This window comes from Hyperoodon ampullatus (assembly GCF_949752795.1).
Source record: "Hyperoodon ampullatus genome assembly, chromosome: 1".
Taxonomy (NCBI): Eukaryota; Metazoa; Chordata; class Mammalia; order Artiodactyla; family Ziphiidae; genus Hyperoodon; species Hyperoodon ampullatus.
In genome coordinates this window covers 204398-276486 of record NC_136914.1, presented here as the reverse complement: position 1 = coordinate 276486, position 72089 = coordinate 204398, and the positions used below count along the sequence as shown (strand labels likewise).

Below are 72089 nucleotides of genomic sequence, written 5' to 3'. Positions count from 1 at the left end.
TATGAATTTTAAAATCCTGATTTCAAGTTCATAAAAATATTGTCTCTATTTAGATTATGAACGAATGTAATTTATACCAAATTGATATGGTAAAAATTGACAGCTTTTAATATGAGTCTTCTGATGCATTAACATGTTATAAATATAGTTTCCTTTTATGTTCTCCATTTGGTTTTTCATATTTTTCTTTTTTGATATCCCTACTTATTTTAATATCATTATTAGTTAGTAGTGTCATTTCTTCTCCTTTCTTTCTGGATTTATTTCCTACTTTGAGAATTCTATCCAAGATTTTCACCCTGGATGTTTACATTCTGAAGGTATACACAGTGGACTCACCAGCCAGATCTGTATTTTTCAGATATCTTGTTTCTTTTCCTAGTGAAGAGAAGTCAAATTCTAGGGAATAGTAAAGTCCAAGTCAGGCTGGTAGGAAGGTGGGATATAAAAGGCAACATAACAGATGAACCTAACATAAGTTAGGTTTATAGATGATGAAATGCCAGATAACTCAGTATTTTTCAGCAGCTATACTGAATGTAAAAATGTTATATTACCATGCATCCATCTTGGTTCTTGAATGCTTTGCTGTATTGATTTGATAACAGCCCATTTTTTATTTTGCAAAAAGTATTTACTGAGCAAAGAAAAATTACATAAAACCAAATAGGTGTCACCTGCAGTAAAATAAAAGATATCTTCAGAGATCTTAGTTTCTCTAAAATTACAAGGAACCTAATATTGTTTAAAATTGATATGTGTGGAGAAAACCACTCCTACCACTCTTTTTGATTTGGTATTAAAATCCTTCAAAGGAATGAGCATTGGCACATAAAACAGCTGGGCCAGGATTTGGTGGTGGAAGTGCCGGGGAGTAAAATATTTTTTGTTTGGTACACTGTCATAGAATTAACACACAGGTTTTAGATACAGATTTATAGTACCATATGCTGAAGTAAATCTTGAGTCATTACTGACATGATGACTCAGAAAATATTTTATTATTGTTTTCCTTGAGATAAGGAAAAAGTCTAGGGTTTTGAAATGCATTCATGGCTGTGTAAATCTGGTCTTAGTTATTTGGACTTCCATTTCTGGTTATGATGGAGTAAAAGCATTTGTACTTATCTTCCAACCCCAAAAAAACAAAAACCCTAAAAAATCTGGGTACTATATGTAGCAACTTTTTCAGACATCAGACAATCAGACAAATAGCAGTTCAAACTGTGATCTCTGAGAAAAGGGGAATAAAAGATGAATCCTATCATTTCATTGCCCTAGATTTCTTCATGGAAGAAAGTACTGGACAGTAGCACAAAAAGGGAAACCAGTAATCTTGCTAAGTTGAAGGGCAGAAGTAGGAGTCCAAGGACTTTGAGGTAGCTAGAATTTTCAGGAAAGAATACTGCAAAGGAGCGAGCTATGGAGAAAGGGCTCTGGACGTGTGCATGGGCATCCCATTAAATCATAGGATTGATAGCATTTTGCACAAGCATCCAGCATAAGGCCAGGGAAAGAAAGACTCCTAAGGAAAGAATAATTACTGGGGCGTATGAGGTCTGCATGTGTGGATGCCATGGCTACATAACACTGGCTAACTTACTCTGGCAATCATAATTATAGAAATGCAAGAGAGTGAGACACTTTGTTGAGTTATACCATACAATTAATTTGTTATTAATCAATGAATTTTGAGGGGGAGTAAGAGGATGTTATGAAAACTGAAAGGATTAACAAATCTCCAGGGACTTCATTTTTTTACATTAGGTACATGAGTATGAATTTTTTAATCTGAAAACTACACAGTAATTGAAACATATTTTGTTAGCATATTTTACTTGTAATTAAACTGGAAAAGCTGAACTTTTCTTTTAATTTTTCAGATTATTTTTCATCCTAAATTGTGTAAAGAAGTAATGTCTCACAATAGAGTAGAGGTAATTAAACTTTGGAGAGGTCAAGCAAGCCTGATTATTCCTGTTGTGTACTTTCTATAAAATGAAAAAGCAAATTTTTGTGTTATTAATGGTCATTTAGGAAAACCAAAGATATTTTATATATTTTAAAAATCTGGGACTTCCCTGGGGGTGCAGTGGTTAAGAATCCGCCTTCCAGTGCAGGAGACACGGGTTTCATCCCTGGTTCGGGAAGATCCCACATGCTGTGGAGCAACTAAGCCCACAAGCCACAACTATTCAGCCTGCGTGCCAAAACTACTGAAGCCCACGTGCTCTAGAGCCTGGGTGCCGGAACTACTGAAGCCCGCATGCCTAGAGCCTGTGCTCCACAACAAGAGAAGCCACCACAATGAGAAGCACATGCACCACAATGAAGAGTAGCCCCAACTCACTGCAACTAGAGAAAGCCCGCACACAGCAATGAAGATGCAATGCAGCCAAAATAATTTAAAAAATAATATAAAATAATTTAAAAAGTAAAAAATCTTTGCTCTTTGTTTTAATTTAAATTGGGGTATAAATTAGATAATAGCAAAATTAATGAGTATTTAGAGGACTCAAGACATGCACATATTTCACTAGAATCTGAAGGCAAGAAATAGTTACAGGAAATACATTTTAAAAGTAAGTTACATGGGGATTCCCTGGTGGTGCAGTGGTTAAGAATCTGCCTGCCAATGCAGGGGACACAGATTCGAACCCTGGCCCGGGAAGATCCCATATGCCATGGAGCAACTAAGCCAGTGCACCACAACTACTGAGCCTGCGCTCTAGAGCCCGTGAGCCACAACTACTGAGACCAAGTGCCACAACTACAACCACTAAAGCCTGCGTGCCTGGATCCCATTCTCCGAAACAAAGAGAAGCCACTGCAGTGAGAAGCCCAGGCACCACAACGAAGAGCAGCCCCCACTTGCAGCAACCAGAGAAAAGCCTGCGTGCAGCAACAAAGACCCAATGCAGCCAAAAATAAAATATATATATATATATTTTAAAGTAAGTTACAATGATTTTTTAGGAAATTTTGTTAAAATTACTTAAGAATATGTCAAAATTGTAGAGTATAACAAAGTATTTTGGTATTAAAAAGAATCTCTGCTATGCGGGCACAAAACCCCCAGCATTTTTGACAGAAAATATAAATTCGAGTTTTGCTCTCTTTGCATATCATCCATGTAACAAGTTACAAAAAAAAGATTCATAAGCCTTCTGCCTTATGAATAAATCCATCATATTTACTCTCTTTTGCCAAAAATTTCAATATATTTTTTTCATTTAAAAATTATGATGTGTAGGTTTTATATTCCCTGGAAAATCAGGTTCATGTCCCATCAGACATTAAGGGACTTGAAATCATATAAGGTATGTTCTCCAAGCACAATGGAATAAAATTAGAAATCACTAACAGAAAGAAATTTGGACAACTTACAAATATGTGGAATTTAAACACAATGTTAAATAATCAATGGGTTGGGACTTCCCTGGTGGCGCAGTGGTTGAGAGTCTGCCTGCCGAAGCAGGGGAGATGGGTTCATGCCCCCATCCGGGAACATCCCACATGCCGCAGAGCAGCTGGGCCTGTGAGCCATGGCTGCTGAGCCTGTGTTTGGAGCCTGTGCTCCACAACGGGAGAGGCCACAAGAGTGAGAAGCCCGCATACTGAAAAAAAAAAAAAAAATCCTTGCGTTAAAGAAGAAATCATGAACGAAATTAAAAAATACTTTGGGATGAATGGAAATGAAAACACAACATACCAAAATTTATGGGACACAGTTATAGCAGTGCTTAGAGAGCAAGTTATAGCTATGAATGCCTATATTAAAATGAATATGGAGAAGACGATAAGCCAAGATGGTGGAGTAGAAGGACGTGCTCTCACTCCCTCTCACAAGAACACCAGAATCACAACTAGCTGCTGGACAATCACTGACAGGAAGACACTGGAACTCACCAAAAAGGACACTCCACATCCAAAGACAAAGGAGAAGCCACAATGAGATGGTAGGAGGGGCGCAATCACAGTAAAATAAAATCCCATAACTGGTGTGTGGGTGACTCACAGACTGGAGAACACTTTTACCACAGAAATCCACCCATTGGAGTGAAGGTTCTGAGCCCCAAGTCAGGCTTCCCAACCTGGGGGTCTGGCAACAGGAGGAGGAATTCCTAGAGAATCAGACTTTGAAGCCTAGTGGGAATTGATTGCAGGACTTCGACAGGACTGTGGGAAACAGAGACTCCACTCTTGGAGGGCACACATAAAGTAGTGTGTGCATCAGGACCCACGGGAAGGAGCAGTGACCCCAGGGGAGACTGAACCAGAACTACATGCTAGTGCTGGAGGGTCTCTTGCAGGGGCAGGGGGTGACTCTGTTTCACCATGGGGACAAGGACACTGGCAGCAGAAGTTCTGGGAAGTACTCCTTGGCATTAGCCCTACCAGAGTCTGTCATTAACCCCACAAAAGAGACCAGGTAGGTTCCAGTGTTGAGTTGCCTCAGGCCAAATAACCAACATGGAGGGAAGCCAGCCCCACCCATCAACACTCAAGTGGATTAAAGTTTTACTGAGCTCAGCCCACCAGAGCAACAGGCAGCTCTACCCACCACCAGTCCCTCCCGTCAAGTCTCTTAGATAGCCTCATCCACCAGAGGGCATACAGCAGAAGCAAGAAGAACTACAATCCTGTAGCCTGTGGAACAAAAACCACATTCACAGAAAGATAGACAAGATGAAAAGGCAGAGGGCTATATACCAGATGAAGGAACAAGATAAAACACCAGAAAAACAACTAAATGAAGTGGAGATAGGCAACCTTCCAGAAAAAGAATTCAGAATAATGATAGTGAAGATGATCCAGGCCCTCGGAAAAAGAATGGAGGCAAAGATCGAGAAGATGCAAGAAATGTTTAACAAAGACCTAGAAGAATTAAAGAACAAACAAGTAGAGATGAACAATATAATAACTGAAATGAAAACTACACTAGAAGGAATCAATAGCAGAATAACTGAGACAGAAGAATTGATAAGTGACTGGGAAGACAGAATGGTGGAATTCACTGCTGCAGAACAGACTAAAGAAAAAAGAATGAAAAGAAATGAAGACAGCCTAAGAGACCTCTGGGACAACATTAAACACAACAACATTCACATTATAGGGGTCCCAGAAGGAGAAGAGAGAGAGAAAGGACCAGAGAAAATACTTGAAGAGATTATAGTCGTAAACTTCCCTAACATGGGAAAGGAAATAGCCACCCAAGTCCAGGAAACGCAGTGAGTCCCATACAGGATAAACCCAAGGAGAAACATGCCGAGGCACATAGTAATCAAATTGGCAAAAATTAAAGACAAAGAAAAATTATTGAAAGCAGCAAGGGAAAAATGACAAATAACATACAAGGGAACTCCCATAAGGTCAACAGCTGATTTCTCAGCAGAAACTCTACAAGCCAGAAGGGAGTGGCATGATATGCTTAAAGTGACGAAAGGGAAGAACCTACAACCAAGATTACTCTGCACAGCAAGATTCTCATTCAGATTCGATGGAGAAATCAAAAGCTTTACAGACAAGCAAAACTTAAGAGAATTCAGCACCACCAAACCAGCTCTACAGCAAATGCTAAAGGAACTTCTCTAAGTGGGAAACACAAGAGAAGAAAAGGACCTACAAAAACAAACCCAAAACAATTAAGAAAATGGTCATAGGAACATACATATCAATAATTACCTTAAACATGAATGGATTAAATGCTCCAACCAAAAGACACAGCCTTGCTGAATGGATACAAAAACAAGACCCATATATATGCTGTCTACAAGAGACCCGCTTCAGACCTAGGGAAACATACAGACTGAAAGTGAGAGGTCGGAAAAAGATATTCCATGCAAATGGAAATCAAAAGAAAGCTGGAGTAGCTATACTCATATCAGATAAAATACACTTTAAAATAAAGAATGTTACAAGAAACAAGGAAGGACACTACATAATGATCAAGGGATCAATCCAAGAAGAAGATGTAACAATTATAAATATATATGCACCCAAAATAGGAGCACCTCAATACATAAGGCATCTGCTAACAGCTATGAAAGAGGAAATCGACAGTAACACAATAATAGTGGGGGACTTTAACACCTCACTTACACCAATGGACAGATCATCCAAAATGAAAATAAATAAGGAAACAGAAGATATAAATGACACAATAGACCAGATAGATTTAATTGACATTTATAGGACATTCCATCCAAAAACAGCAGATTACACTTTCTTCTCAAGTGCGCACGGAACATTCTCCAGGATAGATCACATCTTGGGTCACAAATCGAGCCTCAGTAAATTTAAGAAAATTGAAATCAAATCAAGCATCATTCCTGATCACAATACTATGAGATTAGAAATGAATTACAGGGAAATAAACATAAAAAATCACAAACATTTGGAGGTTAAACAATACATTACTAAATAACCAATAGATCACTGAAGAAATCAAAGAGGAAATAAAAAAATACCTAGAGACAAATTACAATGAAAACATGATGATCCAAAACCTATGGGAAGCAGCAAAAGCAGTTCAAAGAGGGAAGATTATAGCTATACAAGCCTAGCTAAAGAAAGAAGAAAAATCTCAAGTAAACATTCTAACCTTACACCTAAAGGAACTAGAGACAGAAGAACAAACAAAACCCAAAGTTAGCAGAAGGAAAGAAATCATAAAGATCAGAGCAGAAATAAATGAAATAGAAACAAAGAAAACAATGGCAAAGATGAAAATAACTAAAAGCTGGTTCTTTGAGAAGATACACAAAATTGATAAACCATTAGCCAGACTCATCAAGAAAAAGAGGGAGAGGACCCAAATCAATAAAATTGGAAATGAAAAAGGAGAAGTTACAACAGACATCGCAGAAATACAAAGCATCCTAGGAGACTACTACAAGGAACTCTATACCAATAAAATGGACAACCTAGAAGAAATGGACAAATTATTAGAAAGGTGTAACCTTCCAAGACTGAACCAGGAAGAAACAGAAAATATGAACAGACAAATCACAAGTAATGAAATTGAAACTGTGATGAAAAATCTTCCAACAAAGAAAGTCCAGGACCAGATGGCTTCACAGCAGAATTCTCTCATTTTTTTTTATATTTTAAAATTTATTTAACTTATACATTTTTCTATTTTCCAAGAGGTAAACAAATATATTTGGCAGGTGGAATAAACCAAATGTTCCCTTGCACAGATACTGCCATTTTTGTGTCCGCTTAAAAAATTTTTTTTATTATGATTCTTTTTTTACATCTTTATTGGAGTATAATTGTTTTACAATGGTGTGTTAGTTTCTGCTTTATAACAAAGTGAATCAGTTATATATATACATATGTTCCCATATCTCTTCCTTCTTGCGTCTCCCTCCCTCCCACCCTCCCTATCCCACCCCTCTAGGTGGTCACAAAGCACTGAGCTGATCTCCCTGTGCTATGTGGCTGCTTCCCACTAGCTATCTGTTTTATGTTTGGTAGTGTATATATGTCCATGACACTCTCTCGCTTTGTCACAGCTTCCCCTTCCCCCTCCCCATATCGTCAAGTCCATTCTCAAGTAGGTCTGTCTCATTATTCCTGTCTTACCCCTAGGTTTTTCATAACATTTTTTTTCTTAAATTCCATATGTATGTGTTAGCATACAGTATTTGTCTTTCTCTTTCTGACTTACTTCACTCTGTATGAAAGACTCTAGGTCCACCCATCTCATTACAAATAGCTCAATTTCGTTTCTTTTTATGGCTGAGTAATATTCCATTGTATATATGTGCCACATCTTCTTTATCCATTCAGCTGATGATGGACACTTAGGTTGTTTCCATCTCCAGGCTATTGTAAATAGAGCTGGAATGAACGTTTTGGTACATGACTATTTTTGAATTATGGTTTTCTCAGGGTATATGCTCAGTAGTGGGATTGCTGGGTCATATGGTAGTTCTATTTGTAGTTTTTTAAGGAACCTCCATACTGTTCTCCATAGTGACTTCACAGTTGAATTCTATCAAACATTTAGAGAAGAGCTAACACACATCCTTCTCAAACTCTTTCAAAAACTTGCAGAGGAAGGAACACTCTCAAACTCATTCTATGAGGCCACAATCACCCTGATACCAAAATCAGACAAAGATACTGCAAAAAAAGAAAATTATAGAACAATATCACTGATGAATATAGATGCAAAAATCCTCAACAAAATACTAGCAAACAGAATCCAACCACACATTAAAAGGATCATACACCACGATCAAGTGGGATTTATCGCAGGGATGCAAGGATTCTTCAATATATACAAATCAATCAATGTGATACACCATATCATCAAACTGAAGAATAAAAACCATATGATCATCTCAGTAGATGCAGGAAAAGCTTTGGACAATATTCAACACCCATTTATGATAAAAACTCCCCAGAATGTGGGCATAGAGGGGACCTACCTCAACATAATAAAGGCCATATACGACAAACCCACAGCAAACATCATTCTCAATGGTGAAAAACTGAAAGCATTTCCTCTAAGATCAGGAACAAGACAAGGATGTCCACTCTCCCCACTAGTATTCAACAAAGTTTTGGAAGTCCTAGCCACAGCAATCAGAGAAAAAAAAGAAATAAAAGGAATACAATTTGGAAAAGAATAAGTAAAACTTTCACTGTTTGCAGATGACATGATACTATACATAGAGAATCCTAAAAATGCCACCAGAAAACTACTAGAGCTAATCAATGAATTTGGTAAAGTTGCAGGATACAAAATTAATGTGCAGAAATCTCTTGCATTCCTATACACTAATGATGAAAAATCTGAAAGAGAAATTATGGAAACACTCTCATTTACCTTTGCAACAAAAAGAATAAAATACCTACGAGTAAACCTACCTAGGGAGACAAAAGACCTGTATTCAGAAAACTATAAGATCCTGATGAAAAAATTAAAGATGATATCAACAGGTGGAGAAATATACCATGTTCTTGGATTGGAAGAATCAATATTGTGAAAATGACTATACTATCCAAAACCATCTACAGATTCAATGCAATCCCTATCAAATTACCAATGGCATTTTTTATGGATCTAGAGCAAATCATCTTAAAATTTGTATGGAGACACAAAAGACCCTGAATAACCAAAGCAGTCTTGAGGGGAAAAAAACGGAGCAGGAGGAATCAGACTCCCTGACTTCAGATTATACTATAAAGCTACAGTAATCAAGACAATATGGTACTGGCACAAAAAGAGAAATACAGATCAATGGAACAAGATAGAAAGCCCAGAGATAAACCCCCACACCTATGGTCAACTAATCTATGACAAAGGAGGCAAAGATATACAATGGAGAAAAGGCAGTCTCTTCAATAAGTGGTGCTGTGAAAACTGGACAGCTACATGTAAAAGAATGAAGTTAGAACACTCCCTAACACCATACACAAAGATAAACTCAAAATGGATTCAAGACCTAAATGTAAGACTGGACAGTGTAAAACTCTTAGAGGAAAACATAGGAAGAACACACTTAGACATAAATCACAGCAAGATCTTTTTTGATCCACCTTCTAGAGTAATGGAAATAAAAACAAAAATAAACAAGTGGGACCTAACAAAACTTAAAAGTTTTTGCACAGCAAAGGAAACCACAAAGAAGACAAAAAGACAGCCCTCAAAATGGGAGAAAATATTTGCAAACAAATCGACGGAGAAGGAATTAATATCCAAAATATATAAACAGCTCATGCAGCTCAATATTAAAGAAACAAACAACCCAATCCAAAAATGGGCAGAAGCCCTAAATAGACATTTCTCCAAAGAAGACATACAGATGGACAAGAAGTACATGAAAAACTGCTCCACATCACTAATTATTAGAAAAATGCAAATCAAAACTACCATGAGGTATCACTTCACAATAGTTAGAATGGGCATCATCAGAAAATCTACAAACAACAAATGCTGGAGTGGGTGTGGAGAAAAGGGAACCATCTTGCACTGTTGGTGGGAATGTAAATTGATACAGCCACTATGGAGAACTGTATGGAGGTTCCTTAGAAAACTAAAAATAGATTTACCATATGATCCAGCAATCCCACTACAGGGCATATACCCAGAGAAAACCATAATTCAAATAGACACATGCACCCCAATGTTCATTGCAGCACTATTTACAATAGCCACGTCATGGAAGCAACCTAAATGCCCATCAACAGATGAATGGATAAATAAGTTGTGGTACATATATACAATGTAATATTACTCAGCCATAAAAAAGGAATGAAATTGAGTCATTTGTTGAGATGTGGACAGATCTAGACACTGTCATACAGAGTGAAGTAAGTCAGAAAGAGAAAAACAAATATCGTGTATTAACGCATGTATGTGGAACCTAGAAAAGTGGTACAGAAGAACCGGTTTGCAGGGCAGAAGTTGAGACACAGATGCAGAGAACAGATGTATGGACACCGAGAGGGGAAAACCACAGTGGGGTGGGGATGGTGGTGTGCTGAATTGGGCGATTGGGATTGACATGTATACACTGATGTGTATAAAATTGATGACTAATAAGAACCTGTAGTATAAACAAACAAACAAAACACCTAATACTAAACTTTCATTGGATTATTTGTATGGAAATATGTTAATATAAATGTTTCAGACATTACATGAAATTTCTAAAAATCTTATATGTTCTGGTATGTCATAATTCTAGTTATTACTTTAAAATGTATATCTCAGAAATAACTAAATTTCTATGTCAATTCCAAAAAAAAAGAAAAGAAGAAGAAGGATTTCCAATCAATACCTTAATACTCCACCTCAAGAATCTAGATGAAGAAGAGACAACTCATCCCAAATGTTCATCTACTGATGAACAGGTAGACATAGTGGTATATCCATATAATGGAATAGTATTCAGCAATAAAAAGGAATGAAATATCAGTAAATGAGACAACATAGTTGACCCTGGAAAGCATTAAGTTAAGGGATGATGCCTAGTCACAAAAGGACACATATTGCATGTATCCATTTGAATGAAATGTTGAGAATTAGATAAATCAATAAAGATGAAAAAGTAGATTAGTAGTTGCATAGGGCTGGGAGGAAGGGAAAGTGTGTTGTGACTGCTAATGGCTGTGGGATTTCTCTTCAGGGTGATGAAAATGATCTGAAATTATATTGTGGTGATAACTGCACCAGTCTGTGTATAAACACCACTGAATTGTACACTTTAAAAAGGTGAATTGTGCAGTATGTTAGATCTCAATACATTTGTTATTAAAATAAAATGCAGGCTTTGTTCCTAGAGATTCTTATTCAGGTTTGGGGTGGACTCAGATGATTCATGTACTGTGGGAAGTGTGTGAGCTACGAGTCATGTTATTGTGTTTTCAGAAGACTGCTGTCAAAATGCAAATATAATATCTGGGAAGAGTACGATAATAAACATCTGTTCTCCCACTGATATGAGTTAAATCCTCCATTTGTCTTGCGGACTCTGAAAGACTGAAACCTAATCATGAGAATCTTAGTGACAAGAAAGTGGAAGATAGTTAAGTGGCTGGCAATGGAGGTAGGAAGGGAGTCCTGGGAGGGAAACTTAGTAGGAAAAAGGGGCGCTGGGCAGATGGAGGTGCCTGAAGCCCACTATTCCTAGACTAACACGGCTGCATCTGACTCTCCACTTAAGTATCAGGGTGAATATGATAGCCCACATGTATTAGGCACTTATTTTGTAGCAGGCAATGTTCTAAGTGCTTTTTAGTGTAGAAACTTCTTTATTCCTTAAAAAAAATGAGATTGGTACAATTATTATTTCAATACTACAAAAGAGGAAACTGAGGCACAGATTATCATGTCCCAAATCACATAGCTGATGCAATAAAGAGCCAGAATTCAAACTTTGCAGTCTTGCTTCAGAGCCTTGTAACCACCACACTACTTTGTTGCTCCAATGCTACCTGGGAATCACCAGCCAAGGCAGATGGTGGAAGGAGAGGCTGCCAGGTGCCTTATCTGTGGCTTCTAGAGACCGTGATAAGGTTGTGTGGAGCTCCAGAGAAGTTGGGTAACACACGTGGTTGTGGAAATGAGTATTAGACTTGGATTTGGACCATCCTGAGATTAAAATCACAGCAGAGGCCTAGCTTTTAGGTTCTCATGATTGCTGGAGGCTCTTGGATTTATAAGCAACCTGGGAAAGAAAAACTGTCTTCAGACCAGTCCTTAGAGATGAGAGATGTCCATTGCAGTTTGAGGATAGCTGTCTCTCAGGTCTCCTAGTAGGTAAGTCCAGTTTTAAGTAATTGACATTAAAAATAATAATACTTTCTAGAAAATTATAATTAGTTTATTTCATGAGAAAAATGTTGGCAGAAGAAAAGTTAGTTCACCTCCACCTCAGGGCAATTGTTCAGCAAATCTTTCAGAAGTCTGGCTGTGCATGGGGGAACAGGCTCTGAAAAGTTCACCTCGAGGGCTCACTTCAAATTTTAACATCACTCTTTAGTCAGGTGGGGTCCATCTTTTATGTCTGTGTTATGTACAGTTCAATGGCAGGAGGGAAGAGGAGAAAGGATTTGATTTTGATTTCAGCTTGCTCTGATTAGGGGGTGGTGGAGGACTTTTTCTGAATGTGCCATTAGGATGGCTGACAGATGTCTTCTTAACATTTGTACTGGAATTTAGAAATTTGCAAAGTGTGTTCAATGACTTTCTGGTAGCTGTGGGATTTCATAGCTCCTGAATGTGCTAATTTAACATTTGTTTAGTTTGGATGGCCTTGGTTTGAAATGGTAGCAAAGAAGGCTCTGAGGATCATTTTGAAGGAGAGTTGTTTTGGAATGTAGTGACAAGCTCATAAACTAAAGGTCATAACTGTGGCCAGTGGATCATTAATTTGTTTTTCTGCTTCTTGGCAGACCAGATACTGTGTATTTGCTGCAGACTTTAATGCTGATGATTTAGACAATGAGAAATGTCCCTGCTCGTATTCCTACATTCAGAGGCTCTGAAGTATAAGTGAAAACATGCTGAGCTGAAAGCCTAGAACAGGAGGTCTTAACACCATTTTACTCTAGTGGATCCCTTTACCCCAGTCTCTCTTTCTTTTTATCTGGTACAATAGAAACCTATAGACAGATTTCTGGGCTCAGTTGGGGAAATTATTTTTCTAGGAATTTTTTTAAATTAAGTTTTATATTTTCTCCTTGGCTAGATTCATTAATCAACAGTTAGAAATAGTTTAAAAGTAGTATGGGACCCTCTCTGCTGCTCTCCTAGGGCAACCTAACCAGGTTGCTCTCTCCCTTTCTCTTTCTCCTGAATATATAATTACACATCCAAGAGGATTTGTGTTCCTTTGGTTCCTGCCTTCTTATACTGCATTAGTCCAGTTCTTCCAGGCATATTTAAGATTTACTTTCAGAAGAAGATGAGCCCTACCTCATCAATCATGCCTGAGTCACATACTACAACTCAACTTTCTCCAAAAGGCCCTACTTTGACAGTGTCTAATATTGACTCACTTATATATAAATAATTGCTTCCCTACATGGCTAGTCTTTTTTTCCCAGAGTTCTCTAGGACAGAGGCTGAGTAATAGCTCAGGACTTGGATATTCTTGGTCTCCTGATCATAATATTCTCAAAATAAAATAAAACCTCTTTTAGAACTCAAAACAGTAAGTGTTTCACTGCATGCTTGTCTGACTATTGCTTTTACCACATCAAAATGGGAAGTACACTGACCTGGTGATCCTTGATTCTATTCTGCTCCAACTCTGCCTGTTACTCCTTTGGTGCCCTTGGCCCTTAATTTCCTCATTTGTGAAATAAAGGAGAAGTAGATTCTTTCAGGTTAGCCTTTAATCTTTAACATTTTCTGATACTGAAAATACCTCTCTAATGAATTCAGAGCCCACTTACATAGGAAATTTATTTTTATTTTTAATTTTTCCTCTGAATTTACTTTTGAATCTCAATCTGCCTCTCCCTCCCTGCTATCCCCACCCCCATACACACACTTAAATATCAGTGAATTAAATACATTTTCTGTGAATGGAGAGAAACATTTACATGACATAAAACGTCTATGGGGGACTTCCCTGGTGGCGCAGTGGTTTAGAGTCCGCCTGCCGATGCAGGGGACGTGGGTTCGTGCCCCGGTCCGGGAAGATCACACATACCGCGGACCGGCTGGGCCTGTGAGCCATGGCCGCTGAGCCTGCGCGTCTGGAGCCTGTGATCCGCAAAGGGAGAGGCCACAACAGTGAGAGGCCCGCGTACAGCAAAAAAAAAAAAAAAAAAAAAAAAAAAAAAAAAAATCTATGGGGAAATGGAAGAAAACACCCAGAGTAATACAGGTCTCACCATATTTAGGAGGGGTTTTTTAACGCAACTTAAACAAAATATCCTCGTGTCAGAAGAAGCAGTTTCAAGCAGATCAAGCAGTTTCTAATATGCCTCATCTATAGCCTTTTCACATAACCAAGGATATCACATTTTTAAAAAGAATGAGCCATGCCGAACTCTGAAAAGAGCTTAATGTTTCTGTGAATAACATAATTACGATGAACATTCACATCAATGACTTAATCTGGGCCATTGCTTTATGAAGAAGTTCAGAAAGGATTTATTCAGGAGGCCTGTGGAGAGGACAGTGAAAAATAAAAACACAGCTCGGCTTTGGAGCAGGAGGTTGTACAGTCACAGAGGGCAGCTGCTGAGTCCAAGCTGGATGAAAGGCTCTGCCTGGAATCGCAGGCCAAATGGACAGGAGAAGAACTGGATGGAGAAAAGGAGAGCAAAATCCAAAATACAAAGTGTAGTATCTCAGGATGAGATGAGGCTCAGCCTCAATAATGCGTACCTGAAAAGGAGCACTTGCTGGAGCACTGCGCCTGTGAAAGAACAGAGTGACAAAGGGGATGGAGAGGCGGCACCTGCTCTGTGTAGACCTCTGTGTAGTCTTTTTTGTGCTTAACTCTGGAACTTTCAGGGGTTAGAATGGGTTGAGTTGTTAGTGCAGATATTCAATATTATCCTCATATCCTTGAGGAAATTCCCTTTGCTCTGACAAATCCCTGTTTGATTTCAGTTTACGATCTCTGTTGAGTACCTGGTGTTTCGTGTGTTTTTGCTGCATCATCTCATGTGGAAGACAAGGGGAAAGGACAGTGAGAAGAGGTGGACAGCAAGCCAAGCTCATCACCAACTTTTATCATCATCCCAGAGGAAGTTCTATTTCATGCACAAATTGCTTGGCATATATTATTCATGGAGTCACCCAATGAAAACAATGAACTGTCAAATACAAAATAATCACTTTTATTCACTCACGGACTTGGTCTCCCAAATCTAATTATTATTTGGAGAATTTAGGAGAGTTTTAATCCAAGCCAGTAGAATGTTGATTTCTTTTTTTTTTTTTAACCAAATTCTTATTTGTATTGTTAGGACACCATTCTCCATGGATCTCTCAATGTTCCTGTGTGTCTTATGACAGAGGCACTAATTACTCTCTTATTCTGAGCTACCTTTTAGTGTTTATATACCAAACAGCCTTGAAAAGATAGCTCCAAAACAAAGAGCAGGCATATCTCTCTAAGCAAAGGGCGTGCATGCATACCACCAATTACAGAAGATGAAGGTTCTTCTGCTCTAATGCAAACCACTCTGTGTGCAGCCATCTTTCTGGGCTTATTCATGTCTCCCTGTGGGAGTTGGGACAAGGGGAAATATGCTGATTCTCATGCCCCTTGCTACACCATGAGTAATAAAGTCCTTTGTCTCTGACCCAGGAATCTGGTGCCTTCCACCAGCATCCATGAACTGCTAATGAGTTGTGGTTAACTTGTTAGCTTGTAAATCAAGTAACATTTCAGACAATTAACAGTTCTTGATGAGGTGGTGCTGAGGCTGAGATGCTGACAGAGATATACAACTGAGAACAATCCTAACATTCTCCTCTTCCCTTTCACTTCAATAAATGGGAGTTAGGTCAAGAAAATGAAGCAATCCAACAATTTTTATGAGCTTTAAAAAAATTTGTTATCTAGAAGCAAAAGTTTAGATTTATAAAATCTTTAGACTTATATTACTTTCTGTTGTAAATATTGTGTTCCAAATGGGCTTTGTGTGCACATGAGTGACCAATATTGACAGTGGAAACAGGCAGAGCTCACAAATTCAGAGAACATTGTAGTCTCTGGGAGCATCTGAGTGGCAATGTAAATTAAAGAAGTCCTCTAGGGCTAAGTCTTTACCTAAATCTCAGTTTTATCTAGTATATGATAGATAAACATACACTGATGTTTGTTAAACTGAATTAATTAAAAGCCATTTTGCTTAACTCAGTTCACACATGATACACATGACCAGTACAAGGTTAAACATTTGCAAAATTTGTCGTCTTGATTGATTTAAAAAAACTGGTTTCAGGATAAAGAGAGAGGAAAAAAAAAAAAAAAACATTATTGTAGAACGACTTCACAAGGCTGGGAAAATGCAGTTATAAGGAAGGGCTTCCAGGACAAATATGATTTGACAATAGAACAATCAAGTTTCCCAAAGAGCATGAAACTCCTCTGAACCATTCTTATCACTTTAACAACAGAGGAAGAGGGTGATGCTGTAAATAAACCCTATCTATGCATATGGATATACCTATGTTTCCCTCATATTTGAGAGCTAGACTCAACTATGCTATCTAGGCCTGTGGTTGTGACTGATAAGCTGGTATTCAACCAGCTGGGCTTGCCAGACCTGTGGTTTAGGACTTCAGCTCCTCCTGGCAGAGCCTTGTTTTTATTTGAAAATCTGCACTTTTGCTAGGAGTCTGACTACCTGCACTCAGAAAAGGTTCCTACAGGCTCCATTCCCAGCACCTAGTTGATGCACCCCAAACTGGTTTTGATAGGGACAAATAAAGGGACAAAGTAGGGAATTAAAGAGCTAATCCCACTAGGGAATTGTAAGTAAAGAAAAAAGTATGGGAGACCCCTGTAAATTAATGATCACTCAAGGAAGCATGTTTGCTTAACCACAAAACCAAGCAGGCTTGCTTAGCAACAAAACCATGCAACAGAAGCATGAGAGGTACCCCAAAACAATAAAACAATGGTGACATGAGACTCACTTCCTGCCCAGTGAGCTCAGTAAGTCAATGATTCCTAGGACATGCTCCTCTGGGCACATTAAACGCAAAAACATAAGGAAAGGGTGACATTATAGTTAAACCTGAAATGATTTGCCATTTTTAGCATATGCTACCTCCTTTTTTCTCATTTCTGTTGTGCCATGACAGTCCCAGCTTCACCCTGTAGGGACAAGAAAACTCCCCTGCCCAATGTGGAGGAGGAACTGATAATGGAAGTGTGATGTCTACTAGACAAGAATGAGGAAGAAGTGGTCACTTCCCCCTCCCGTCTTTTCCTTTGATTATAAAACTGTAGCCTTGTTCTCAGGGTGCAGCACCCTCTCGCTCCCCTGCTTGTAAGCCTCACAAGCAACCTATTCTAATAAATCACTTCTTATCTATCACTTTGCCTCTCACTGAATTCTTTCTGTGCTGAGACATAAAGAACTGGAGCTCCTCAGAGACCCCCTGAAACAGCACTTAGCTGTTTCAGCTTCTCTCGTCACGCTCCAGTTAAGGCCCTCTACACAGCTTAGGACTTATAGCAAATGTCTCACCTGATTGCAGCTGCTGTTTATTATTATTTTTCATTATCATTTATGCTAATAGATTTATTATTTTCTCCATTAATTTTTTATGCTTATAAACTGTCCACATCTCAGGTTCCTAGCCTATTTTTTAAACTGTATCTTTTACAAAAATATAATTTTTATATATACACAGAGATGTACATATATATAACAAGATATGTAGAAATGTGTGCAATAAAAATTCCTGTGTACCTGTCAAACAGATCAAGAAATAAAATTTAAAACCCTCTTTCATGCTTTCTTTGAATAAGTACTCCTTTCTCCTATCAAAAGTAGTTAGTATCTTGACGTCTAACACTAGAGAGGAGTTTTGTCTTTTTTTGAACATCATGTGAATGGAATCAGACAGTATGTATTTTTGTGTGTGTCTGTTCTCCTTGAATCAGAATTTTTTTATATTTGTGAGATTCATCCATATTATTGCATATAGGCATCGTTATAATTCACCCCCCTCCCACACATACCATGCTTTATACACTACTGTTTATAGACTGTTGTGTTGTTTCCAATATTTAGCCATTATGAATAAGATTTCAAAAATCATTTTTATGCATCTTTTAGGGCACATATGTACACCACTCTGTTGGATATATAACTAGGAGTAGAACTGCTGGGTATATTACATATATGTGAAGTTTAATGTTATGTGTCAACTTGACTGGCCATGGGGTACTCCCACATTTAACATATTTCTGGGTGTGTCTGTGAGGGTATTTCTGGATGATATTACCATTTGAATCAGTAGACTCAATAAAGTAGATTGTCCTCCCCAATGTGGTGGGCATGATCTAATCCACTGAGGGTCTGAATAGAATGAAAATGGAAGGAAGGAGGAATTCCTGTCTCTTTGCTTCCTGTCTGCTTGAGCTGAGTCATTTCATCTCATCTCTGGCTCTCAGACTGGGATTTAAACCATCAGCAGCTCCCCTGATTCTCAGGCCTATGGACTTGGACTGAAGTACACTATTGACTTTCCTGGGTCTCCATCTTGCAGAAGACAGATTTTGGGACTTCTCAGCCTCTGTAATCATGTGAACCAATTCCTCATAGTAAATCAATCTCTACATATACATCTATATCTATATCATCTATATCTATATCTATATCTATATATCTATCATCTACACCCTCAAAGACACACACACAAAAAAATCTGTATATATGTCTTACTGGTTCTGTTTCTATGGAGAACCCTGACTAATACAATATGTGTGCTCAGTTTAATAGATATGAATAAATACTTTTCTAAAGAAGTCGTGTTAATTGCAGTCCTAGCAACAGTATACAAGGGTTCCACTTCCTTGTCAGTAATCAATACTGTCAATTGTTTAATTTTCTTATGTCTATATAGTATCACATTGAACATTAATTTGCATTTATTTGAGGGCTGATGAGGTTTAATAACTTTTGATATAATATTTGGCCTTTTGCAATGCTGGTGTTGTGTCATTTTCTCTTTCCTTTCTTTCTTAAACTTCAATTACATATGTTAGATCCTTTGTTCCTGTGTTAACTTTGTTTTATGCTTTTTTCTGAATTTCCTATCCTTGTACTTCTCTGTACCCCAGTCTGTCTATTTTTTAATCTCTTATATTCTAATTTATTAATTTTTCTTCAACTGTTTCTAATCTGCTCTTAATGCCATTTATTGAGTTCTTGATCTCAGTTATGACAATTTTATTTTCAGAATATTGGCTGATTTCTTTTTTAAAAATTTTATTGAAATATATTTTATCTACAATGTTGTGTTAGTTTCAGGTGTACAGCAAAGCCATTCAGCTATATATATATATATATATATATATATATATATATATATATATTCTTTTTAGATTATTTTCCATTATAAACCACTACAAGGTATTGAGTATAGTTCCCTGTGCTATACAACAGGTCCTTGTTTGTTATATACATATATATATAGTAGTGTGCATATTTTAATCCCAAATTCCTAATTTATCGCTCCCACCCCTTTCCCCTTTGATAACTTTGCTAAGTTTATTTTCCATGTCTGTGAGTCTATTTCTATTTTAGAATTAAGTTCATTTGTATCATTTTTTAAGATTCCACAAATAAGCAATATCATATGATATTTGTCTTTGGCTTACTGCACTTAGTATGATAATCTCTAGGTCAATCCATGTTGCTGCAAATGGCATTATTTCATTCTTTTTTATGGCTGAGTAATATTCCATTGTGTACATATGCCACATTTTCTTTATCCATTCATCTGTCAATGGATACTGAGGTCACTTCCACATCCTGGCTATTGTAAATAGTGCTGCTTTGAACATTGGAGTGCATGTATCTTTTTGGATTATAGTTTTGTCTGGATATATGTCCAGGAGTGTGATTGCTGGATCATATGGTAGCTCTATGTTTAGTTTTTTAAGGAACCTCCATACTATTCTCCATAGTGATTCCTTTTATTGTTGCCAGTTCTCTACTGAAATTCTCTTTCCTCTAATTTATTGAACAAATTAATCACAGTTGTTTTAAAGAGTGTGTCTTTGATAATCTCCAGAGGATATATTTCTATGTTCTCTTTTCCCTCACTCTCTCTCTTCTCTCTCTCTCTCTCTGTCTCTCTCTGTCTCTGTCTCTGTCTCTGTCTCTCTCTCTCTGTCTTTCTCATTCTCAGTTCCTTTTTGATCAAGTTGTCTAATCTCCTGTTAATTCTGGTAACATTTAATTAAATCCTGGAAAATTATAGAGATAATTTAAGGCTCTAGAAGATTATATTTTTCTCTAGCAAGAATTTACTTCTCCTTCTAAAAAGCAAATATATGTTACATTAATGCATCTAGCAATTGAACTGATTTGAAGCACTTTGTGAAGCTTGTCCTTCTTCATTACTAGTTCTAGAGTATAGATTTTCTGGAGTTCCAGCCAAAAACCTGGTTGGTTGGCATAGCCCTTCCGCTGGGGCTTCCAATTTATATAAAAACAAACAATAAAAAAGAAACCAAAAAAAACCTAAAATGAAGCAAAAAGAAAGCCCAATTAATTTTGAATTTTGAATTACTAATATTATGTGAGGCATATTATGCTAAAATTTTTTTTTTTGTTTTTATCTGAAATTCAAAGCTAACTGGCATCTTGTATTTTATCTGGCAGCTTTGTTGGACCTGATCTTCAATTTCCCATTAGCTGACCCTGTGAGACTTTTGCAGCTTTTGCTCAGTTTCTCTTCTACCAATTTCTATTTAGCTTCTGCTTTGGAAATGGCAAATACCTTATGGTGAAATTTGGGGCTAAATACTGGGCTTACCACCAAGCTTCCTTTCTTTCTTAATCTTGATCTCTTAAGTTTTAACACAATTGTAACTGTGATGTTTTCTAGAAAATTTTGTTCTAGACACCAGTAATGAAACAGAAATCTTAGCTTGGCCAAGATTCAAACTTCAAATACACTTATTAAAGTTACTATTTTTGATTAATTGTTTCATTATTAATAGAAATATTAATACTACTAATAATAGAAGATAACATATTGAGCACATGATGTGTGCCTGGTAATATTTTAAGTGTTTTTCATAAATTGACTAATTCTCACTATTTGTATGCCCATTTTTCAGATAAAGTATTAAGTGCCTACATGAGATGTTTGCTAATGTCTGAGAAGTACAACCACAGAGAAATTAGAAAACATTTACTGCTCTCAGCTGGAGCTTGCCACGGTGCCTAGTACTAAATTTTCACTCTATGAATAATAAATTATGGTCACTAGATAGTTTTCTATTCAGGTAGCACACATCCCATTAGCTGTTCGAATTTATTGGCCTTGGTAATGCCTACCTCATTCAGAATCTTAGTCTTTAAACAGCATTATATTTTGGTTGGTGGGTTTCCCCAGACAATTTCAGAACCGTGTTTTTTCAAACCCTGTTTTAACAGCAGTAGACCAATACCCCAAGCACATGAAAGTTATTTACTCTGGTTGAAGAAAATTAGAGTTAAACAACCACTCAATTATCTTTCCCTCTCTCCACTGTGGACTGAGAACCATCTAGAAATCTCTAGGACTCTGGGACAGCACATATTTTTGAAAAATGTCTACTGTCAGTCCAACCTGATTGGTCCAGAAATTTCATGATAGTAAAATATGATTCCAGCTCACGGGCATAGCTGATTGATCAGGACTGGGAACCTGATGCAAGCAGAACCTAACTCTCCTCCAGTCTTTGGAAAAATAAGCTGAGGAAAGAGCTGAGCTTTTAGGCATAAAGGAACTAATTCTCAGTCCTATCACAGATAACTTGGATTTTTCTCAGGAGTTTCCTGCTTGGAAACATTGATTCTTTACTTATTTCTACTGAGGGAAATAACCAGAAATTTATTATGAAGTCTCTCAGATGGTAAGCCTTTTGGAGGGCCCAAGCCATGTGCTTTTGCCACGAGGCACCCTCTGCAGCAATGATTGTAGTTGTACCCATGTTTGTTGAGGACAGAGCAAGACCCTGGAAGAAGGTGAATCTGCACAGCTCAATTATAGGAGCAACTGGTCTAAATTCAGAAATTCTAACTCATCAGTGCACTAGGTCTCTGGTTCTTCAGTTAACTTCAGAGGGTGTCATGCAATCTCTCTGGTCAGAAAGAAAAAAAGATTTTCTTTTGTGTTTATTTAAAATGTAGAAAAGAGATGACACAGAAACAAATAGAAAATAGTACAGGTTCACAACTACAAAAAGTAAAAAATCTGACTAAAACAAAGAAAGATAGATGAGGGTGAGATAATTTTTATAAGAACTATAAAAAGAGTGGAAATCTTTATCTTCTGAGGGAAATGGAGGCTCAGTCCAATATATATATTTTTTTCTCCAAGAAAGTCTAGTAGCTGAAAAGGAAGGAAAGAAAGAAAGACGAGATGAAGAGTGACAGAGGGGGAAAGGAGGGAGCGAAGGTTTTTAGAATCTACAAGTTTCACTTGTAGCATGCAGATACTTGAGAAATCATCAAAGCAGAGGTGACTTGAAGTAACAGATGATTCAAGCACAATCGTTTCAACAGAACAGTGATATCATCAAAGTAGGAGAGAGTAAAAATCAGTACAAGGATAGCAACTCTGCTCTTCATCCTAAAAGTCATCTTGGGCACATAGGGCCAAAAATGCTGAAGGCAGAGCTGTGTAGATTGCATATGGATGAATTTGGCTGTGTCAGTAAGCCAGTTTCATTTATATGAGGTATTTTGATGGCAATGAGCATGGATTTGGAGCTAGAGATCTGAATTTAAAACCCAACTTTCTGAATGTGTTTTCTTATTTGTAATATGTAAATAATAAAGTTTATCTAGTGAAATTTTTTTACATCTGGTAGGTATAAACCAAGGTAACCAAAGCCATGAATCTGTCCCTGAAGAAAAATTCCCTGGAAGGGCTGGATCTCTCATGCTATATGAAGTGGGGTCCCATTCTCTCTGCTGGTAATGGGGACATCAAACCCAATGTTCCATGGTCATTAAAAGACCCCATTTCAAACATTATTAAGAGAACCTATAAAATAAAATACAGGAATATATATAAAATGAAACAGAAACAGACTCAACAAACTAGTGGATACCTGTGGAGAGAAGGAAGGGGGAGGGTCAAGACAGGGATATGAGATTAAGAGATATTGGTTTTAACATTTCACGGAAAACCCCGAAAGAACTTTTTGGTCAACCCAATACAAACTACTATGTATAAAATAGATAAGCAACAAGGATCTATTGTACAGCACAGGGAAATACAGTTATTATTTTGTAATAACTTCAAATGGAAGTTATTTATAATCTATAAAAATATTGAATCACTATGTTGTACCTGAAACTAATATAGTATTGTAAATCACACTTCAGTTAAAAAAATAACAAATAAATTTTAAAATAAAAAAATTTAAAAAGAGATTCTGACTGTGAAAAATTTTCATATGTGAAGTACCTTTGTTCTGCAGCGTTCAAAAATTGGATATAAATAAAGATGACAGAATCTATCAAAATGAAACAGTGTAGACAAATCTGTGCATAATGCTCCTTATTTTTTCATGCTTTTCTCTTTTTTGTGGTTCAATCAATATTTTTGTAGATTATACTCTATTTAAAATTATTACAAAATAATGGCTGTGTTATATCCCTGTGTTCATGCTTTTCTATTCCTTACTCAACAGAGCATTTTAAAGTGAACTACACCCAAACAGTACAATTTCAGGTCACAGAGGCCAAGAAAAACAACTCTTTAAACAGGAGAGTGCCACTTCAAAAAAATGTTACATGGGGGAAAGAATAATTCTACTTGAAAAACTCAGAAATAAGGCCAAAAGAATATAAATATATTTCCTCAGGCAGACTCTGTAGGCACATTATTTATTTTACTTTTTCTTTCACAAGGTAAGGAAGTCAGCCAAAGAAGAGACTTGCTTTATTTTTCAACTTAAGGACTATGTATACATTAAAATGGACATACTGCTGTCTTCTTTGAAGAATTCTGGTATGATTATCATGGAGTGGTGTCCTGTCGACCAAATAGCCTTTGCTGTATTTGTTTTCTGCAGTTGATTTCTCCACCCTACCTATATTTTAAGTAGAAATGTTGATGCTGCCTTTGTGCCTGCAGAGCCCTCCAGTCATTGGATGGGAGTATGAAAATTCAAGGATATTAACTTAAAAGTTTAAGATTCTGCAGCCCCTTCATTTCTCAAATTTATTTCTGGCATGAGACAACAACAGATTCTCCACTGCTGCAGTAGGAGACAAAGGAAATTGCTTTTTAGCTCTTCTCTGTTGCCTAGAGTCACTTCCCAGACTGTTGATATCCAATTTGGATTGTTCTGTAAGCAACCCAAATGTCAATCAAATAATAATTTATACAGTGACATATATTAGGATAGACATGGAAGAGAAGAAGCTGATGCCAAAGAAATAGCTACAAAGCTGATTATTATAGTTATAAAAGTCATCTTGGTTACTAGGACCCAAAACGCTGAGGGCAGAGCCATGGAACACTGTACTTGGATCAATATACATGCTTCAATTAACCAATTACATTTATAAGAGTCACTTTGGTTATTGTGGTTTCTTCTCTAACTCATCCTGGAAATATTGAAACATGGTTTGGAACTAAGGTCCCAATGAAAAGAAGAATCTTTTGACTGACATGACTAGCTATCTTGTAATACAAAATCAGAGCACACCAGAATAATAAACAAAGTTGGGTGAAATTCCATACAGTCTATAGTAGAAATAATATTAAAAGTATCAACTTACTGGCAAGACCAGGATGGTACATGCCTGTACCTTTCCCTCATGTGCTTTCATGTTCTTTGTTTTTTTTCTCCTATTATCTGTACACTGTGAGGTTCTCCACAATCAAAGAGGTCTACGACCAGATAAATTTGGGAAACCGAATATTGTCAACTTTTTCCACAGCTATTTGACCATAAAATACTTGATTTTTTTATCATATAACATTTATATGAATAGTAAAGTGGGAGAATCATCTTCTGTTAAATTAAAGTAGTAATCAAGAGCTACAGATATTAAAATGTTTCTTCCCCTAGTTTATTGGATATGTGGTCAAAATATTCAATGTTACATTCTGTCTGCTGGTGAGATGAGAACTCCAATAACAGTGTTAAACACTTACTAATCCAGTGTCTCTTTCCTGCCAAGTTCCTCCAGGTCTTGGAGTTTGTGTGTCTTGAGAGCTTCCTCCTCTCCTCCCCTGGTGCAGCCCTCCTGCCCACAGCTCTCACTAAGGCAGAAGGTGAGACACCCAGCATTTTGGTGTCACCTCTTTCTTTAATCCAGGGATCAAAAGTTGGCTTTGAAGACCTGAAAGTAAATAGTATATGTATTTTAATAATAATGGTATCTAGTATTCATTTATTTATTCGTCTATACATTCACTCTTTTTTCTAACATTTTTCTATGATTTATCTTTTGCCCATCTCTATCTACGGCCTCCTGCTCCTTTCAAGTCACAGTTTTGTAAAATTCCTGTATAAACATGTATGTATTAGTTAAGGTACTACTAACTGCAGTAACAGGCAAACCCTCAAATCTTATCCATCAATCCACTACAAGATTATTTCTCCATTCGTGAAGTTCAAAGTAGCTGTTACGATTCAGTCTCCTTCCATTTTGTTCTCCATGATCTTCATCTGGCCTCCAAAGTCTATGCAGAGAGGAAAAAGTGTGAAGGATCACACTTGGGAGATTTCATAGGCCAGGTGTTAAAGAGGCACAAATCACTTCTGCTCTTGTTCCATGGGCTACAGTGCAGTCACACAGCCCACCCAACTGTAAGAAAGATCAGGGAAGACAGTCAAGCTATTTTCCAGGCCTGACTGAGAGCTATTGAAACACTGGCACTGAGTTTCTCTAACCTGAGGAGGGCTGGGAAGACTGCATTTCAATTGTTTTGGGAGAAATTTCAAGCTGCTGGCTGAATTAAAATGAAAGGTGAAATATTGTATCTTACCAATGCTCTTATATATTTCTCTAAGAACAGAGATTCTTAACAAAAATAATTTACCAAGAAGACAAATTTGACAAGTAACAAAAAAATTACTATGTGAGAATGATTCCAGTTAGGTAGGAAGATGAATAATGGATAAAAGCCAAATATTCATGAAGTATACACAATTCTCTAAAGGAATCAACTTTATACAAACAGTGAGCACACTATACTTTCATTTCATTAAAAATTTAAGGGGCAGTTTAGACTTTTTTAAGCTTTGTCTTATCATTTTTATCACAAAACCTAACTTCTAAACCAGCTCCCTGAGAGCAATAAATTTCAAAACCTTCTCAAATGTGACATTCCATTTGCTACACATGCTATATTGCATTCGTAGGAGAAAATTTCATAATAAGCCCCAAAGATTTAATATTCTTATTATAAGAAAAAAGTTTTCAAAGTCACCACCATTTGAATATCCAAAACTTTCTCTAGATCCAAAGAAATAAAATAAAAACCTGATATGATGATAAATATCATCATTAAACAAAAGATATGCAGAGTAAAGTGTTCTCTTACCTCACTATAACTGACAGTATTAAAAACAATAATCAAATAAGAAAATGGAGGTTTGGGTTTTCAAGAAAATGTACTTTTTACTCAAGGTCCAGATTGATTTTAATAACTGTTGATGCAGTTGCTTTCAACAGAATTTATGGTTCAAGTATGAAAATTGCTTTTAAAAAATAATGATACACACGGAACTTCTGTCTCATATTTTCCTTGGCTATTTCTTCTAGCTTCCACTTACTCCCAAATTTCTACCAATTTCTTCCAAATTCCTTCCACATTTCTGTTTCCAGACCTTTTGGTTAAAAAACAATAAATCTTCCTCCAGCAAATGTCCTCATATTCTATGCTCAAACATAAATGTGTAAAAAAAAAATGATTAGAAGAAAGGCAGAGTATATGTGAGTCCTTATAGTATACTGACTAAATTGGATTATGCTCTTTCTATTTTTTTTCTTAGTCTGTCTATTACTTGGGCCATACAAAAGCCAAAACATTTTATTTCCAGGTCTCTTGGCTTTTACACGTTTGATCACTCTGTTTTGTCCACTTGCGTGGACAGTGTTAGAAATATTTAAGGTCAAGTTGTAATGTTGACTCCTCTCTGCTCCTACCAGCCACTCTGTAACTTCTGCAGAAGACCAGTGCTATCACTAAGAAACTTACCCTCAGACCTGACAATTGATACTATTGCTGGTTAATTTTTTTGACCAGGATTAATCTGTGTGATCCATATTGAAAAAAAAAATAAATTCTTGTGGGAAGGCTAACCCTCCAAAGAGTTGGAGAAACAAGCAGCTCATTTTATTCTTCATTTCATGACAAGAAAGTGGGGGTCACAATACTCATATCAGACGAAATAGACTTTAAAACAAAGACTATAAAGAAAGTTAAAGAAGGGCACTACATAATTATAAAAAGGATCAATACAAGGAGAAGATATTATTATTCATTTCAAGCTTGAGTATGAAGTATGTTTGTTTTCTGTATTTATTTGTGTCCTCTGCTTCTTCTTGCTAGATAAACTTTTCAAGACAAGACCAAAATTTGATATTTTTTATCATGAATTCTGAACACAGGTATAATGCTAATGATCATTTATATAATGGTAATTGTCTAAACAGCATATATTAATTAGGAATTCAATTTTCAGGTCATATTTGACTTGTCAGAAGAACATAGGGGTTGCTATTCTTACTTATCTTTTGAGATCCAAAAGGAAATGGAATTTACTAGTTGCAGGTGCATCCCTTCAGGAATAAGTGGCTTAAAATTGAGAAATGACTAGCATTTTATATGTGAGAGATTTTAAATGACGTGAATGTTAAAGAAAAGGTTGTAAAGATATAGTATCCAAACATAGCAGTAATCCATGAGGGAAAAATGATTGAAAGAAATGAGTAACTGTAAATTATTTTAGAAAATGTGCAGTTCCCATTGTAATGAACAAAATATTAAATATTCATAGTACAATGCTCATTTATGAACTGTAATCAGCATTCGATAAAAGTGTTGTGAAATGATCAGAACATGTTAATTACCTAATTAAACACAAATTTGACTAAAATAAAGTACAGCATGTTAACCTAAGTTTAATTTAGATCAATTTACATATAATTACTTTAAGTTGAAAGGAGCGTTCACCAAATACAGATTTTACAAATCATTTATGCACTCGTTCATTTACTGCACAAAGATATTTTTTACATGAGGTCAATGTTCTAAGTTTTCTTTGATTTATCTATGAACACCCACTATGTACCAGACACTGTGCCAGTGGTGCCTGATACAGGGCAGTTTAAACAAAGGAAGGAAGTAACTAGCCCGTTCTGGACCTTCAGATCTCTGCCCAAATGTTCCTCCTCAACCCCCCCCGACTGCCCTATCTAAGTTAGTTTCCACAGTAATTGCTATGTCATAGTTTGTATGCTTCCTTTGTAGGACTTATCACCACTAGTTTATTTGTTTGTCTACTTATATATTAGACTTCTATCCTCCACAATGTAAACTTTATGAAGGCTTACATGTCTTGTTTGTAAACATATTAGCTACTCAACTAATGCATGGAAGAGACATTCATTAGTTAAGGTAGTATGACTTGATGGCTTAAGGTAAATAGGAGCTTTTCTCTTAGCGATATAAAGTACAGTTAGAGTGAAACCACCAGCCAGTCTATAAGAACTAAATCATGTACACCTATCTAGATGCAAGAATACATATTAATACATATTATGGAGGTGTATATTAACACTTTCTAGTGGTACACGCTAACACATGTCATGCAGAACTATAGCCTGAATGTATGTGTCCTCCTCCCAATTCATATGTTAAAACCCAACCCTTTGGGAGGTGCTTGGGTCATGATAGTGGAACCCTCATTAATGGTATGAGCGCCCTTATGAAAGAAACCACAAAGAGCTTCCTCACCCTTTCCAGCATGTGTGGATACAGCCAAAAAGATGGACACCTATAACCCAGGAAGTGAGCCCTTGTCAGACACCAAATCTGTCATCTTGATCTTGGACTTCCCAGCAACCAGACTGTGAGAAATAAGTTTCTGGTGTTTATAAACCACCCAGTCTATGGGATTTTTGTTATAGCAGCTCAAAAGGACTAAGACATATAAGTATACATATTAACACACATTACAAAGGTACTTATTAATGCATAATGCTATGGAGGCTCATGCTAACACACCATAGGAGTACACATTAGCATATTATGGAGGTACATGTTAACACGTTATGGATGTCTGTGTTAACACACTATAAAGGTACGTGGTAGCATGTGTTATGAAGGTACATGTTAACGCATGTTACAGAGGCATGCATTAAAGTGCATTATGGGGTAGAGGCTAACACAGTTATGGAAGTACATGTTAGCATATGTTATGGAGGCAAATGCTGACACACAGCATGGAGGTGTATGTTAACACATGTGCTTGAGTTTATTAATACATGTTATGGAAGTACATGCTAACACATGTCATGGAGGCACATGTTAACACATGTTATGGAAGTACATATTAAGAGCTGAGGAAGCACTGGGGATGGATCAACTAACTTTACTTAAGAATGAGTAAATGATGTTTGACTTGGGTATTATATGACAAATTAAAGTTTTCCAGGTAAAAAATATTCAATATAGAACATAAAGCTGAAGATAAGCTAAAGGGCTAAAAGTGTGATAAAAACTATAAAATAAAGGGCTCGTAGACCTAACATCTCAGGTCTGAAAGAGAGGCCATCACAGCTCTGCTTGTGGATAGGATCACTTCCAAGTTGCTGTTAATGAGCCAACCAAAATCTATGTCACATTTTGTTTCCCTTTAATTTTTTAAAAAGACCCTCTTTATAACTATTGCAATCCCTTCTCTTTTTTGTCTAGATGTGGCACAAAACCTTCAAATCTGGATATGGAGGGAAGGATCATTGGGGAATCATGGAAGTAGTACTGGTCAGTTTTGGTCCTCAAGGCTTGATTGGGAAGCACACTGGCTGCCTGGAGAGGAGCTGGGGAGAGAAGCGGCAGGATGGTCATAGCATGAAAAAGGCAGTGGTGGTGGTTATGAAGTCAAGACACAGGGGTCTTTCTGGGAGCCCTGTTTCTTTCAGGGTAAAAGATGAAGTCACTTCTGGTGAGCAGACAGCCTCTACAGAGGGTGCAATCATGCTTCCGGGAGAGGAGGATAAGCTGCCCTTGTCCACCTGTGCTACACTGGCCACGAATGAATAAATGAGTGCTAGTACTTTAAATGATAACTGGGACTTTTCAGAATTTATAGCTTTGTTGAATAATCTTCAGATTAAATATATGCAGTTTTTCATATTGAGTACACTCAGCCTCTACCAGTATCTTGAGGGTGCATTTAACTGAAGAACATTAGGCTTCCTATAGTGGTTTGTTGATTGAGTTGAAACACTCAAACAGTGACCTCAGTCCTTGTGTTAGAAGAGATTTGTCACAAGTTTTACATATATGTCAAACATATCCCAACTTCTAAGGTACAGTTACAGTATACCAATCAGGCAACCCATAAGTATTTTTTGAATGCATACTTGTCATTCATTTGTTTATTCACTGAATTTTTTTTTTCAAATTCTAGTCATGTGTCTGTATTTTTGTTTGTTTGTTTGTTTAGCACTTTGCCAGGTTTAATAAGCATAGAAAGTGGTCCTTAAAGAGAATTCATTCTAATGCCTTTGGCATACTTATTGACACATAGAGTTAATAATTACAGAATTTTTAGCCAGACTGTATTTGTGAGCTGGTACAGAACCAGTACAGAAGGCATTTCAGTGTCCCTCTTACAGCAAATAATGCACAGTGATCCTCTAACACCCAAAGCTTCCAGGAAAGAGGGTATACCATGAGTGGCTTTGAAGTTAATGAAAGTCTAATAAATTTTGGATTTTGGTAGAAACATTTCTATTGAGTATATATAATAATGCTACATATTGGTGTAATGTAAAAGTGAACTCAGTCAGAAAAAATATTTTACAATTATAAAGTGTTCCTTAAATTTACTATGAATGCACTGAATGTGTTTTTTGAGGTAAACACTTATGTTACTCCTGAAATAACATAAAGAGGGGGTACACCTGGCTCGGCAAAATGTATCAATTACTGAAGGACATTTTTTCTCTACTCTGAATAGGTTCATCATAGAGTTCTGAAATTTTAATTGACTTTGGTGTTTGATATGCCTTTGAGCAAATCAGAACCCTATTGCCTACGGTATATTGATATTTCTTTCACAGAGAAATTTACTAAAAATGATAAAAAGAAAGAACTCCTCTATGACTTAAGCTAAATGTTAGAGCAGCTCATTGTTCCTTTCTGTCTGACAGTGCACAGTGCTGCCAGCCACCTTCCTGGCCTGTATAATACAACCAGACACATGTGGGTGTGCTCCTCAATCGCTGTTCCTTGTGCACAGTTTTAGCTCAGCATTTTATGCTGTAGATATCCTTGCTCTCAGTGAATGTCTCCCTCTTTTGCTTTGCCTTTGAATTAGTCTGAAAACTTGGAACAACTTATCTGACTATGATCTTTAGTTTCTCTTCAAGATTGTGATTTTTAGATTTGCTACTTGTGACCTGCTCAGGTAAACATTCCACCTGAACTTCTCCACCCCTGAGGGACCTTCTCTTTACCTCTTTCTCACATTTCTCACCTGGTGAGAAGACCCTGGGCAAATTTTCCCTTTGCAGTGTAATTTGACTTTGCTAGTGGGTAGAACATGGCTGTTATCAATTGCTGTTAAGAATTTTAGGTTTCCTTATTATGGAAATAATAAAAGATAAGTTAATTAAGTGATATTTAAGGTTCAATTATTTTTTAAAAAGGAGAAGACATCAATACTTATATCTTTGATCTCTGTTTAAAAGAGTTTTGATGAATATGGAAGACCAGCATGATTTTTCAGGGTACAGTGACATCAAGTATACATCTCTTCAGGTTCTTAGCTAAGTCCACTTTCCACCACCTTATCGCTCCCCCATTCTCAACTACATTATGGCTGTGATTAAATGATCTCCTACATATGAAGTACAATTGTAAAACTGAGCTCTCTGTTTGTTCCTTCTGGGTTTGCCACCAAGGAAGTTATTCAAGATACATATCAAATCTCCTGGATTGAGATGAATTGGCATGAAATATGATCTGAGGACCATGAGGGATCTACCAGTATCTTTGTGTCACTGCAGTCTCACGGAGAGGCTTTTGTGAGTCCCTGTGGGCCAAGAGCTAGAGGCATGAGAAACAGTAGCTGCATGGTCACAGATGCTGTCAACCCCTCCTTCCTCTGCGTGTCAGCTGTCTCCTTGGCAACACATTTTCTCTCTTGCCTTTGGAAATTGTTATTGAGTAGAAACAATTTGGGTTGTTATAGCAATGAAGATGACTAAAACCAAGGCCAAGAGATAACTGCTTTCCTCCCCAGTAGGAAAAGAGCTCTCCCATGAATGTACATTAGTCATGAGTTGAGCATTCCCCTCATACTTGATGGCTTTATAGGGACCCTCATGCTGAAGTCCCATAAGCTGGGTTTGAAAATACCTTGGAAACCCAAGTGAATTCTGCCAGGAAAAGGACAATTCAAAATTCATTATAAGAAGCAATTCTAAGAAAAAATTCAAGAAGTATGGCCCACTTTCTAATTTGTTTCCTGTTAAACTGAAGGAACTATAAACTTATTAGCTACCCTTCAGAAAATGGAACAGTGCAGCACCACAATTATGTCACAATTTTAAAAGAACACAAGTTTGGAGAGACACTGTAAATATTAAACTTTAATTACTGATAAATAATGTACCGAGTCAAAGAAAGGTTTTTCTTGGAGACTTGAAAGTAAAAGGAGGAAATGTATTTAAGTAGATAATCATTTATGTAATCCTTGCCAGCTATGAGTGCAAATGGGGTGACACCAATATTTTCCTGGCCTCTGAATTCACCTGGTAATGCAGCATTTTTATCATCACTTAAAATCTCTCATAGGATTACTGTTAAGCATCTGTGGGGATGTCACACATGAGACCATGAATGTGCTGTACACCAGGTTCTGCTTTGACCCTTCCCAGATTGGGCCCATTTCCCTCCACAGCCCATGAGGGCATCTCACATTAGTTTAAAATTTCATATTTTTTTTAACTTTAAAAAATATTTTTATATAATAAAAAGTGAAAGTCCTTGTCCAACCATCCTGGTGGGTCACCTGTGTCTCTCACACAGATCACTCAAGTTAATGGGGAAGAAAGAACAGGGGGCCCAAGTCTGAGGTTATAAGTAACAGAAAATAAAAGATCTTCCATCTCCAGTGGGGGGATAGATGAGAGGCTGGGAGAGCAAGATGGACTGGGGATGGTCAGGGGCGGAGCAGAAACCCCCCACCCATGCTGGACCCTGGCCCTGCCCACTTTGAGGCCCTTCCCATTCAAGGTGCTTGGCAGGAATTCCACAGCTCCCCACCCCCCGAGTGTGCGGGAGGGGGCTTAGGGGCTGGGGGGCTGGGACTGCTCCGAGCTGCTGGGGGAAGAGACATAGATCACTCTTACCTGCACTCATGGAGGTCTCAGGTCACAGCCAGGACAATCTTCAGTTCCATGGGGGGTGGAAGTGGAGCTGCCGGGAGGGATGAGATTGAGCTGGTTGGAGGGGAGAGAGAAGAGAGCAGGCACATGAGAACCCAAGCAGCTGTCCCTTCATCCACTGCTGTCCAGTGCGGGGTGTGGGGGAGTGTTGATAGGCCCGGCCTCCTCGAGGTGTCTCATGGGGCTGTCAGAAGCACAGATCAATCGCCGTTTCCCAGTGAACCAGAGCTCTTCCTCATGTGCCCAGCTCAGCCCCACACATCCCAGCCTGACGCTGTCTGCTGTGCTGACCTTACCTTGGCTAAGTCAGGAGAGAGTTGGGTTCACTGAGAGCTGAGGATGCAGTGGGGAGGGGGGCTGCTGGATCACTTTCTAAGAGGCTACTCTGAGGTAGACTTAACACTCTGCAGTGTCAGATACTCTATGTATATTGTCCCATCTATTAATCTTTGCAACAGCTTTATAGGTTGGGTATTATTAACTCTGATTTCCAGATGAGGAGTATGAAGCCCAGAGAACTTGCCCAAGCGAGTTGCCCCAAAATGGATGGTGAATAAATGGCATAACAAGGATTTGAATCCAAGTAGGGTAACCCCAGCCCTTTCACAGTTAACCACTAGGCTGCAGCTGCCTCTCTATTAGATGTGTGAGTGATTATTTATGCCATGCACAAGCAGGGATTAACTTTAGAAATAAGAACTTGCGTGAAGAGTGGAATCAAGGAGGAATCAAAGGATTTACATCCCTGAGTCAGAAGAATATGGACTTTCTTTAGCAGTTCAGGGATACCTAGTTTCCCAGCAGTTTAGGAATATCTACTTTTCTTGCAGTGGAGAAGGATAACTTGTGCTTAGAAGAGGAGGTGAAGAAGGAGGGAGAGATCTGCTCAGAATTCTCTGTAAGAGAAGTGAGATCTAACTGGGCAAGGTAGTGATGGAGCAAGGAAGAGGAAATGAAGAGAGATGGAAAAGATAGTTTCAAAAAATTTGTGTAATGCTAAGTTAACTGGTTAAAAGGAGGAATATCTGGAAGACTACCTTTTCATACCTCTCCTGTACATGCAAATGTACAAGATACAGTTAGTGTCATCTGTGTATGAGGCACTGTGCTAGAGGCAGATGATACAGTGGTGGCTAAATCAGACTCAGAGCTTCCCTCAGGGTCTCAAGGTCTAGTTGGGAAGATAGTTGTTCATCAGGTAGTAAACTCATCACATAGAAGTGCACAATTCAAAATGTTACATGTGTTGAAGAGACAAAAGGGAGTAAGAGCTCTCTGATAGGCAAATTTGACCTGTTTAGCATGGTGAGGGACTGTTTCTCTAAGGAAGTGAGTCTCTGACTTCTAACTAGAAAGTAAATTAAGCAGAGATATGTCTCTAGGAATTTACACTGGATACTTTTATATCTACCAATAATTTTATCTATGGAAACAAAATGTATTATCACATTAAATCTGTATGAACAGTAGGAAGTGAAAAAGTGCCCAGCAATTTCTGAAGAGCATAAAATGTCTGAATAATTCAGATAAAATTCTGTTCTGTCACTCGTGCTTATTTATTTGCCTCTTTATTTATTGGCATATGAGAGGATTTCCCCCTAGATTAGTGTTTGTCAAAAGTAGATATATATTTACATTATCTGTGGGGCTTGCCAATTGCAGAATGCATCTCTTACCCCAAGAGTTTCTTTGGCTGCATTGTCTAAGGTGGAATATTGGAATCAGCATTATTATGAGGGACCTCATACAATTTTGATGAAGGGAACCCTAGCACCACCATTTGATAAAAATAGCCCTAGTTCATAATTGTATTCCACATTTGTATTTTCTCCACTATGTTTATCTAGATATACTCTTATTATCATACCTAGTTTACAACATATAATCCACTTACCAGAAGGCAATATTTACATTTTCTGTATGCTCTCCGCATGACAGCTAAACTTAATTAAGTAACTGATGTCTCCAAACAAAACAATTTCTTTATCATATTTCAGTGTGCTAGTAAACCAAGAGCAAGATGAATGAATCAGTCAAAAGCCTTATTATAGCTATTTTTTATACTCACAAAATGGAAGAAATCAAAAAAATGCCAGAGGACAGAATTGCTAGAAGATTATGTTTCTATAATATTTTCTTTTAGTTATTAATGTTGAGAGAATAACTCAGTGATGATAAAGAAAATGTAGACTAAATCCCAGGAAATGAATTTTTTATTCAAGTGTGATCTAGATGTTAAATGATTAAATTGAGTGTCTCGGTAATTATTTCCAAGAATTCAACAGAAATTTCTGAATATATCACCCATGCATGATACTTTGGTTTTCAGAAGGTTATTTCCAACAGAAATGGTATCCAAGTGCTGGGTAAAGCCAAGAAGGCCTCTATCTAGGTTTACATTGAGTTGAGTTACTTCCTGCATGAAATACTTCCCTGATTCTTCCCCTTCCACACACACACAACTCTGATAAACAAAAACAAAAACTGAACATTCCTTCTTTGTGGCCTCAAATTGAAACTGAGCAGGACCCTGTGGAGATCCTGGGCACTAAAGCCTTTCTGTGTCCTTCATTTCTTGATTACAGGAAATAGGCTTCATTCAGCCTCCGTGACCTTCCCTGAGTTCCAACAGGCAGGTTCAAACAGTTGCTAATCGGGGAAGGGAGGGGATGCAGAGACAAGGGAGGAGCAGTCAAGAAACAGTAGTGTAACCTTGGGGCAGGGTCCTGGTTCCCTCTCAAGGGATACACATAACTATATATTTGAGCTGTTTTTCAGACTGAAACCCCCACCAGGAGGGAGAAGTTAACTATATGCTGCCCACAAGCACGTAGACTCCAGATGGGTTGGAACCAGAAGGTTGATGATGCTGACTCCCGATTACCTCCCCACCGACCAATCAGAATAATGTCAACGAGCTGATCACACCCCCTTTGAACAATTACTATAAAATTTCTCACTACCGCCTCCAGGTTGGTACACACAGTTTTGAGGGCATTAGCCTGCTGTGGCCCTGTTTGCCTGGCAAAGAAATAAACCTATTCTTTTTTACTTTACCCAAAACTCTGTCTCCAAGATTTAATTCTGTGTTGGAGTACAGAGGCCAGATTTTGCATTGAAATCCTTTATGTCAGAGTCTACCAGAAAATCTCAAGCTGTTTATGTTACTTCTTTATTTAAAAGTCTACATACTTGGACTAGAAACAACCAGGTCTTTGTGCCATTCACCTTGTATGGACATCATATGGCACAGTACATATAACAAATTATATACTCTATAAAGATTTGTTGACAGGAGTTGTGAGTAATAAAATGTTTGCATGGATTTTTATATAATTCCTTTTTACTACAAAGAGTAGTGAGTCCTGAATTTAATCCTACTTGCATTATTCATTTCACATTTTGAAATTTTTACTTTGAATAAGCCATTTCATCATCTCCAAAATAATATGTGAAAACTATATATAAATCTGACTTCTCATCTCTCAAAATAAACCAATAGTAATTTAGTATGAGAGCTTTGATTTTACTTGTATTTTTTTGAGAAAATTTTAAAATTAAATTTGTTTTGGGTGTATGATTCAAAAAAAATACATATCAAATTATGTCTCTATGCTACAAGGATAAACACTTATTAAATAAAGTTGATATTTCTAAAAGGGTGCAGATTTCCCCTTTAGCCATGGGCCTCCTGTGCACGTTTCAGACAATCCAGTGAACATTTGCATTGATTAAATTCTGAATTCCACATAAAAATATCCCTTCCTTTGTTCAATGTTAAAATTTGAACTGTAAATCATTCGCATTTAAATATCCTTCTAGATTTGGCCCTTTACCCGTCTCAATATCCATTTGGATGATCACCAAAAGATAAAAATCTCAGCAAAATGTTGCATATGTTGCTTACAATCCTGCTTAATTACTTTGAATCTGTAATTAAAAATTCAAAACAAAAATAAAAACCTGGAATCCATAGAAATACAAATCATAGCAAATGATATTTATGTCCAGTTTAGGATTTAGCATACATTTCACTCTGAATGACTAGTTGCTTTTCTTGAATGAGACACCTGCCTACATAACACACTGCATATAAGGACTGTAAGAGAATCCAGACTGTGAGCTTTGTGAAATTCACTGTCTGGGCCACTTCTTGCCCACTCACATGTTTACTGGTCCACTTGTTCCAAACGAACTAAGTTTTCAATGAGATAGAAGGAAGCAGAACAAGATTACCTTTTCATCAGAACAAGTGTGATTAGACTGGCTAGTTTTTAAAAAGGTAGACTAATTTAAAAGTTACTATACTTGCAGCTCCATTTACATAGACTAGTCTCTTTTTCTATATCTACTTGGTACATCCTCCATTGTATCTGTTCAGATATGAACTTAACTCCCATTGTTCCTTTTCATATCCAATCAGAAATATATCTACAACCTATTGAGAATCAACAGTATAACAAAATGGACATTAGGATAGCTAGGCTCCATAATTTTTTACTATAGGGGAGTGTTATTGAAACTTTAAAAATAATTTCTGTAGGAAGTACTTAATAAGCCTAAGAATAAATAACTAAATTTATTGAACATTTAAATAAAGCAAGACAGAGTCAGTTTCAAATATACTAAGCACTATAACTAACTGTTAAGCTAACGTGATTATTAACATTTCCTAACTAGGGACTTGTTATTAGGCTTTCTTTCAGTCTGAGAATTTAAGTACATTATTTAATAGAAGCTAATAAGCCTCACTGAGCTTTTCTTACATGACTGGGTTTAGAGAATTCCTCTGGGTGGGTTTGCTGTCCTTTCTCTTTCTGTTCTTTGCTCTTCCTCCCTTCCTTGGGCTGGTGCCCTGAGTTATGGAGCTTACTTCTTTCTCCTTCTGGAATCAGCTTCCACATTCCAGCTGCACTACACTATTTCATTCTGTCTGTGATTTAAGTTAGGGTTGTATGGCTTGAAGCTTATTTAATAATCTCGCAGGAAACACTGATGTTAAGGGGGAAAAAATAGCTTTCCGAACTTTCCCCCAGGAATCAAAACACATTTGTTCTTTATGGTGCTTTTATTTAAAAAAAAATTAAAATTTAAAATTCAGTTTCATTTGCACTAGCCACATTTCAAGTGTTCAATAGCCACATGTGTCTAGTGGCTACCTTATTCGGCAGTGCAGATATAGAACATTTCCATCATTCCAGAAAGTTTTATTGGAAAACATTGTTTTAGATAATGTATTACAATCGTTATAAATTACTTTTATAATCAAAATAACAATGAAGGTATTACACACTGGAGGATGCTTCCTTGCTCTCAAAATAAATTTAGACTGAAGGAAATCCATATCATGATTTACTTTATCTAAAAAATATGTATCATTAATGGCCTTCTATCCTGACATCATCTAACTGTTTTTTTAAATGAAGCACTTCTGTGAAATTTCTCATTCCAACCATCTAAAATACCAAATTTTTCAGTTATTCACCATGTTCTTTACTTCAGTATCATTGAGAACATCTATTCAACCAGAAGTGGGGAAAAAATTACTTATTTAGCAATTAATATTTGGCTGCATTCCTTTTATGTGTATGTGCACCAAGGAATGGTCTATGGGTAGGGAAAATGGTAGGAGAGTCATGTTTTGGATATTTTAGGAGGTTTGTCAAACATCACATACAAATATGAGAGGCTACAATTTTGGAAGCCCATGGGCCAGGCTGCAGATATCTATCCATCCATCTATCCATCTGTCTGTCTATCTATCCCTATCTATATCTCCTTATTTATTTTGGTCTGCACAGATCTGGGTCACCTGGGGGTTAACGTTTTAAAAATTAATTTCCTTCATATAAAATCTGGAAGATTTTTAAGAATATGGATGTTGCTTCTCTTAAAATATCAGATCTCACAATACTGAATCTATATTTTTGCAGGGCAGTTCAGTGGAGTCTGAGAAGCAACCTCCTCCTTTAGAAGAAGCATGTGCTTTGTGCTTTCTGACACATGGTAGCCCCCAACCCTCCCTACTGGCTACTGCAGACTAGGCTGCTGGTATATTGAGGTCACTGGCCCTAGCTATAGCATCTTCTGCTCCCTATGTGAAGAGCAATCAGAATATATTCTAGTTAGATGTGAAATTGCCCAAGGAACTAAATGATTTGACACAACAGAAATCAGGCAGTAAAAATTGTGTCCTGTCTCCTCTATATAATCAATATATCACCAACACTTCCACCACCTTCCATCAGTATCTTAATGGGGTTTACTGGCATTTATCAGAGTGGCTCATTGCTGCTGTACTACAGAGTATGTGCACACTAAAAGATATCTGTTAGATCTTAATACACAAAAAAGTCATGAGTTAATTGTCAAAACTATCCTTGATAATATGACACACAATAAAGCAACTTTAATTTCCATGGATCAATTTCTCATGCAATTGTGTACTTTATTGGAAAACCTTAATCAAATAAGTCATGCAATCTTAACAGGACTGCTGACTAGATGTCTGTGGAGCTATGTGACTCTTCTAAGACATATATGTGTCAATAAGAGAGTGAGACAAATATTTGTATGTGCTTGCTAAGATGCTTCCGAAAAACAGTTCTAAAAGGAGGCAAAGTTGTTTTGTGCAAACAATGTCAGTGAAATCTCCTGAGTCCTCCAAAGCAATTACAGCACTCATCTGTTTTCCTGTGTATTTGTTTTTGTGATTGTTGTTTTAAGCCACTCCTACTCTTCTAGAGTTACAGCTCCTTGGCACATAGTTCATTCTTCACTGGTGCAAATATATTAAGAAACATGGAACCTGTTGCAGAAAACACATGTGTGAACAAGGAATATTTCTCCAAGGTAAAAAATGTACAAAAATATTTTAAGTGGAACTGTGTAGAACATCTTGGATATTTCCAGTTCTATGTATTTTTGTTTATTGGTAATTGAAAAGCCCAAGCTTCTTTGCTTTCTCAATAATTTCTGTGCTCCTGTGGGCATAATTCTACACTAGCCAGAAGATCAGTTTCAGATTAGGATGAGTAAAAATGCCTTACATATGCAACACTATCAGGGTGTGGGCAAGCCCTCATAGACTGAAACCTCAGTGCTCTTGAGAAGTATTTTTTGATTAGCTTAATCTTTTTTATACTTCAGAGAAATTTCAAGTGAAGCAGTATGATCATCCTCATTTCAGAAATGAAGAGACTGATGCATAGAAGGAAAGCAATGTGTGCTAAGCCCCAGCACAAGATATTTGAGGAAAGGCTTCGGTTTCCAGTTTCAGTCTTTTGTTTTCCTAGTTCGATAGGCTCTGCTGCCCCCTCTAAAAATGAACAAGGGGAAGAGAGACTGGCTGAAAACTGCGAGAAGGAATGGCTCTGAATTAAGAGTTTCTGGGAGGAATACTGAGGAAACAGACCCCGCAGCTTTGTTGACTGACTCCGCAGTCCTGTTTTGCTCTGATGCTTTAACTCAGCCTTGCGGGCTCCAGCCATTAGCAGAGGGCATCGCCAGGAGGAGACTGGTGAGAGTATTTCGGAGGCACGCGCGCGTCGTGGCACGAGTAGCTTGGGTCATGACCAAAGAGCGAAGGATCCAAAAGTCAGCTAACTGGAGAGATCAAGATTTAGATTTGTCTTCTTTTGTTTTGTTTTTGTGACCCTTTGTTTTCTCCTTCCTATTCTAGCTTTTGCCCTGAGCAGCAGCGTACACCACCCGGGCTGCCGGCTTTTGAATCTGAATGCGCACTACCCAACTTGTAAACTGTCAACAGACACCAGTTCAGGAAATTGCAACCAGTTGATTGTGGGCAAACAGGATCTGAACTCGCTTCTCCTTCCCGTTGGAGCGCAGCGACCGCCCAGTTAGAGTTGCACCGGCGCCCTGCGCTCCAGCCCTGGCGGAGGATTGGTCTTCCGCGCGCAGTCGTGTGGTGCTTTTCCGTGGTTCTGCGCGGGGTCCAGCCCCCCACCTCTGCTCCTATAAGCAAAAAGGAGAGCGACTCCTGGTTGCAGTTCTGGGATTTTACCATCTCCGCCAAGCCGCCGGGCTTCTGCCTCCCAGGTCCGCCTCGAGCCAGCTCGAGGTCTCCTCTCACCCTCAGCGCCCGCAGCTGGGACTGTCCGCCCAGCCCTCGCCCTGACCTTGGCCCTGGCCTCTCCTCGGTGGATGTGGTGAGCCCGGCCCTCGTCCGGGGTCCGTCCGCGCCGGGCCGTCTCTCATAGGACTGAGGAGCGGGAGAATAAGGGAGGGGTTGGTGGAAGGTAGGAGTGGTGCGAACACCCAGAGTATCAAACTTGGGGGTGGCCAGTGGAGGTCGGGGGAGAAGAGAAACCACTGCAGGCGGCTGTGGGGACGCGCGAGGGTGCGCTGGGCAGGGTCCCGCTGCGCGCGTTCCAAGCCCTCCAGGGGGAGAGACCTGGACTCTCTTTCCAGCTCCATCGCACGGAGAATTTCCATCCAGCCTTCTCCACTGCGGGACCCTCGTCCCCCACCCTCCGGCCCTGTTTCTTTTTCCTCGAGGGAGGGATTCGACTCCCGCCTCCGGAGCCTCGGATCCCCACACGCTCCTCGGGCCGCGCAGTGCGGGGCGGGGCGGTGCCCTTGCGCTCTCCTGTGGAGGTGGGCTGCGGACCCCAGCGGCGCAAGCCTCCTAGCGGCTCCGACTGTCAGGCAGACGCTGCGGTCTCCTGCTCTCCCGCGCGCGCGGCTGCCCAGCACCGTCGGAGCGGACGGACTGGGCCTGCCTTTGGGAACCGCCCAGTGCCCTCTCCGGGTCGGCGGGCTAGATAATCATCAGACTGACAGGCGGCACACGTCTGGCTTCCACGTCTCAGCAGAAGCGCGAGGGCCGGGTCAGTAAGTTTAAGTCCTAACTGATTCACCTTCTGGTAATGAGAACACCCCAAAAGAAGCTTTTGGGTCCTTTGAAGAGGGATGGGGGGCTCCTCATGAGTGTAGGGGCTTTTTTCCCACACTTAGGCCGAAGATGAGCATTGTGGGTGAGACCATCCCTGTTTTCTACACTCACTGGAATATTCCTTACCCATTGAAGAGTCTTGACTATTTCCTTGACTCTTCTTAGAGAGAGGTAATTATCTTTCCAGAACAGCAGGTTGTTACTGCTCCTGCCTCTTTAAAAATCAAACACCTGTTTAGGGGGAAAGGTCATACTGCATTCTCCAAAGCTGTTCAAGAATGGACACATTCATGTAAGCGTTCACTGGTTCTGCACCAGAAGGGCTCACTCCCTGGTAGAAGCATATGGTGGACAAAAAGGAGGCAAAAGGAAAAGCTTTAAGGCTTTTGGAAATAAGGCCACATCGTGTAAACTCAGTGACACGAAATACACAGTGTGCTGTTTTCAAAGGCCAGAGGCTCAAATAGACAGAAGAGGTACATTCCCAATCGCCTTGGTGAATATTTTCAACTTTCTGCTTATCAGGCAAACGGTCATGTATTACATGCAACATTCTTGGATGTTCACACCCTCTCTCTCCAGGACTAATACATGTAGGGCATATGGCATATTTTCTGGGATTCTTCCCTGAGAAAAATTCCTGGAAAGTTTTGTGATTGTAAAGGTATTAAGTTTTTGCTAAGGCCAACCTGTGACAGTAAAAATACTGTTGCAAAAAACCCCACAAATTTAAATATGGAGTCAAAGCATAAACTGGTTTCCCACTTAGATAATTTGAAGTTCTTTGACTCTCTGGGGAAAATAAGTCCTGAAGCCATTTTCCTATCTACGAAGAAATAGTTCTATAGCAGAATCTCTAACGATTCACTCGTTCAAGAAAACTACCACTCACAGTTCTCCTTGAATGTCTTGAACAGTGTGAATGCCTCATTTTTACCTTATTTCATGGAAAGGTTTTTCCCCTTTTCTATTCATCTTTGAATTTTTGTGCTTTTGAGTTTTTACTCTGGCGACTCCCTCTGTGTACTCTCTTATCCTCTTCCACTTTTCCAGAAGTGCAGTCATAAAATTATACATTCTTTGGGTAACACTCTGACCTGGTTGAAGGCCAGTCGTGTGCTTGAGAACAGCTATTAGAATCCACATGCTAATACCCTGTAGATCAATAATCATTCCTGTAGAGAAGCTTGAAAGAAGGGAATAAAGAAAATGAGACTGAAAAGAAAAAGCAAAATAAGTTAATAAATCAAATATGCTCCTAATAACCGTCAACCTTGGGCTTGCTCTCAATTTAGTTTGCTGCAAACCTCAGACTCAGACCTTCTGGAGTCTCATTAGTTCTGTTAAAGACTTGTCAGGGTTGATTAATTGCGCTCTGTAGAGTCTCTTTCTTAGTCTAAGGGAAATGGAAGGGCCCATCAAATAAAACACTCCAAGATTTGAATGGTTAGTTTCCACTTTCTCTAATCACTAAAGAATGGAGGCAAGTGCAAAAGGCGGCGTGGGCTCTTCAGAACTTTCTATTTGAAATGTATGTAGAGAGAACGAGAATATATCAGTAAAGAAAATGCATGAGTACGTGAAAATCTCTATCATCTCTGTGAAAAGCAACTATTAGTGTGTGTGTGTGTGTGTGTGTTAAGCCCTTGGAGAGAGAAAGTTTCCTTGTGGTATGTACTGACTAACAATTTTTAATGTTCTAATCAGAGATTATATCTTGGAACAACTTTCTTGTAGAGGTGGTTGCCTGATTAAGAACAAGAAAATAAGCACAGAGATGTCATATCAGAGCAAGAATCCTATATAGGCAATTATCTTCAGTAAAGGAAAGGATCAAAATTGTTACTTCGTATTTTGATAACCTCAATTATTCAGTAAAATTGTGCTTTCCATAATTGTTAAGACTTAAGCAATGGATGGAAACAATCCAGACTGTGTCCTAAAAGACACAGCTGTGGTGAGGAGGCTGAAGGAAAACAACTGTGATGTGTCATGTGTTCCTTGCAGGATTAGAAGTGAGCACAGGTTGTTGAGTTAAGTGAATAGGGAGGGCAGAGAGTCATGAGAAAGGCTGATGTGTTGCTGGAATTGGAAGTAGTTTGGTATGACAGAGCATCAGATCTATCCTAAGATATCAGGAGAGATGAAGGCAGGGTTGAGTTCAAGGAAAGCTTTGAATGTCATACAGTGGAGTTGGGGTTTTCTTGTGTATGTCAGTGTTATCAACCTGTACATGCAGCAACTGTAGTGGGAGAGCAAATTAATGAAATCATATATACAGGGGCAGCTTAGCAGATCATGAAAAACAGAACCTATTCAAGAATGCAAAAGAGAAGGAATTTAATGCAGAAAATTGGTTACAAAAGTGATGGAAGCCAAGCAGAAGCCAAGCCACACAGGGATTAGCAAGAGCAAATAATCATTACTACCTCCAGATAGAGGGACACAGGGAAAAAGCGGTGTGACTGAATCCAGGGATCATGTGCTTCCACTGGAACCAATATCATTGCAGACCATTCCCGTGGGAGCCAGCCATAGAGGGACGGCTGAGACACTGGTAAGAGGAGAGAGGGAGGGAGAAGAGTACAGTGGCTTCTGGATTCTCCCTTCCTCCTGCCTCCTAGTTACCTGCCAGTGCCTCCTGTTGGCCAAGTGCAGCCAGCATCCCAATGTCCTGGGCGCCTGGAAATATGGTCTGCAAGAGTCATCCCTCCAGCATCAGGGGAAGAATGGAACTGAGCAAACAGGCTCAGCCAAACATTGTCTGTGGCATGAATAAATATGACTCACCTACCAATGTAGGTAGATGTGATTATGATTAATAAAAAACAAATTCATTTCAAAGAGGTTCTGAATTAATGGTGGCAGCCTTTTTTCATTATGAGCATATTCAAAAAGTACTACCATTATGATGTTGGGCTCCGGATGTTTTTATAGACTTGAGAAGGTAACTTTATATTAGAAATTGATTAGTATTATTTGAAGTAATTTGGAGATGTTGGGGAAATGAAATGATCACATCTGAATTTCAGAAAAACCACTTTAATGTCAGAGTATGCTCTATTCAGTAAATGTAAGAGCTTTAGAGTAGGGGCACTATCCTGTTGTTTTTTTCCCCCAGCACAAATCCTAATTCCTGACAGTGGGTTTTAAATACTTGCTGAATGCACGTTTGAATAAGTATAAGCATCATGAGAGTGGAGCCACCTCTAGCATTTAGTAGATGCTTAATTATATTAGTTAAGTGATTGAATGAATGAATGAGGAAAGAAATGAAGGAAGGAAGGAAGGATAGGGAAAAGGGAGATAAGTTAGACAACTATTAGAGTTATTACAGTAAGAAATCAAGAAGGACAAAATTAATGTGGTAGAAATAAGAGGACCATTGGGAGAGATATTTAAGAGTAGTCTGATGGTTCTCTTAAACATGTGGGCTAAAGGAGATGAAAAAGCCTGCATAGTTACCGGCTTCTTAACTTTACGTGGCTTAATTAATGAGGATAGTATTGACCTAAGTAGGGCACACAGAAGGATTCTGAGGGTTGAGTGGGTGACTAGAGAAGAAAGGTGTTAAAACATTTGTATTCAGGGATTAGAGAAAGATGAAATTCAGATTGGACATATTTTCATACAGTTCCTAGGTAGGATTCTGCTGTATGTCAGGTAGGAAGTTTATTTCAGATCATCAAAGAAACTGCTGTTTTACACAGGCTACCTATTTTTTAATGCTAATCCCTACATTAGAAAAAATGGCTATGAAACAGAATCTGCTCAGTTTATCTTAAATATTTTATACTCCTAAAGTCCAAGCACCAAGCAAAGGATTTTAATATTTGTCTCTTTTCTGCACAATTAGTTGCTATATTTATAAATTTAAAACAGTCAAGATATTGAAGCAAACTTTATCTACCTTAAAATTAATATGATGAATTTATAGCAGTTATAAAATTAATTGATAATGTTTGTAATATCCATCTCACTTAAAATGGATTGAATCAATTTGGTCGCATTCACATAGGAATTGTGTCTATACTATAGACATTACATTTTGCCTTCATAATATACATTTCAAGGATCTGATTTAATTCATCCATATTTGTGAATAGACTTATTAAAGGGTCCACTTTATTGAAATGTTCTACTATGTGCAAATTTAAGGATCAGAGGACAGATACTTTGAGCCCCAACCAAAATGAAACCAATCCATTTGTGATATTCCTTGCACCCTTGAGTTTTCCTCGTTCCATATTTGTTCATTTTTTAAATTGTAGATTCTTGTGCTAGTTGATGAAAATGGGCCCATTAGGTGCAGAGGCTGATGAGAACCAGACAGTGGAAGAAATGAAAGTGGAGCAGTTCGGTCCAGGGCACACCACTCCTAGAGGGGAGCTGGCCCCTAACTCTGAGCCGGAGCTTATAGACAGCACCAAGCTGATTGAGGTACAGATCATCCTTATATTGGCCTATTGCTCCATCATCTTGCTTGGGGTGATTGGCAATTCCTTGGTGATCCATGTGGTGATCAAATTCAAGAGCATGCGTACAGTAACCAACATTTTTATTGCCAATCTGGCTGTGGCGGATCTTCTGGTGAACACCCTGTGCTTGCCATTTACACTTACCTACACCTTAATGGGGGAGTGGAAAATGGGTCCTGTCCTATGCCACTTGGTGCCCTATGCCCAGGGCCTGGCGGTACAAGTGTCCACCATCACCTTGACAGTAATTGCCCTTGACCGGCATCGTTGCATTGTCTACCACCTGGAGAGCAAGATTTCCAAGCGAATCACCTTCTTGATTATTGGTTTGGCTTGGGGCATCAGTGCCCTGCTAGCAAGCCCCCTGGCCATCTTCCGGGAGTATTCATTGATTGAGATTATTCCTGACTTTGAGATTGTGGCCTGTACTGAGAAGTGGCCTGGTGAGGAGAAGAGCATCTATAGCACTGTCTACAGTCTTTCCTCCTTATTAATCCTGTATGTTTTGCCTCTGGGCATCATCTCTGTTTCCTATACTCGTATCTGGAGAAAACTTAAGAACCATGTCACCCCTGGAGCTGCTAATGACCACTACCATCAGCGGAGGCAAAAAACCACCAAAATGCTGGTGTGTGTGGTGGTGGTATTTGCAGTCAGCTGGTTGCCGCTCCATGCCTTCCAACTTGCTGTCGACATTGACAACAAAGTCTTGGACCTGAAGGAGTACAAACTCATCTTCACTGTGTTCCACATCATTGCCATGTGCTCCACCTTTGCCAACCCCCTTCTCTATGGCTGGATGAACAACAACTACAGAAACGCTTTCCTCTCAGCCTTCCGCTGTGAGCAGAGTTTAGACACCATTCTCTCCGAGGTATCTATGACATTCAAGTCTAAAAAGAACCTGGAAGCCACAGAGAACAATGGTCCCAATGATTCTTTCACAGAGGCTGCCAACGTCTAAGGCAACTGCCATGTGAAAATATATGGATGAATTCTGACCAGAGCTGTAAACCTAGTTGAGTGGGGTATGCAGGTGCATCCTCATTTCCCATTTTAAGGAAACATCTGAATGGAAGCAACTGCAGTGTAATTCATGGAAAACTGTTTGTCAGAGTCTAGTAAAAACACTCAAATTCAAAGATAAGGCAACAAAAGTTTGCTTACAGTTGCTTAGATTGTAAGTTGGATTATGAATAAAAGCAGAGAGAAATGTTTTTGACTGTTTCCCAGGGTGAAGGAAACGTGAACAAGGAGTTGGTGTTATCAGCATTGCTAAGAGGTGGTGGGTAAAAAAGTTGACTTTAAAATCACATTAGGGCATAGAATGGGGATGACGTATAATTCACTGCTCCCCGCTCATCTGATGAAAAGGCTGCCAACACCAATTTCCCTAGAAAGCCACAGACTCTTCTCTATTGTATTTTGCCTTTTTCTTATTCTTCCTGTGGACTAAAATCATCAGAGAACACTGCAGGTAAATGTTACCAACTATTTGAATGACTTCAAGGAAATAAACTGAAATTTTCTATGTAATTAGTGTTTTGGCAAATGATGGGGAAAATATTTACCACCCAGTTAGCCAATTGTTTTTTAAAACCAAATGCACAATTAACGAAAAGTTTCTTCAACTTAGAATCAAAGGCTGAAATTCTCAGAGAAATGTAAACCATCATTTAACTTCTCATTTCAACTTGTCCCTGCTTTGTATAGTTACTATTTGGATAACAAATAAGCATGCCACACAATACTTTTAATCATTGCTAATTGCTATAACTTTTTGAACACATATTATTCCTATGTTGGAGCTGAGTTTGTTTTCACTAAAAATTAAATCAGATTAGGAAAGAGTTTTGTGGCAGTTTGTAACATTTTGCGGTTATTTGTAAGCAGTTTTTGCACAGGTACATACTCTAATGTGTTTACTGCAGTGTTATTATTATTTACTTTTGAAATTCATCTTCCATGGACCCATTCATGATTCATAAAACAATGTAATTTCATCAAAATGGAACCCATCTGGTAAGAACTATTAAAAACATTACATTCATTCCACTTTAAAAATGTTCAGTTTGGACCAGTTTCAACATAAGTTATCCTCCTTTCAAAATAATTCGCTATATTTTTGGATAACTTCTGAATATATACATAATAAAAATTTACCTATAAATAGTGGAACATAGATGCTGTAATACTTTTCTTTTAATGATTTTGTGAATACAATTTTTATTTCAGTATTATCTAACCAAAGATGCTTAAAACCCTATTACATTCATGAAAAATAATGGAGATATTAAAATAGTTGTACTTCTTTGCTCTTAATGAATTTTCATCGTAATCATATTTTTACAAGTATGACTGAATTTGTGAATAGATTCCTTAAATTTTAAGTAAATTCAGCATGACTGTTGCATGCTATAATGTTATAAACATACAATATATATGTTATATATGTTATAAACATTAACTTTGTGAACAGGAGCAACTTATTTTATGCTTACATTTAAAATTCATATTATGGCTCTTACTGAATTATTTTCATGCTAGAAATAAAAGACTGGTCTTGAAGTAGACTGCACTTTTGGAATACTGAAAAAGAATGAAAACAATGGAAGTTAGATTAAGTGTAAGACTGAATAAGAAGTTGACAAATAATGCATATCTGTAATATATAATTGAATAATTCATTTTTCTCTTGGACTTGATATAACTGTCCCAGAAGAAGCCTTTTGTCTTTTAAATAGCAGTTACTTTGCTCAAGATGCTAATAGATAATTGTGCTCAAAGATTCTTTTTTTCCTCTTGGAGGATTCTTACACTGTAGGAAATGTGAATGCTACTGTATCACCCGTTGTCATAGTAAATTATTAGAATCCAATTAATATTTGTGATCTAATTAATTATGTTAACTCATTAATAAAATGTGTTTTATGTAGTGATTTTGTCTGTTGAAATAAAAAGATTTTAGGAAATTAGAGAAATGTGTGTTAATTTATGTCAGAGTTCCTGTCCAAGATGAGATAGCCTTTGATACAACTAAAGAAAGGGAAATCATGGTGGCTCCTGCACAGTTAGTCTAGTGCTCTCTCCAGTCTGTACATGAACTTGAGTCAATGGACTCATTCCTGTGGCTGCAGGTATAATTCATATTCTGACAATGCCTGAATATACCTCTATTTTCAGACCTGACCTTTCTTCTGGACGTCAAACCTCTATCAGCCCACTTGACGTGCCCACATAGTTTCTCACCAGCTGATCAAACCCAGTGTGTCTAAGTCAGAGCCTGCCATTTTGATCCACACCCCACCCCACCTCCACTTTGTTTTCCTGTATAGCCTGCCCCAGGCATGACACTGCTATCCACCCAGTTCCCAAAAGTGTAAGCACTTTGGAGTCATGCTTGTCTCTGCTGTGTCTTTATCACACATATCCAATTAATTCTTACATTTTGTGCTAATTCCTAGATGTTTCTTGAATCAATTCACTTTTCTCCATCCCTGTGTTCCCCACCATAGTTCAGACTGTGATTATCTCCCTAGACCCCTATATCTCTCATCTGGCTTAATGTAGCTACTTCCTAATTGTTCTTTCGATATCTCATCATTTTCCTATCCAATCCAACTTTGCCCACTAGCCAAGTGATTTTTCAAAAAACTCAAATTTTATCAAATCACTTTTCCCCTCATCATTCTTATACCAAAATCTTTCTATGACTTGGAAGGACGTATAGTACCTCGTTGCACCTTTATGTTTTACCCCTTGCAGATTCTCTCTTTTTCTAATCTTTGCTACAAATGGAGCATATGAAGGCAGAGGACCAGGACTGTTTTAATCATTGTGGTATCACAGGTACTTGCAGTTCCTGGCACCAAGTAAGTGCTCAGTAAATATCCATCAAGAAAATTGAATTGATGAGTCAAGTAAATATTAAAGCAGATTTGAAGATACATCTATAAGGACGTAAATGATAAGCTACACGATAGGAAACCATCTTTATCATAAAACTTGTAGAAAAGTCAGGTTTTAGCTATGCTGGAATCCAGTAGAGATGCATACTTGTTCAAGATTAGATTGGCTTTATTTTCTTGAAGGCCATTAAGGATAGACATTGGCATAGTTGAAGGAGCTCTATAAATAGATTCCACGTATGGCTCACTCAGAATTATCTAGAACCTTGTACAAGGGAAGCAGGTAGCAGCCAATGAAGTCTATTAGTCATGATTCAGATAGCTAAGGAGAAACGATCACAGGTATTTCCAGCAAAAAGTCATTTAATGCAGGAAATTAAAATCTTGCAAAACCATTGGAGGAACTGGATAAGTGAAAGTTAGGGAAAGCCTCCAATGACATTGAGGAAACAAGGAAGTGCAAAATTGCAGGAAACCACAATGAATACCTACAGCAGCAATGTGGACAATACACAGGAATAAGCATACATTTATCTGTGAAAATGTTATTGCCTCCTGCTAAAGCCACTCTCCTACCCATCCTCCCATAGACTCAGTAATGCCTTTTGTTTCTCTTCTGCTTTCCAAAATTCATGTGAGTATCTCTCACTTGTGAAATATAACTCAAGCTTTGCTGGCAGGGATTTGGGGAAATGTAGTTCTTAGGTTTCCAGACCCTACAATACAGGCGAGAGCTTTGAATGAAGAATATGGTACTTAATTGCTGTCCAACAATCTGGCAATCTTGAGAACTGCCCAAATGGTGCAATTTCTAGTTGCAACCACATTCTCTCCCTCTCTGTACCTCTGGGCTCTTCAGAGTTGTGGTGATGTAAGTTAACTATGCCTTTTTTTTTCTTTTTTCTCTTATCCAGGTCAATGTGTTAAAGGTACTCTTTAAAACTGACCTGGGCTTCCCTGGTGGCTCAGCGGTTGAGAATCTGCCTGCTAATGCAGGGGACATGGGTTCGAGCCCTGGTCTGGGAGGATCCCACATGCTGCGGAGCGATTAGGCCCGTGAGCCACAACTACTGAGCCTGCGCATCTGGAGCCTCTGCTCCGCAACAAGAGAGGCCGCGACAGTGAGAGGCCTGCGCACCGCGATGAAGAGTGGCCTCCGCTTGCCACAAATAGAGAAAGCCCTCGCACAGAAACGAAGACCCAACACAGCAAAAATAAATTAAAAAAAAAAAAAACAAAAAAAAAAAACTGACCTATTAGTACAGGTGGACTAAGGAGTAAAGTACCAGTAAAGACCATTTTGGAAAGGAGGAAGAAAGATTTATACCAAGACTTTAAAAACAAAACTCTAAAAACCACACAAGGATATACATTCTGAGTGAGCTTCCTAGGATGAGCAAAAGAAATGATATTTCAGGGAGAAAATAATTTTAAAATTTTCAACTTCATGAGATGAAATATTAAATTATAAGGTAACAAAAGATAAAGAATTTACTTTTCTTTACTTGTTACTTAAGAAAACAAAGTCTAAAGAATCACAAAAATAGTGGAGAACACAAACATCTTCATGATTATGTCTTATGACATTAAACAAAGGTAGGAATTTTATTTAACAAAGGGTTACTAAGGGTTGATTTGTGAAGATTTATAAAAGACACCTGTCTGTTAGACCACTGACATTTTTCTTCCTTGGTACACCGGTCGATGTCCATAGACTTTACAAGTTTCCCTGGGTATGGAAGAGTTTATAGGAAAGACTGTGAGTTATGACATTCACATGTTATCTGTAACTCCAACTCTTTTTTTTTTTTTTTTTTTTTTTTGCTGTATGTGGGCCTCTCACTGTTGTGGCCTCTCCCGTTGCGGAGCACAGGCTCCAGACACACAGGCTCAAAGGCCATGGCTTACAGGCCCAGCCACTCCACGGCACGTGGGATCTTCCCGGACTGGGGCATGAACCTGTGTCCCCTGCATCGGAAGGAGGACTCTCAACCACTGCACCACCAAGGAAGCCCCTAACTCTTTCTTTTTAATTTGTGAATGTGTAAGTGAATGGAAGTAAACAGAAATGACTAACCCTGAATCTACTCTCCTTTATAAACAAATCATTACCAAGTTTAAACACTTTAACAAATTACTTGCAAAACACCACATATGCTACAGGTGTGAGTTGTCACATTAAAATTTAAACGTGCTGCATTATCTTCAAAAGAAATAAAGAAAATCAATTGAAGATTTTAAATTTGTTTTTTGCCCTTCTCAAAGGAAAGTAACATACATTGTGAAAAAAAAAGTACAGATATGTATATATGCACAAATACACACATTTAATTACAAACAAAATCACGTTGATGTACACTATCATTCAATATTGTATATTGCCTGTGTATAAACCATCCAACTATGTAACAGTGGTTATTACCCTTCTTCCATTTGATACACGCTTACCACCAGGGCCCTGTGAAAGTATTTACCAGTGGCCTGTGGGTGGGCCAGGGTGAAGAGAGTGGGGGAATGAATTTTGGAATGTGAACAAAAATAATTTGGATATACACTGTTATGCATAAAAGCTCCTTGGTGAGAGTTACCAACCAGTTGATAATCGAAGATGATACATATCAAACTGGTGCTTATCATTTTGAACACCAACACATTTAAAATGTCATCTATTAGGATAGAATAAGCTACAATCAGCCTCTAAGTACACATAGATCTATTGAGCAATTATTCCTGTTCTCTGATAGAAGAAAATCAGAGTGTTGTTTTGAGAATGCAATTGAAGAGGAGAGAAAAGTGGATTCAATGGATGTATTTAGAGTCAGGACTGCTGAGTGCACTGTGTATATTAAGTTGGAGCCAAATGCCATCAGTCAAAATAGGTCTACAATTATATCTGGATCCCATCAGACTTGACCGTATTGAGGGATGTAACAACAGGGTCTAGGGGAACAGAGATAATGTAATTTTAGATTCACTGAAGTAATAATAAGAGACGTTTGACACTGTAGGATTTCTTCTGCCTTTTTGTTCCAGGAAAAATCATTTACTGGAAGTAAAATCTTCCTACTTACTACTACAAGGACAACTCCATATAAACAGCTTTTGTCAAAGGCACAAAAAGACTCACAAATGGACAGATACAGTACACTTAATAGATTATGACCTCTAAAGCTCCACAGGAGATATACAAATCTGGTTTGTCTCCATTATAAGGATTTTACATTTACTTTCTGATGTTTAGCTTAAAAGTCTAAAATTAGATGTAGGCATTCCTTACCTAGGAGGACCTCATGAGAATTACTTATAACTGTCATTACATTCCAAGACAACATGAAACAGATGATTATAGTTATGAGTATTCATTAAAATACAGGTCCCAGCAGCTTTTTTTTTTTTTCTTCTAGTGGATTTAATTTAAAGTATACTAATGGAATTTTGGAACTTTTGATATTGTGCTGTAGTGCTATGCAAAAACATAGTTGAGCATATACCTTGAGCAGTTTTGCTATTAGTGCTAATCACTTGTACTGATAGATTATTCACCATCTCTTACTGATTACACTTTGCCCACGAGCACATTTTTACAGGTATGACTGTACAACAGAGTTATGTCATCCTTGAAGAAAACTCAATATGTTCAACCATTAATAGCATTCTTTACAATATCTTCTGTTATTCCCGAGCGTAAGTCCCTCTCATGAGTTTTCTCCCATCATCCTCCTCTCCAGTTCTGTTTTCTACTGACAGAGATTGGCTGGAAGGACAAGTGAGGTGAGCAGGGTTCCAAGGAGTATGTAATATACTCCATAATGCCAGGAAGACCAGTGGGTGAATCTGCATGAGGCAACGCTTAAAGCTGGAGTCCACAGCAACAGCCAATTTCAAGGGAGCAGTCTTAAAGGGGTCATGGAACTAAGCATCAGCATCTGAGCAGGGCCTGGACCAAACCAGGAAGCAGAAACTGAGATAAGAGGGAGGCAGGAGCAAAGTAATAGCTGCACCACTGTGGATAGCAATGCTAAGTGAAGGGTCCTGGACAAAGGTGGAAAATCTTAGATAATCATCTCTTTATGTAACGTATACTCATGACAGCAACACTCACTCCTTTTAGTTAAAATTATCTGCAAGCTCTCATAACTCTCTAGAAGAAAACATTTTAATTAATTATCAGGGTTTTTTTTAATAGCTGGGTGTTCATTCATTCAACACATAATTACATAAGTTTACTGAATCTTAAAATAGTAAATTCTTGTGATAATTACTTCCTGCTTTTCACCCTAATCGGAATGAGATGTATGAGAGAGAGTGCTCTCTGTGGAGAGAGGGAGACATGGAGGGGAAAGAGCAGACAAAACATTCAAAAGAAAAGGGGCAGAAGACCCCCAGTAGTTTCCTGTTTGCCTTCATTGTGTACATCAAATTGATACCAATTCACTGGAAGATTCACTGAATTTCTGGAGCACTGCTGAACTCCCAGCCAGCCCCAACACTCAGTCAATCCCCTACAATTTATATTTTAATTAAAGTAAAATTTATAGTTAAAGGCACAGATTTAGGTACATAATTCTATGCATTTTGACAAGTGTATACACATATATAACCACTTACCTCAATCAATATATAGATGATTCTCATCACTTCATAAAGATCCTTCATGTTCATTTCCAATCACCTCCAACCTATTCCAATAGCAAGCCATAGGTTAATTTTGTGTATTCTTCAACTTCATACAAATGGAAACATAGACAATGTATTGTTTATATCTGGCTTATTTTACATAATATAATGCTTTGGAGATTCATCCATTTGTTGTACATTCATTCATTTTTTACTTTATTACTGGGTCATGTTCAATTTTGTGAGTACACTACAATTTATTTATCCATTCTCTTCTTGATAGACAATTGGGTTATTTCAGGGTTTTGGCTGTTATGACTAAATCTGTTATAAATTTTCTTTCCTAATTCTTTTTGTGCACATATATTTTTATGTCCCTGAGGGAAACACAAGCAACTGAATTACTGGGTCATGGAATATATATATAGTGAACATTATATAAGAAACTGCTAAAGCATTTTTCAAACGGGGGTTACACTCTCACTTGAAAAATATGAGAGATCTAGTTGTTCCATACTTTTGCAACATTTGGTGTTGTCTGATGTTTAAATATTTTCCATTGAAGTGGAAATCCCAGAGTGCTTTGGATTTGTATTTATCTGACGATTAATGATGTTGATTATGCCTATTCATCATTCATATATCTTCTTTGGAAAAGTCTATTCTTTATTCATATCTACTGTACATTTTTTTGTGTGTGGTATGCGGGCCTCTCACCACTGTGGCCCTTCCCACCATGGAGCACAGGCTCCGACACGCAGGCCCAGCAGACATGGCCCATGGGCCCGGCTGCACTGTGGCATGTGGGATCTTCCTGGACCGGGGCACAAACCCGCATCCCCTGCATCGGCAGATGGACTCCCAACCACTGCGCCACCAGGGAAGCTCTACTGTACATTTTTTTAAATTGTATATTTTTGTTTTTTATTGAATTGTAGATCCCTATAAATTTGGATATATACTGAATATAAACTTGATATGTTCTCCCAAATACATGTATCACAAATGATTTTTCCAAGGAAGTGATAACAGTTTTTAATTTTGATCAAACTCAATTGATCATTTTTTCTTTTAACATTAGTATTTTTTGTGTCCTCTCTGAGAAATATTTGCTTGCCCCAAGGCCAGAAAGATATTCTGCTTTCCCAGAAGCTTTACAGTTTTAGATTTCACAACCATGATTCATCTCAATGAATTTTGGGTTTGGATTTATTTATTTTTCATATCTTTATCTAATTCTTCTGGCACCAATCATTAGAAAGACTTTAATGAGAATCAAGAATAACTACAATCGTGCAGCCTGTGGAACAAAAAACACATCCACAGAAAGATAAACAACATGAAAAGGCAGAGGGCTATATACCACATGAAGGAACAAGATAAAACCCCATAAACACAAATAAATGAAGTGGAGACAGGCAACCTTCCAAAAACGAATTCAGAATAATGATAGTGAAGATGATCTAGGACCTCGGAAAAAGAATGGAGGCAAAGATCGAGAAGATGCAAGAAGAGTTAAAGAACAAACAAAGATGAACAATACAATAACTGAAATGAAAACTACCCTAGAAGGAATCAATAACAGAATAACTGAGGCAGAAGAACGGATAAGTAACCTGGAAGACAGAATGGTGGAATTCACTGCTGTAGAACAGAATAAAGAAAAAAGAATGAAGACAGCCTAAGAGACCTCTGGGAGAACATTAACTGCACCAACATTCACATTATAGGGGTCCCAGAATGAGAAGAGAGAGAAAGGACCCCCAGAAAATTCTTGAAGAAATTATACTCAAAAACTTCCCTAACATGGGAAAGGAAATAACCACCCCAGTCCAGGAAGCACAGAGAGTCCCATACAAGATAAACCCAAGGAGAAACACATCGAGACACATAGTAATCAAATTGGACAAAATCAAAAACAAAGAAAAATTATTGAAAGCAGCAAGGGAAAAATGACAAATAACATATAAGGAAACTGCCATAAGGTAACAGCTGATTTATCAGCAGAAACTCTACAAGCCAGAAGGGAGTGGCATGATATACTTAAAGTGATGAAAGGGAAGAACCTACAACCAAAATTACTCTACCCGGCAAGGATCTCATTCAGATTCGATGGAGAAATCAAAAGGTTTACAGATAAGCAAAAGCTAAGAGAATTCAGCCCCACCAAACCAGCTGTACAACAAATGCTAAAGGAGCTTCTCTAAGTGGGAAACAGAAGAGAAGAAAAGGACCTACAAAAACAAATGCAAAACAATTAAGAAAATGGTAATAGGAACATACATATCGATAATTACCTTAAACATGAATGGATTAAATGCTCCAACCAAAATACACAGGCTTGCTGAATGCATACAAAAACAAGACCCATCTATATGCTGTCTACAAGAGACCCACATCAGACCTAGGGAAACATACAGACTGAAAGTGAAGGGATGGAAAAAGATATTCCATGCAAATGGAAATCAAAAGAAAGCTGGAGTAGCAATATTCATATCAGATAAAATAGACATTAAAATAAAGAATGTTACAAGAGACAAGGAAGGCCACTACATAATGATCAAGGGATCAATCCAAGAAGAACATATAACAATTATAAATATGCATGCACCCAACATAGGAGCACCTCAATACATAAGGCAAATGCTAACAGCCATAAAAGGGGAAATTGACAGTAACACAATAATAGTGGCCAACTTTAACACTCCACTTTCACCAATGGATAGATCACCCAGACAGAAAATTAATAAGGAAACACAAGCCTTAAATGATACATTAAACAAGATGGGCTTAGTTGATATTTATAAGACATTACATCTGAAAGCAGCAGAATACACTTTCTTTTCATGTGCACACAGAACATTCTCCAGGATATATCACATCTTGGGTCACAAATCAAGCCTTGGTAAATTTAAGAAAATTGAAATCATATCAAGTGTCTTTTCCAACCAAAATACTATGAGATTAGAAATCAATCACAGGGGAAAGAACTGTAAAGAAACACAAGCACATGAAGGTTAAACAATAGACTACTAAATCATCAATAGATCACTGAAGAATTCAAAGAGGAAATCAAAAAATACCTAGAAAAAGATGACAACAGAAACATGATGACCCAAAACCTATAGGATGCAGTAAAAGCAGTTCTAAGAGAGAAGTTTATAGCAATATAATCTTACCTCAAGAAACAAGAAAATCCCAAATAAACAACCTAATCTTACACCTAAAGCACCTAGAGAAAGAACAAACAAAACCCAAACTTAGTAGAAGGAAAGAAATCATAAAGATCAGAGCAGAAATACATGAAATAGAGATGAAGAAAACAATAGCAAAGATCAATGAAACTAAAAGGTGGTTCTTTGAGAAGATAAACAAAATTGATAAACCTTTAGTCAGATTCATTAAGAAAAAATGGAGAGATGTCAAATCAATAAAATTAGAAATGAAAAAGGAGAAGTTACAACTGACATCACAGAAATACAAAGGATCACAAGAGACTGTAACAAGCGACTATATGCCAATAAAAGGTACAACCTGGAAGAAATGGACAAATTCTTAGAAACCTTCCAAGACTAAACCAGGAAGAAATAGAAAATATAAACAGACCAATCACAAGTAATGAAATTGAAACTTTGATTAAAAATATTCCAACAAACAAAAGTCCAGGATCAGATGGCTTCACAGGCAAATTCTATCAAACATTTAGAGAAGAGCTAACACCCATCCTTCTCAAACTCTTCCAAAATTTTTCAGAGGAAGGAACACTCCCAAGCTCATTCTACATGGCCGCCATCACCCTGATACCAAAACCAGATAAAGATATCACAAAAAAAGAAAATTACGCACCTATACCACTGATGAACATAGATGCAAAAATCCTCAAAAACATATTAACAAGCATAATCCAACAACACATTAAAAGGATCATATATCATCATCAAGTGGGATTTCTCCCAGTAATGCAAGGATTCCTCAACATACACAAATCAATCAATAGAATGCACCATGTTAACAAATTGAAGAATAAAAATCATATGATCACCTCAATAGATGCAGAAAAAGCTTTTGACAACATTCCACACCCATTTATGATAATAATAAAAAACTTCCCAGAAAGTGGGCATAGTACAGATGAACCGCTTTGCAGAGCAGAAATTGAGACACAGATGTAGAGAACAAATGTATAGACACCAAGGGGGGAAAGCGGTGGGGGTGTGGGGGTAGGAGTGTGATGAATTGGGCAATTGGGATTGACATGTATACACTAATGGGTATAAAACTGATTACTAATAAGAACCTGCTGTATAAAAAATATAAATAAAATAAAATTAAGAAAAAGAAAAAGTGAGCATAGAGAAAACTACCTTGACATAATAAAGGTGATTTACAACAAACCCACAGCAAACATCATTCTCAATGGTGAAAAACTGAAAGCATTTCCCCTAAGATCAGGAACAAGACAAGGATGTCCACTCTCACCACTTTTATTCAACATAGTTTTGGAAGTCCTAGCCATGGCAATCAGAGAAGAAAAAGAAATAAACATAATCCAAATTGGAAAAGAAGAAGTAAAACTGTCGCTGTTTGCAAATGGCATGATACTAAACATAGAAAATCCTAAAAATGCTACCAGGAAACTACTAGAGCTCACCAATGACTTTGACAAAGTTGCAGGATACAAAATTAATACACAGAAATCTCTTGCACTCCTATAAATTAACAAGAAAATCTCAGAAAGAGAAATTAAGGAAACAATCCCATTTACCATCACAACAACAACAACAAAAAATACCTAGGAATAAAGCTACCTAAGGAGGCAAAAACCTGTACTCAGAAAACTGCAAGATGCTGATGAAAGAAATGAAAGATGACACAAACAGATGGAGATATATACCATGTCCTTGGATTGTAAGAATCAACATTATGAAAATGACTATACTACCTAAAGCAATCTACAGATGCAATACCTATCAAATTACCAATGGCATTTTTTACGGATTTAGAACAAAAAAAAAGTTTAAAATTTGTATGGAGACACAAAAGACCCCAAATAGACAAAGCAATCTTGAGAAAGAAAAACGGAGCTGGAGGAATCAGGCTCCCTGACTTCAGACTGTATTACAAAGCTACAGTAATCAAAACAGTATGGTACTGGCACAAAAACAGACATATAGATCAATGGAACAGGATAGAAAGCCCAGAGATAAACCCATGCACCTATGATCACTTAATGTATGACAAAGGAGGCAAGAACATACAATGGATAAAAGACAGTCTCTTGAATAAGTGGTCTGGGGAAAACTGGACAGCTACATGTAAACAAATGAAATTAAAACACTTCTTAACACCATACACAAAAATAAACTCAAAATGGATTAAAGACCTAAATGTAAGGTTGGACACTGTAAAACTCTTAGAGGAAAACATAGGCAGAACACTCTTTGACATAAATCACAGTTAGATCTTTTTTGACCCACCTCCTAGAGTAATGAAAATAAAAACAAAAATAAACAAATGGGATCCAGTGAAACTTAAAAGCTTTTTCACAGCAAAGGAAACCATAAACAAAACAAAAAGACAACCCTCAGAATGGGAGAAAATATTTACAAATGAGGCAACCAACAAGGGATTAATCTCCAAAATATACAAAGAGCTCATGCAGCTCAATATCAAGAAAACAAATAACCCAATCAAAAAATGAGCAGAATATCTAAATAGACATTTCTCCAAAGAAGACATACAGATGGCCAAAAAGCACATGAAAAGATGCTGAACATCAGTAATTATTAGTGAAATGCAAGTCAAAACTAAAATGAGGTATCATTTCACACCAGTCAGAGTGACTATCATCAAAATATCTACAAATAATAAAGGCTGAAGAGGGTGTGGAGAAAAGGGGACCCTCCTACACTCTTGGTGGGAATGTAAATTGGTACAGCCACTCTGGAGAAAAATATGGAGGTTCCTTAAAAAACTAAAAATAGAACTACCATATGACCCAGCAATCTCATTCCTAGTCATATACCCAGATATAACCATAATTTAAAAAGATACAGCACCTCAATATTCATTGCAGCACTATTTACAGTAGCCAGGAGACGGAAGCAAGCTAAATGTCCATCAACAGAGGAATGGATAAAGAAGATGTGGTACATATATACAATGGAATATTTATCAACCATAAAAAGGAACAAAATAATGACATTTACAGCAACATTGATGGACCTAGAGATTGTCATATTGAGTGAAGTAAGTCTGACACAGAAAGACAAATATCATATGACATCATTTATATGTGGAATCTTAAAAAGAAAAAAAGAGCATGCAAATGAACTTATTTACAAAACAGAATAAAGTCATTGATGTAGAAAACAAATTTATGTTTACCAGGTTATAAGTGGGGAAGAGATAAATTTGCAGGTTGGGACTGACATATATACTATATATAAAATAGATAGCTAATAAGAACATGCTATATAGCACAGGGAACTCTACTCAATACTCTGTAATGGCCTATATGGGAAAAGAATCTTAAAAAAAAAAACAAACACAGTGATTATATGTATAATTGATTCAGTTTGCTGTACACCTGAAACTAACACAACATTGTAAATCAACTATACTCCAATAAAAATTTTAAGAAAAAAATCACAGTAGCACTTTTCACTGACATAGAAAAAGCAATTCTAAAATTCATATAGAAACACAATAGACCCCAAAGAGCCAAAACAATCTTAAGAAAAAAGAACAAAGCTGAAGACATATCACACTTCCTGATTTCAAAATATATTACAAAACTACAGTAAATTAAAACAGTATGGTATTGACAAAAGACAGACAGATGGACCAATGGAACAGAATATAGAGGCCAGAAAAAAAGCCATGAAAATAAGAGCAACTGACCTTTCACAAGTGTAAAATCGTAGCATAAAACACAGGGGGAAAGCTTCATAACATTGGCCTAGGCAACAATTTCTTGGATATGACACCAAAATTACAGGCAATGAAAAAATTTAGTTAATATGATATACATGACTTGATAATCTGATGACTAAATACCTTTAAACAACATCTTCTATCCATTTCTTCACAATCTTCCAGCCATTCCAAATTAGGAGTAAGTTTTTTTTAATATATGTCATCCTGGTTCATACTTTAGGTTAATGTAGTGGGTTTCATTCCAACAATTATACTCCCTACTCCACCCCTCTTACCAGCAGTCAATTTTGACCTTCTGGAGATATGTGGTTCGGGAAGGACACTCTTCCCCACTTCAAAGAATAAATTATGATTAATCAACAAACATTTTCTGTAAAGGGCCATGTTTTAGGCTTTGTGAGCAAAGAGGTTAATTCAAGGATATTATGCAAGTACTTACCTAAAAATAGAAAAAAGCAAAATTTCCAAACTGTTTATTAACAAAATATAATCATAATAATTGGCTACACTTTTAATACAGATCCACTAATGAGAGGAACTGAGTTCCTTTTGGGGAACTGATATTATGCCAATGTATTTGCAGCCCAAAGTTCTTAGCTTTACCAATACCTTCATTATGAGTCTGCTATTTTTTTACTTTCCTTTCTTAAAATGATGGTTTTAAGAAGTTACTAAGTCTGGATTGTTCTTATTCAGATATTATGCAATAAGACAACCATCTGCCTGTTACATGTCTTTCTGTGCTTCTCATCTCAGCAAATCGTTGCAAGGCTTATATGAAGTCCTTCGCAAGGTTACCAATATATGCTTTGTCAGGCTAAAAAATATTTTCAGTTGTGCCTAGCATTACCATGAACAATGTTCTCAATACCAATGATAAGCAGCACTCCCTTCCCAACACTGAAAGGCACTTGAGATCAGCAGGTTAGAGTTGGAGGTGGACACCCTGTGGGAGGAGAGTAAGGTACAGTGGCAGCCATTAGAGGGAATGTACTTGTGATTTGCATAATCATCAGGATGCACTTGACGCTTCATTGTCCTAACTTGCTGAACTCTAGTGCCAGGTTACAAATTAGATCCGTCTCCACACATTCCCTGAATAATACAAAGCTTTAACATTGAGTTCTCTCAAAAAAATCATTCTTTTCCAGATGATATTGACATTAGGGGATATATCATTCTCCACTGCTTAGTGATATTAAAAAGTATTTACACATAAAGTGATTAGAGCAATTAAAAGTTTTAATTTATATGATTTTTTAAAATATTGTAATATTCAACATTTTAATATTTTATTATTAGAGAGTCACATAAGGAAGGATATTTTGTGTACAGAATTTTTCTTTTAGCAGCAGGATTCATTCTCCTGCTCAGAAACTTCCCATGTTTTCTATTGATTCAGAAGTCTCAGTTTGTAATTCAAGTACCTCTAGAAACTGGCCATTACCTTATTTGAGTTCATTGTTCTTTGCTCCCTACATAACTGTGTGTCCAACTATCTATGGTTAATCTTCATTGGAATGTCCCACAAATATTTCAAACTCAACATGTACCAAATTTGACTTTCACCCTCCAAAATGCATTCTTTTTTCTATGGTTATGTCTCAGGGAATAAATCCACTGGCCACCCTGTTATCCAAAGGCCCAAAAATAATAATAGCTTAATTGAGAACCAGGGACATTATTTACATTATTTCATTTGAATGTTAATATATATCTGTGAATTTTTATTATCCCAAATATATATATGAATATTGAGACTTAGCCAGATTAAGAAATTTGCCTCACAGTTAGAAAATAGAGTAGCTGGGGTTTGAATCAGTTTGTCTGACCCTTAAGCCTCTGTTCATAATGGCTATGCTGAACTACAATCCTTGAATCACTCTTTCCTTCATTTTCACCAGAAATCACCTGTCTCTTTACTGTCTTTTCATACTGACTCTCCACAAAGGAGTCAGTGACAAAGTCATGGCTGACATGCTAGTCTATTGACCTGAACTATGTATACAGGACAGACCATGTGGCACCAGACAGAAGGACAGGTGAGTTACTGCCTAAACACTTTTGATGGCATGTGAGGCAGAACTGTTTCTTAAAATCAAGTGTTTATGTGAAAAGAGAAGATCTTTATGATTATAAGAGCTACAATCTGACCTAAATCTGGATCCCAGCTCAACTGCTTATTAGCAGCTATGAGTCTTTGACATATAACTTAGCTTCAGACCTCAGTTTCTTCATCTGTAAAATATTTAGATCAAATGAAATAATGCATGTAAATTACCAAGCATTATAATATCTTCAGTAAGTGCGGGTAGTAAGTGCTCAATAAATATTTGTTAAATGAAAAAATAAATTAAGTGTTTGAGACATCCCTGTATACTTATCATAAATATATTTTTATTTGGGCTAATTTGGGTAGAATTTTTTGTTTCTTGCAATTTAATAATTCCTGACTGTTTGCATTATTTATCACTACATAATAAAATACCCCCAAACATAATGTTTTAAACAAAAATTTGTTATTATTCTATATCACTATTTTTTTTTTTTGGTCAGAATAGTTGAACAGAGTGCACAAAGTGTGGCCCGTCTCTGTTTCATAATGTCTGGGCCCTCAGTTGGGTTGACACAAAGGCTGGTGCCTGGGACAGCTTAGAGTCATCTCACTACTTGTTCTATTTGTTCCCTTTGTCTTTATTACAATATGCTTTCCTAATTAATCAGTATCTCTTTAAACATTATACCACTTCATGTGTAGCATGAAGATCTCAAAATAGTATATTCTCAATCTTTCTCTCCCATCCTTCATGCTACTGATATATTAATGTATTTTTTGCTATATTAATGTAGTTTTTGAATGATATGCAAACATCTTCAGCTTCTTCATGCTGAGATCCTTATTATTACTCAACACCAAAATAACAATATTTTAAACCACCAGAAACAAGTTGTAAGATATTATGAATAAACTCATTTGCTTGAATAGCAACACCAAAAATCCTTTAACAAATTCATGAGTTTTGATTTATGCCAGATGTATAAATGAGAATTTGAATACCTAATGAAGAATTTAAATGGAAATGCTGAGGAAGTCTATAATAACAGAAATATAAGATGTCTTACAGTTTATTTATTTTATTAAATTCATTATTTTATCAGATAAAATACATTCATCCAGACCATTTATTTTTGTGACATTTGTAACTCTGATCTCAAATCTCCAGTTAAAATAAATCTTTGTTCATTTCACTTCTTGTACTGTAGTGTTTTCTGCCTTCATTTGTTTCACTATGAGACACATTCCACTTGAGACAAATCGTTTCAGGAAATGAGTTCTAAGATTTCTCTCACTCTCTTTCTTTCTCTCTCTCTGCCTGGATATGTTCTAAATTCTGCTGTTCTTGTGATCATTAATGGCATCTTTTTTTTTTTAACTTTTCATATTTGCAATGATCCTATAAAGACAAGAACCTGTATGATTATTTCACAGAAAAAAACTATAAATGCAATATAGTTGAAAAATTAAGGGGCTTCCCTGGTGACGCAGTGGTTGAGAGTCCGCCTGCAGATGCAGGGGACACGGGTTCATGCCCCGGTCCGGGAGGATCCCACATGCCGTCGAGCGGCTGCACCCGTGAGCCAAGGCCGCTGGGCCTGTGCATCTGGAGCCTGTGCTCTGCAGCGGGAGAGGCCACAACAGTGAGAGGACCGCATACTGCAAAAAAAAAAAAAATAATAATAATAATAATAATTAATTCTTAAATTTTTGAGATAGCTGAAATAAGAGGCTGAAGTAAGTCAAGAGAAAGAGGCACAAAAGGCTGTAAATGTTCATGCTAATGCTTGTCCATAACATCCCCCCCACAGCCCCCAGTATCTCAGCTAGAAGGTTAATTGATGTGAATTTTCACAAAAGGTTTAGATTGCTAGTTTGTAATAATGATTAGTTAACATGATGATATAGTGTGACTAAGTCTTTTCTTGTGTTTCCTAGGCCCACCCTACATAAATGTGCATGACTAAACTGTGTTGGCTATAATTTTTTATACTTTTGGTGGAATGGTACAGGTCTGTTTGGTGGGCTTAAAGAAAGACTAGTAGGGATTGGAGAAAAAAGTACAAGTAACTCTTTTGAGGAATTTTGTTTAAAACCAAGATCACTGTACTCCCTCTCCAAAAAACTGGAACATTAGCTATGGGGAAAAATAGAGTCAAGATTTTTTTCTAAAACTATGAGACAAAAGGGCATCTTTGAACACTAATGGATGGATCTAGAGTCTGTCATACAGAGTGAAGTAAGTCAGAAAGAGAAAAACAAATACTATATGCTAACGCATATATATGGAATCTAAGAAAAAAAAAAAGTCATGAAGAACCTAGAGGCAAGACGGGAATAAAGACACAGACCTACTAGAGAATGGGCTTGAGGATATGGGGAGGGGGAAGGGTAAGCTGTGACAAAGTGAGAGAGTGGCATGGACATATATACACTACCAAATGTAAAATAGATAGCTAGTGGGAAGCAGCCGCATAGCACAGGGAGATCCGCTCGGTGCTTTGTGACCACCTAGAGGGGTGGGATAGGGAGGGTGGGAGGGAGCAAGACGCAAGAGGGAAGAGATATGGGAACACATGTATATGTATAACTGATTCACTTTGTTATAAAGCAGAAATTAACACACCATTGTAAAGCAATTATACTCCAATAAAGATGTTAAAAAACAAAACAAAATACTAATGATAATGATCCAGGAGAGAGAGCCAGAGAGACAGAAAGAGAGAGATGATGGAGTACAATAAGAGGAGAATTACTGAAGAAGTTGAGAGTAGATGGGATAAGGTGGACATGTGGATAAGCTAGCTTGAGGTAGAGCTTAGGTAATATAACCAGGCTAAAAACAAGGAGACAAGATGCTGGTGCAGATGCTGTTATGTGAGTAGGTAGGTGCAGTTTAAGGAGTTCAGGACTTGTCTTCTGATTGCTTCCATTTCCTTAGTGACTCAGGAACTAGGTTATCAGCTAAGAATGAGTATGGGGAGATAAGTATAGGGGGTTGAAAATAAAGGAGAAGGTATGAAATAGACATCTAGAAAAGAAAGAGAGTGAGTGGACAAGGGATGGGTTGTAGTATTATACGTCTTTAGCAATAAAGCCCATATACAACTCAACTCTAAGCCATATAAATTTTAACTCATAAATTTTTCTCAAATTCATCTACTTCTCTCCATTTCCCCTGCTACCTTAGTCCAAATGACCACTGCCTCTTGCCCAAACTACTAAGTTGTCTTCCTAGTTGGCTTATACATATTCAGTATTGCTCCTTTCTAATCCATTCTTATAACTGAAGCCAGGGGCATCTTTTCAAGTTCAGGTTTATTCATGTTGCCCTCTGTTTAAAACCTTCCAAGACTCCTGTGAATGGAAACAGCCCTTCCTAGGAGAGCCTCGTCTCAACTCCTTCCTCCCTCACTTGAAGTGGTTCTGTAACAACAGCTTCTTTTCAGTTCCTCTAAAGAACAATGCTTCATAAATGCTACGTGGAAAATCCTTCACTTCTCTCTTCAATTATTTTCTTCCTCTTTTCCTTCATATTTCAGTTGAATCATCATTTTCTCAAGGAAATCACCCCTGTTCTTTAACTAATTCATCTCCCTCATTACATGCTTTGACAGTGTCATATGCTTTTCACAGTCATAATTATATTAACTTTATTTATGGGATTATTTGACTGACTATGTTCCTTGTTAGACTGGGAAGATCCAACAGGGTTAGCACTGTGCTTGTTTTTTGTTTTTAATACAGACTATGTTTGCTTTTACTCACCAGTTTATCCCTAAATACTGAACACAAAATAGATCTCATAAATATTTTTAAAATTAATTTTGATGGAGTAACTCTAGTGGGTACCAATTATTAAAAATATACTGTGTGTAAAATTCTGAGCTACATTATTTATAAGATTTATTTAATCTTTATAAAAACTTGTAAAGTTAGAATTATTACCTAGCTTTAAAGATGAAGATGTTGAGATGGAGATGTTAAGTTCTCCAAAGTTGCACAGCTGGTGTGTAAATCAGATAGATCTGACTCCAAAGCACAATTGACCAGTCTCAATTGTGATTTTACCAACTTGCTCATCTACTGCCTGTTTTTCCCCCCTTTCAGCCGAAGCAGATTTATCTCTTTATTTAAAAAAAAAAAATCATCTTTCAAAATATAGCTGATTAACTCACAATAATTTGTTTTATGGGTAAATGCTCAGGAATACACCATTTTCAAAGAAGCGTACATCTTCTTAGCAAAAATAAATGGTGTTCTGGGTTCTGTGTGTATATCTGTACACCTGTTTCTGTGGTGGAATATATAAAGGGCAGAAAGTCATTAGTGTTAATAGATTTTACTCATTATCACCATATAAAGAAAAAAATAGAAAATGATTTATTTTATGTTTTACCTTTGATATTGTAGATAAATCAATAGTAATGCTAACTTTTAAAGTTACATAACCCTATAGAAAATCTGTGTTTCATATCTAATGTAATTTTGAAGCACTGGTTCATTATTAATAAGTGAGATTTTCAGCTCTCAATATGACTGTCAACTATTTAAAGCAAGAGAACATTAAAGTATAGGCTCAATAATTTATATTCTTAATTTTAACTGACCAAAGCAATAAAATCTTCCTAGGCCACTTAACTTGGAAAATGCCAATCTTAATGTATTTTTAAAGACTAAGAAGTAAATCTCAAGACATTCAGAGAACTTGCTCTCCCCAAGCATGCCATTGTGAGCAGACCTCCTTTCCTTGCATATAGAAACATAACAGAGCCACCTCTTGCAAAACCTGGAACCATCATTAATTACCCCAGGTAGCAGCAGTCAGAATATGTGAAGCTGGTTTCACCATTTGGCTTTATAGCATTGTATTTTCAGTCAGGTGAGTAGTGATTAAGCTGCGTGCATTCCCATTAGAGCCACATATCAGAATCAAAAGATATCCGGGCTGCAAGTCATTTTAAATTCATTAGTGGGGGAAGCAGCAGTAAGTACACTCTTGACCACATTGGGCTGTATTAGATATATTTTGGGGTGAATGAAGCCACAGGGGTATGGCATTAGCTCTAATAATAGGTCTTAGCTAAGTAACCTCAACCCACATTTCCCAAATGATTAACTACTCTTACACAGTCATTTCATAAATGCTCATGACTTATTTCCCACTCACAAAGGGAATGCTGAGTCTTCCCCCCCTTTGCTTTTGCATGCATACTCATAAATTTATGAAGTTTCGTTGACAAGCCATTATTTCAGATTTGAAAGGGAGGGGCCACTGCTTATAAAAAATACAATATTTTGTCAAGGATATGAAAAATGTTCCTGAAGCACTACTGACATTCTGTGCCAGGCTGACCACATGTTACCACCCTGCGTTCTTGGTGTCAATATAAAAGCCAAGGTAAAATACTATCTTCATAAATGTATGGTTACATAAATGTAAGGTTCTAGAGACCTTTAATACTTTCATTAATAATATCTGTTTGAACAGTTATAATTCGAGTGTCCAGATTTCCCCACTGAAAATCACCTATAGTTGCAAAGGAGACATTTGGGCTGATTATTAGCCCTTTCAGCTCACACAGATCATTCTCTGTTCATTTGTAGACTTTGTAAAACACATAATCCAACTAAGGAGACCTAAAACAACCAAAATCAGTTCTTTATACTCAGATTTTTTTTTTAAACTTCTCATGTTGAACCCAAAGCACTTCAATCCTCCTAGTCTTTTTTCAGAGAAAAGAGGCACAACTATATGGCTGATGGTCTGCTATGCTAGCACAGTCAGCAGTGGTCACTCAGCCATCACTCACAAAGTTAGGAAGGCTGAAAGCAGAGAACTCATTCTCCCTGTACCTCTTCCAGTTATCTACCCTGGAACTACCCATGAGCTGTTTAAGTCAAGTGCTAGGGGAGTTATTTCTGAGTCATTATAAAGAGCATAGAAAATCATTTATTCTTGAGCAGAATTTCATCTTCCAATGCTTCTGTAAATAATAACCCATTCAAGATTTTGTTTTGCAAATATAAAAAAAAAATCATTTAGAAATGTGTGGTCAGAGGGGAGAAGTCCTGTTTGACTTGTTTTTTTCTCTCCAGACCTTTCTGTGCACCCTCACTCATCTCTCCTCCAGTAAATGAGCATTCTGTTTAGTCAGTCTTATTAGTCTTTGATCTCTGCTTCTGCCACAACTGTCCTAGAGTGCTATTCCATATGTCTCTCACCATAACTTATTTATCAAATTGAGTTTGAGAGTTTTTGAAAATATTCTAGTTGGTCTAAGAGTATTCTATGAGAATTTTTACTTTTTTTGTATTATAAAATTAAAATAATAAAAAAAGCATATCAGGATCTCTTTATAACCTAATACTGACACAAAATTTATTTGCATTTACTTATACAAATGTAGTTGTTCCATGTTAAAACTAACTGATATCACAATGTTCTATATAAATGAGATCTTCAAAGTAGTTCAAATAGAGGGAAGTAGTGAGAGAATTTGTCCTCACCCATTCTTGGCAGTAAAGACATGTCAAATTAAAAATAAAACAAAACTTGCATTGTGGCAGTCAGGACCATATTCATGTTGTGAGAGATCCCATATTTGTAGGTAGAAGGAAAGCTAAAGCAGCTCGTTAACAATATATATTAAAGAATGAAGATTATTTTGCTCTTGATTTCTATAGTATTGTTTTATACTTTATAGTCGATAACCTTGCTTTCCCACCAGATATCTACCACTACTTCCCTTCCTCTTACAGAACTTGATTATATAGCAATCTGTTCCCCCTGCATGGTTGTGCCCAGTTACTATTCCTTGTCTCTTTCTTATCTATGTAATACCCAGTACAAATACATTCACAAACTACAAATACTGAAATGACTCAAAGTTAATTTTGGCCTTCTGGGGCAGGAAGACCTTCAAGATGGCAGAGGAGAAAGATGTGGAGATCACCTTCCTCCTCACAAATACATCAGAAATACATCTACATGTGGAACAACTCCTACAGAACACTTACTGAATGCTGGCAGAAGACCTCACAGTTCTCAAAAGACAAGAAACTCCCCACGTACCTGAGGAGGGCAAAAGACAAAACAGAGACAAAAGAATAGGGATGGGGGCTTCCCTGGTGGCGCAGTGGTTGGGAGTCTGCCTGCTGATGCAAGGGATACGGGTTTGTGCCCCGGTCTGGGAGGATCCCACATGCTGCGGAGTGGCTGGGCCCGTGAGCCATGGCCGCTGAGCCTGCACGTCCGGAGCCTGTGTTCTGCAATGGGAGAGGCCACAACAGTGAGAGGCCCGCGTATCGCAAAAAAAAAAAAAAAAAAAAGAATAGGGATGGGACCTGCACCACAG

The 72089-nt window shown here is 37.5% G+C and overlaps 1 protein-coding gene across 2 annotated transcripts; it reads left to right on the top strand.

Annotated features, from left to right (window-relative positions):
* Positions 1-47020: 47020 nt before the first annotated feature.
* Positions 47021-48175, top strand: NPY2R (neuropeptide Y receptor Y2; the record flags this gene model as incomplete). Of its 2 annotated transcripts, XM_079699385.1 has the most annotated exons (2): positions 47027-47117; positions 47457-48175. In XM_079699385.1, the coding sequence occupies 2 exons, from the start codon at positions 47027-47029 to the stop codon at positions 48173-48175; spliced, it is 810 nt and encodes a 269-aa protein (XP_079555511.1). The 2 variants fall into 2 exon arrangements, with proteins under 2 accessions (XP_079555510.1, XP_079555511.1); XM_079699384.1 differs by having other exon boundaries at positions 47021-48175.
* Positions 48176-72089: the final 23914 nt, after the last annotated feature.